Genomic DNA, 72,089 nt, shown 5'->3' with positions numbered 1-72,089 from the left:
AATTGGTTTTGCTTGTGGAATATTCAATGTACCTTCTATGAGTTTTTTTTTTGTAAAATATTGATTCCTGGAAAACTGATCAATCATTACTTTTGCCATAGGAACCAACATCCACAAACAAAATACGGTAGTTAGCATCACAAACAGCTAGTAGTACAATTGAATGACATGTAGTTGTAAGAAAAAGGGACCCTGAATCATTGGGCTGCACAATACGAACATGTTTACAGTCCAGTGTTCGAAGGCAGTTGGGAAAGTTGGCATACTTTACAAAGTCGTTACTAACTTCTTCCCACTTGTCTTCTGTCATAGGCGGTATACAAATTGTTTTCAATTTGTTCCATATTACTGCACAAACTTGACGGATTATGTTCCCTATGGTTGACTTTCCTGCTCTGTAATTGTAATGAAGTTCAGCAGAAGAGCATCCTGTTGCCAGATACCTGGAAAAAACGTGTTAATTTTTTACTGTGTTAATTGACTACAAAGTTTACAAACTTTTTTTTAGGAACAACTTTGCAAAAGAGATGGAAGTATATGCATGACAATTTTGCCACAGAATTAAAAAGGAAGTCCAAGATATCAGGATCTGGAGCAAGCAGCTCTACTCCTTATATATATTTCTCACGGCTCCAAGTTTTAGCAAATACAGTAAGTAATAAGGAGACTACCAGTAATCTTGATGACCATGGTCAGGACACAGTCATCTTGGAGGAGGAGGAAGCAGCTACTGACGATTTAAACAGGCCTGAACAAAGTACCGAGAGCCCAGTAAGTAAGAAAAACATTAAGTTAAATCCAGTTGATAAACATTTTTCGGACATTTTAAACAAACGTGTTTTGCTAAGAGAACAAAGAGAAATGGAAAAAGTAACGAAATGAGGACAAACTCTTTTGTCTCTCTCTGTACAATGAACTGAAGAAAGTGCCTGAACACGGTAAAATTAGAACGAAAATTCAGTTACTTGAAACAATACAAAGAGCCCTAGATTTCTACAACGCAACTGCGATTAATGAGACACGTGGTCCTGTGCACTGCCAACCATTCTGCAGTATGTTCAAATGGTTCAAATGGCTCTGAGCACTATGGGACTTAACATCTATGGTCATCAGTCCCCTAGAACTTAGAACTACTTAATCCTAACTAACCTAAGGACAACACACAACACCCAGCCATCACGAGGCAGAGAAAATCCCTGACTCATACAGCCCACCTAACGTAACTGTCACGTGTTTCCTTTTTCATGACAAATCTTGGCCGCACACTGCAGATCCAACGAAGTTGCTCCTGCAGCATTTTCGATGGGAAATCTTTGATCACCTTCCGTAAAGCTCCGTCTTAGCTTCCTCTGATTTTCATCTCTTCGCTCACACGAACCGCTGGCTATGAGGGCAGCATTTTGGCACAGACAATGAGCTGCAGACCAAAATAGGGAATTAGCGGAAATCGCAGGTGACTGCATTCTGTAACGAGGGTATTGGAAAATTGGTACTACGCAACAACGAGTGTAAGCCGAAGCGGCGACTATGGAGAAAAGTAGCTGGAAGGTGTAACGAAAGGCTTAAAATAAAATAGTGTTTTTTTTTAATTTTCACTTTGGTTTTCTTTCCGCGACCGATCAAAGATGGAAAAATATCGTCCTCATATCATAAAATGTAGGTAATAAATTTTGAAATCCGCCTCATTAATACATTTACACATTCTTGTTTTATAATAACTGTCAATAGGTGTGAATAGTTCACTTTAACCTGTATTATATGGTCGCCTTCAGATCAGTAAGAAAATTCGGATGATATAATCAAAATTTTCTACGTAAAAAAAAAATATATGAACGCGTCAACCTTTTCCTCTCTTTTGTAAGATGATTTTGCTTTTCTGTCATGGTTCTCGTGTCAGATTAAAAAATCCTGAATCGTCAGCCGCACATCGAATTAATTGCAACAAAGTAATGCAGATACTGCAGATTGCTCCTAGTACGCCGAATTCACTTCAAGCTATAGACCGAAAATTTTTTCATCATGGAAAGGCATGAACAGAACTTTAACTGAGAAAATTGTTAGAGGTAGCTCATTGCAGTTTTAAGTCTACCATCATCGAAATGTCAGCTTTTAGCCATTAGTAAGTTATTTCCATCATCCCAGTTTATAAATCTGATAATACATGCGTGGCTCTCCTCAAAGTGTACGTTTGTCATGCCCAACTACAATGAGGTGCAAATGTCATGAGATACCTTATAATATAGTGTCACACCTTCTTTGCCCGGCGCAGTGCTGCAACTCGACGTGGCATCGTCTCTGCAAGTCGGTCCCTGCAGAAATATTGAGCCATGCTGCCTCAATAGCCGTCCATAATTGCGAAAGTGTTGCCAGTGCTTGATTTAGTGCACGAACTGACCTCTCGTTTATGCCCCATAAATGTTCGATAGGATTCACGGCAGGCGATCTGGATGGCCAAATCATTCGCTCGTGTTGTCCAGAATATTCTTCGAACAACAATTGTGGCCATGTGATATAGCACATTGTCATCCATAAAAATTACGTCTTATCTGGGAGCATAAAGTCCATGAATGGCCGCAGATGGTCTCCAGGTAGCTTAAAATAACCATTTAGAGTAGATGATCCGTTCAGTTGTACCAGAGGACCCACTCCATTCCATGTAAACACAGCCCACACTATTATGGAGCCACCATCAGCTTGCACAGTGGCTTATTTACAACTCGGCCCCATGGCTTCGTGGGCCTGCGCCACACTCAAACCCTAACATGAGTGATCTCTTAACATCTGAAAGCAGAACTCATCTGACCAGGCCACGGTTTTCCAGTCTTCTAGGGTCCACCCGACATGGACACGAGCCCAGGAGAGGCACTGCTGGGGATGTCGTCCTGTAAGCAAAGGCATTCGCGTCAGTCGTCAGCTGCCATAACCGATTAACGTCATATATCGCCGCACTGATCTAACGGGCACGTTCGACGTACGTCCCACATCCATTTATGCAGTTATTTCCGGCAGTGTTGCTTGTACATTAGCGCTCATAACTCCACGGAAACGCCGCTGCTCATGGTAATCCTTTCAGATTACGCTGATACGACCTACTTAGCAATCATATACAACCGCTCGCTCACCGATAGATCTGTACCTACAGATTGGAAAATTGCGCAGGTCGCACCAGTGTTTAAGAAGGGTAGTAGGAGTAATCCATCGAACTGCAGACCTATATCATTGACGCCGATTTTCAGTAGGGATTTGTGGCATATACTGCATTCAAACATTATGAATCACCTCGAAGGGAACGATCTATTGATACGTAATCAGCATGGTTTCAGAAAACATCGTTCTTGTGCAACACAGCTAGCTCTTTATTCACACGAAGTAATGGCCGCTATCGACACGGGATCTGAAGTTGATTCCGTATTTCTAGATTTCCGGAAAGCTTTTGATACCATTCCTCACAAGCGACTTCTAATCAAGCTGCGGGCCTATGGGGTATCGTCTCAGTTGTGCGACTGGATTCGTGATTTCCTGTTAGGTAGGTCGCAGTTCGTAGTAATAGACGGCAAATCATCGAGTAAAACTGAAGTGATATCAGGTATTCCCAAGGAAAGCGTCCTGGGACCTCTACTGTTCCTGATATATATATATATATATATATATATATATATATATATATATATATATATATATATATATATGACCTTGGTGACAATCTGAGCAGTTCTCTTAGGTTGTTCGCAGATGGTGCTGTAACTTATCATCTAGCAAGGTCATCCGAAGACCAGTATCAGTTGCAAAGCGATTTAGAAAAGATTGCTGTATGGTGTGGCAAGTGGCAATTGACGCTAAATAACGAAAAGTGTGAGGTGATCCACAAGAGTTCCACAAGAAATCTGTTGGAATTCGATTACTCGATAAATAGTACAATTCTCAAGGCTGTTAATTCAACTAAGTACCTGGGTGTTAAAATTGCGAACAACTTCAGTTGGAAAGACCACATAGATAATATTGTGGGGAAGGCGAGCCAAAGGTTGCGTTTCATTGGCAGGACACTTAGAAGATGCAACAAGTACATTAAAGAGACAGTTTACACTACACTCGTTCGTCCTGTGTTAGAATATTGCTGCCCGGTGTGGGATCCTTACCAGATGGGATTGACGGAGGACGTCGAAAGAGTGCAAAAAAGGGCAGCTCGTTTTGTATTATCACGTAATAGGTGACAGAGTGTGGCAGATATGATACGCGAATTGGGATGGAAATCATTAGAGCATAGACGTTTTTCGTCGCGGCGAGATCTATTTACGAAATTTCAGTCACCAACTTTCTCTTCTGAATGCGAAAATACATAGGTAGGAATGATCATCAAAATAAAATAAGAGAAATCAGAGCTCGAACAGGAAGGTTTAGGTGTTCGTTTTTCCCGCGCGCTGTTCGGGAATGGAATGTGGTTCGATGAACCCTCTGCCAAGCACTTAAACGTGAATTGCACAGTAGTCATGTAGATGTAGATGGTCGACAACAGCGTCATCCGTTGTAGAAGGTAATTCCAGAAATTTGGTATTCTGAGCACACTCTTGACACTGTGGATCTCGGAGTATTAAACTCCGTAACGATTTTGGAAATGAAATGTCCCATTTGTGTAGCTGCCACTACCATTCCGCGTTCAAAATCTGTTAATTCTCGTTGTAGCGTCGCAAGTTGTTCCTAGCGAACGTTTGTAATAAGATAGCTTTCTGTATGTAACTTCGGGGGCTGACATCTAGCGGCGTAGCTGGGAAACACACGTGCATCTGTCACTGCCTGCCGTGGGAAGGTTATTCAATATCTCTTACTGAACGCGTACATTCACCACCTATAAGAATCTAAATAAAGGATAGTAGTTTTTGTTTAATCGCTTTCAAAATTTGTATAGTGCACTTTGTTATTAATAGAAAGGTGGTGTGAAATCTGAGCTTTCAACGGGGCGTATTTTCAGAGATAGAAAAATTTACTTTAGCCTAAAGTTAGAAAAACTACACTTAAGAAAGGAAGTTCACCTGGGAACATTTATGACTTGTTTCTGGCTGTCAACTGAAATACTCACCTGCAGTATAAGGGTATAGAATTATGTAACTGAAATTTAATTAAAAAAATTTCAAATACCTTAAAATTTTCGTAGCGTGGACTCTAGAATAACTTCAGAAAGAACTAATAAAATCAGTATTTATTTTATTATGTGTTATGTGAGCCCTTGAGTAAATGAGAGTGTGTATATGGGACATTTGTCAAATTTCAATATTGTATTATATACTGTCTTAAGTAACCTGCAAGAATTACACAAGCCTGTTGTGATAAAATGATCCTAGATGATTTACCCACTTTGCTGATTGATTGATTGATTGACTGATGACATTTGTCAAGGTGTGATTGCTATAGAGCACCCAGAAAGCCAGCTGGAGTAAAATCTGTATCTAAAGAATATATCCAGAATTATTGTCTTTTCGTTTTATTACATATTACTTTAATATATACATGTCAGATTGACGCTAATGCGACTATGAATAAGGATTGGTACAGGCCAGTTTTGGCGTGAGTATGATCATGAGCGAGTATTCTGACTGGCCATCAGTATGGTCAGTCAATCAGAATTGAGACGTTTCCAGCTAATTACCGGATAGTTATACTGGGAGCGAGGCTGGAAGAAGGGAGTCGCTCCCTAGCTTTGAACGCATACGGTCATGTTATTAGTGCGAGTAAAAATAATGTGTAAGATGAAGAATTATTTAGTGTTCAAGTTTCTGGTGAGCTAAGTGGATAGCAGTTGTTGAGGACTGCTTGGCGAAATTTAAGAGGTTTCGACTGAATCTGTTGGACAGATTTTCGCATGTGAAATATTGCCTTTCATAGAATCTGCGTGGCATGTTTCAGTATTCAACTACTGAGCATTTTGGCGAACAGTTTCTATTTTAGAAATCTACAAGAAGGACCGAATGTAATAATTCATATTAGTGGTGAAATTAATGACTGTGAAAACGTTGTTTAATTTGGGTCGGGTCTGGACAGATTTCTGGCTGCTGTGCGTGTGACATGTGTGTATGAATCGTGAACTGGAAGGAAATAGCCAATAGTTTAAATGTGGACCGAATAGTACCTTTTCTTTGGTTATCAAGAACAAAATAAACATTATTGTGTTGAAATTTCGGGCATTATTTTCCAGAAGCCAATCTATTTTCCTCTTGCCCAATAAATTTGGATGACAGTATTTCTACAGAACTTTCTTTCATAACTAGAGTTGAGCGGCCTCAGTAATTGTAGCTATTAGGTGGAATTTTTTTATTAACATTGCTTTTACATCATCTTGTAAGTATCTACGTTGCCGAGTGAAGGGATATTGAGCAGATGCCATTCTGAGGTAGGTGAATTTTAATTTGCAGCCTGCTTAGTGACAATGACGAATAGACACGAGAAATTAAATCGCGCCGCAATTTGTGCTTTATCGGCTGGGGAAATAGCAATAAAATTTCGGGTGTGTAGGAACTTTATAAAAAGCAGCAGTGTTTAAATGGACTCGTAAAGTGTTCACACGCGAGCGAAAAAAAAAACTATAGTAGGACTATAGACAAGTGTACTAATGAATTGTAGTTGGATCGCACCAGCAAAGACCTCGACTGCGAAGTTACTAGTGAAGTGCACCATGCAGCGAGAACAACAGACACTGGCGCTGTAGAAGATGACACGACGACTTACGATCGACAGGCGCCGCGCTACTGCAGCAAACAAACCAGACGAGTGGGGGCAGTTGGTAGCTGTGGCGGAAGTGGTGACCCTGAGTGTGTGTGACAAGAAACTTTGCAGAATGGCTGAAAATAATCAGGCGATAGTAAAGCAGAGACTGGTGGTAGATTTGGGGAATATAAAAGATGAAATTGATTCCATGACTGCTAATTTCAGTTTTGATGTGTCACAAGCAAATGTTAGTAATAGTTTGCCAGATTCACCGTATGTTAATTGTGGGACTGATAGTGAACAAAACATGATGGGAGATGAAGTTGAAAATATACCTATAACTGTAAAAGAAATAAAGCAGGAACGAATGTCAGTGGCTTATGAACCATAAGATAGTGTTTCAGATATGTTTGCGAGTATTCTCAAACATATGAAGGAGATGGGTTCAGATATAAAATCTTCATTAAGTTCTGATATTGACACCAAAATTAATAAAATGGGGTCTAATATCGACATTATAGTGAATAAAATGGGTAGTGACATAAAAAATTCCTTAAGTTCTGAAATAAATGAGTTACATATTGAAGTTGATCAGGGGTTAACTAACTTGTCAATAGAAATGGAAGTTAAGATGGAAGATAAAATTTCGAATTTGAGGCATACTTGGAAAAATGACATGACCTCGTTCAGTAATAATGTGAAATGTGAACTTAATCAGATAAAACGAGAATGTAACCAGGCTGTTGAGGATGTTTTGCCTACATCTTGGAATGATGAACAAAAGATAGGATTCATTACTTCAAATTTTATGGGAGAGGCAAGAATTTGGGGAAACTTGGCCTCAGATAAATATGACCTATTAGTGGATCTCAAACAGGCTTTTCTCGATGAGTATTGGGGAAAAAGAAAACAAATGGAGGTTTTAAATAAATTTTGGACTGGGGAAAAGTATGATCCAAAGAGAAGGGCATTAAAAGATTTGTACAGAAATGGGTAACTACTTTGTCATATTTAAATGCAAAAGTAGAAACTGAGCAAATAATTATGGGGACAGAAAATAATCTGTCATTGTACTGGAGAAACAAAATAATTTCAGCTCCTAGAGACAATCTTGATAGATTTATTCACTATTTGGAAAGGATAGAAAGTATATTAAAGGAAGAAGAAAATGCCAAGAGAGAATATAGGCCGCCTGTCAGACAGAATGATAATAGAACTGAAGTTATTGTAAACAGAATCTGCGTCCAAAGAGGTAATGGACAGAGAGGTAGATTTAGATGATGAGAAGGTACTAGTGGGAACAGGTTCACCAAACGGCTTCAGTATTACGACTGCCGTTAGCTGTCGGCTGCTGAGGTAACAGAGAGGCGGTGCCCGCCCGATGACAGCATCTTAGGCATAATAACAACACCCGGCAGGAAAACTGTTAGCGGTCTGTGGTGAAGCTGGCACTCGGAGACGAAAACATTACCGGTTAAACCCTCTAGCGACACCCTTTGTAAGGAAGGCGACTGCAAAACAACATATTGGTAATAATTTAGCCACTAAGAGAGCAGAGGAAAGTGACATGGAGAAACTAAAGGTATGTCCAGTAAATAACGCAGCATTATATAATAGAGAAAGTGCAAATAACGATCGTAAGGACCATAATGTTAAGGAACAAGTAAATTTAAGTGAAGATTCAGATCAGGAAATGGTGCTGAATCAGCACTGCAAAACAGATAAGAGGCTACCAATGAATTGTGGAATTGATGCGGGAGGAAGGGTCAAGGAAGTTTTGAGTAAATTAATTGAAGTAATTTCTGAAAGTGAGACTGGGTAATTGGAGGAAGCAGAAGAAGAAAGTGGTGTAGAATATTCTGACAATACCTTGGAAGGAGTTGCAGAATCAGAGGAAAATTATGGTGAGAAGTTGGAGGAGTATTTTAAGTTGTCAATAGTGGACAGACTTGTGGACACTGCCACTACTAATAAAAAGCAAACGGAGGACCAAGTAAATGTAAGTATGATTCTCACAAGGGAGGTAGGATTCGACAGGATTTGTTAGAGGAGCCTGCGACTGTAATCAAGAGAGAGTATGTAGGACAACTGATTATTGAAGTAATGATGTTTGAAGAAAAAGTTCCTTGTCTATTTGATACAAGTTCCGAAGTGTGTGCTATACCACAGAATACCACAGAAAAAAAAATAGTTGTAATGCCAGTGAGTGGTCTAAACATTATTGTAGCTACTGGAAAAAAACTAAGAAAGTGGTTAAACAAGAAGTCCTATTACCTATAACTGTAAGTGGGGTAGCCATAAAACAGAATTTTCTAGTTATAAATGGACTCAGTGTGGAAATGTTGGTAGGTGCCGATTTCTTGCATAAATATGAAGGATGGGTAAAAATTTTGGGTCCAATGACGTAATTATAAGAATAAGTGGAAAGCCTGTAGTTATTCCATTCATTGGAAAAAGACAGAGTGTAAAAGAAGGACAAAGTGACATTCCAATACGATACTGCAGGGTGGCTAAATTGATCAAAGGTTGTAATGAATATGATGAAAGGGAGGAAGTGGATCCTTCTGAACTAGAAAATGTCAGAATCAGGATAGATAAAGAAACTAGAGGAACTTACTGAATTAAGTGATGTACAAAAGGAAGATTTAAGACAAATTTTGAATAAACATTGAGTGGTATTTTCAGATCAGCCTGGATTAGATAGAAATTTCGAATGCTATTTAACCCTGAAAGAAGATGCACATTTTTTCAAAAAACCATTTGCCGTTGCAGAAGTGCACACGGAAGCCGCTCGAGACTTAATACAGAAAATGCTCGGTCGGCGGGTAATTGAAAAGGCGGTTAGTGTATACAATAACCCATTGGTTTTAGCACCTAAGAAGAACGTCTCAATTAGGCTGGTTTTAGACGCTAGGGCGTTGAATAAGATTGCTTTACCAGAGAGTGACAAGCCAGAAAACATTGAAGAACCATTGCAGAAGTTTAAAGAGGCTAAATGTTTTACTTCTATGGACGTTACGATTGGATACTGGAATCTACCTCTGGATAAAGAATCCAGGAAGTATACAGTGTTCCTGTTTGAAGGACGACGTTACTAGTATAAGGTTGTGCCTTTTGGGTTGAATATCAGTGTTTGTGCATTTGTCAGGGCAATGTCTCAGGTTTTAGGTGATCAGTTATTGAGGCGAGTTACTGTTTATGTGGACGATGTACTGATTTCGACTCCAACTTGGGAAGAGCACTGTTTGTTGTTATACAATGTATTAAATGCTATTACAACGGGAGGGATGAAATTGAAGTTAGATAAGACAGAATTTGTCAAAAAAGATATGAAATTCCTGGGACATACAGTAAGTGGGGAAGGAATTATGCCCGATCCAAGAAAAATAAATGCTGTTAGGGACTATGCAACACCGACCACACGTAAGGAACTAAAAGGAATGTTCGGTTTGTTTGGATTTTGTCGCAAATTTGTGGCAGGGCAATTATTTAATGACCCTTGTTTAAGAGAATTGTTGAAGTAAAATGTTCCCTAGAAGTGGACCCCGGAATGTCAAACCGCTTTCGAAAAACTTAAGGAAGCACTAGTAAACAGCCAGATTTTGAAACATCCTGACTTTTCAAAACATTTTTGTTTAAGATCAGATGTCTGTGGTTACGGTCTGGGGGTAGAATTGTTCCATACTGAGATGGTTTGAGAAGAACAGGTCCACAAAACGATGGCATTTGCAAGACGATCGTTGCAACAAGCGGAGAAAAATATTAGGATCTCTGAACTGGAAGCTTTAGCGGTTATTTTCGGTTTGCAAACGTTTGAGCAATACCTGTTAGGACACAAAGTGTTGATTTTTACGGATCATAGTGCTCTAACGTATTTAAATACTTGTCAACTCAAACATGGTAGACTCAGGAGGTGGTTATGAGTTTGCAACAATAACAATGAGATGCAGTAATATAATGGGTGCTGAAAACGTAGCTGCAGATGCGCTATCCAGCAGTGTAAAGAATAAAGAGCAGAGGGAGATCCTGTAAGAACAGGGATTGTGATGAGATACTGATTGCAGTCTTTCAACTACAGGAAGAGGGACCGGTTAAACGCATCGGTAAGAACCTTAGACGAGAACAAAATCAGGATGATAACCTTAAATTGGTGAAAAGTAGACTAGGTCTCACCGATTTTCCAAAGCTAGCAGAATATTTCCAAGTTTACAAAGATATTATTTTTAGGAGCAGAAAGAACATTAACGAGGATTGGCGTATTTGTTTCCTTGAAGAACATGTGGATCTGCTAATTGATTTTGTACATAATAAATATGGGCATTATGGAGCACGTAAATGCATTGCCAAGCTAAGTGAAGTTGTAATATTTGACAATATGTGACGCAGAGTGCAGAAGAGGCTGGAATACTGTGACAAGTGTCAAGAGATGCGAGCTAGTAACAGAATTACACAGGGACAGATGTACTCTGTGGAATCTCAAAGCAAACTAAATTTAGTAGCAATAGATATTTTCGGCCCACTACCAGTTTCAAGAGGAGGTTATGAGTATGTGACCTTATTGGCAGATGGATTTACTAAAATATATGAAATTGTATCCACTTAAGAAGGCTAACTCTAAGGTAATTGTAAGTAAATTAGAGAAAAACTATTTTGGAACACATTGGTGTGCCGAAACCAATTTTGTCAGATAGTGGTCCACAGTTTGTATCTAAGCGTTTTGAAAAATTTTAAAGTAAGAAATACATAGATTACATCAAAATTTCGGCCTGTTTTCCACAGGGAAACATATGTGAAAGAATCATGAAAGAACTTAACCGCCTCTGTAGGACATACTGTCATAAGAAGCACTCAGCATGGATTAATTACTTGGGGTGCTTTGAGGAAGTAATTAATAATTTAAAACATGAAGCACAGGTTTTGCTTCAGTAGAATTACGGGGGGGGGATTATACCTAACAACATCCTACTTGATTTAGTAGAATCCCCTAAAATTACAGAATTGGCTATGGAAGAAAAGAAGAAGGTAGCTTGTGCCAACATTAGATAAAAGGCGTTGGAAAGAAAAAGGAGACATGATGTGAGAGCTAGACCAACGAGCTTTCAGGTTGGTCATCAAGTTCTAGTAAAGAGTAAGGAAAAATCTAAGAAACTTACGGTTGAAACTAAGAAATTTACAGACGAGTATGTAGGGCCCTTTAGAGTTATAGAGAAACAGCTTGCAAATGCCTATAGACTGGACCATGTGAAGTCACATAAACTATTTGGCTTAAGAAACATTATTGATTTAAAGAGATACATTCAGAAAGAAGTCTAAAACCGTAGTAACTACACTGTATTACTACTCTATTCTCCGTCCTGTCTTATTCCTCCAGGGCCGTGTGTCTTGCACGTTGCGGTTTGCGACCGCAGAGTGCCCAGCTGATCGGTTTATTCCTTCAATTTTCGTTTTCGTAAAGCGGTCACCTACCTGTCTCTTTAATATATGCTTCCTTGCTTCTCCCCTTTTGGAGTGGGAAAGGAACAATTTTCTATCTACCCACTGCAATTCCTTGTATTGCCACTCAGCACTACCAGTGGGTTACGGACCTGATGAGTGATGTAAACATCGCGGCAACAATGCTTCTCTTTTTTTTCCCCCGGCGTGGGGAAGAAGCAGATCCATTTTCCAGCACTGTTTCTTGGTTAAACCATTGACAGCGTCCTTAGATGGTCGTCTCATTCTTGTGCAGGCCCTTGTATGGACTCATAACGATACCATCTCGCTACAGACTTGTTGAGTTTTTAGGCGGCTGAGGCAACATTGCTCCTCCCTCCTATCCTTGGCGTAGGTGATCAGCAGAGCGGTTTTTCAACCAAACAGCACAAACTTACATTGACAGATTTGTTCTAATAGTGAACTAAGATACTGACCAAACCTAACATAAATATAAATGAGATGACTTGAAAGCCACAGAAAGGTGGTCTTAAGTGTATTTAATATTGTCAGTAATGTATGTTTTCTTGAATATGGCGTACCATATCGGTTTAAGAGCCACACAAGTTGGTATGAGTCGTGCTTAATGTTTATCTATAAAGACCTTTTTTGTATGTACTGTATATGTACCACAGTAACTGACTAGTGTTAGAGGTGTTTTGAGAGCCGGAGAAGTTGGGGAGAATAATTTTCAGTAATGTTATACGAACTATTCAGTAGTTTGGTATTCTCTATGTATAATATGCGGGTGAGATGTTCTTTTGGAACTACTAAAACAGACATGAGTTATTTTCAGTAGTTTTATAAAATGGCTTTCTCCTTTTATATAATGGATGTAGGAGGTGTTGCAGAACTGTAGAAGGAGGCCTGAATGATGATCAGTATATTCAATAATTTTGTATTCTTTATGTAACGTATAATGTTGTTTTTTCAGAGCCGCAGTTAGTGGCAGAAATAATTCTCGGTATATTTAATGATGTTGTGTTTTTCTGGAGGTATAATAGTTAATTTTATATAAAGTTATGAAGCTTACTTAGTAACTGCACCAAAAAAAAAATTTTTACTAAATGAAAAATTCGAAGAGAATTAAAACAGATTTTGGAAAAGGAATTCAGTGATGGTGCCAATTTTAGGTATTGTTGACTTTTTTTTAGGGAAACAGCTAATTCACTTTTTACTGAGAGGATTAGTATTAAATTTTACTACTGTATATAAGATGATGGATTTTATCGGAAAATGAATTTATCTGAGAATAAAGCTTTTAGTAAATGAGAGAAGTAAATTTAAAAGAAAAGAACAGTAAAGTTTTCGAAAAAAATTTCATAGTTCTTTGCATTTGAACTTGGAGCAGCAGCTGCTGACTAAAGTATATATGTGTGTTAGGTTAGGATGTAAATATTAAGCCTGAACACTTAGAGGTACTGGTATTTTGCAGGTACGAAAAAAACTGTACAGAACCCGATATAACACAGAGAGAGAACACCAGTCGGTGACTGAGAACAGGATTATGTACCCCAGTGACGAGAACATAATGCCACCCGTATGTAAGTGTTGAAGTGAAGTGATCTGAACCCCAAATTTTTGTCAAAAAAGTGTTAAGAGCTTATAAACGCTATTAATAGTGAGTATTATATATTTGAACACCCTCCATAGTGTAGAAACCATAGCGTAGTGAAATTTCATGGACCCTCCCCACAGGCATAAATGGAAATTTAAAAAAAGTAACTAATTTGTAAAATCATTAAATATTTTATTTCAATTTTGCAAGAAAAGTTCATTGTAAATACTTTGCTAATTCAGTTTTGAAAAAATATACAAGAGTATAATTTTGTGAGGAAAAAAGTGATTTTGGAGAAAGATGGAAATTTTTTGTAAATTAATTTTGTATAATAATTCTGTATTCTATTCAGTTCTAGCTTTTGATATTCGATGTATTTGTATATAATACTGTCATGTAGTTTAGTTATTTGGTTAATTAATGAAAACATAGGATGACCAGACGTTCAGATTAATCCGGACATGTCCTCCTTTTTAGCCCTTTGTCCGGGGTCCGGGCGGATTTTTACAGTGTCCGGCTTTTTTGCAAAGTTGAGCGTAATACAGTTAAATTTACAATTCCTTCCGTTCTATTGCCCTTTCCTTAAATACCTTAACTAATGGCACGGTCTTCGTGATAAACTCGCACGAAGGCGGCGTTAGTAGGTGGCACCAGGATCGTCGATGTTATTGTTGACTTATAAGCGAATGCAAATATCGATTATTTAAAATTATCGTTTCGTATCTTTACTTTGTAGTGGCTTGGCTTCCTGTAGTGCACGTGTGGTTTGTGAGCGTAATTTTTAACCGAGTAAGCTACGTAAAATATTTGGTTGTGCCTAAACGAAAGTGTACATTTCCTGATGTCCTTTCCTGCAAATATCCGGCTTTAAGAAAGGGAGAAATGAATTTGAAACCGAATGTAGGATATATGGAGCCAGAACGTATGTCTCAGTGGCCAATAAAGGTAAGAAATAATTCGACAGATTAACTGTCACGGTTTTATTTCATTGTTTCATAGTCATTCAGTTTATTTGTATTCAGAAGGTTAAAGTGCAGTTTAAATGGCGTCAGCTGCTGCTTGTATTGTAGATGTTGGTAGCGGTGCGTCGAATGAAGGGAGGTGAATGGTCTTACGTTTTCCGCTTTGTAAACAATTTCGTGTTGTTGACATAACAAAACAACTGACGCCACACTGTCACCACAATCAATGTTTTTAATTTTTTTATATTGCTCAGTTAATGACCACCTGACCGTCAGTAACAATTAACTACTAGTTTTACCGGTAATTCCCGGCAGTCACGTGACTTGTCCACAGCTGACTGGTGGTATCCTCATCTGCAGTTGACTCATCTGATGTGTCCTCGTTCTTCCTTTGTCCTTTTTGAAGCTGTTTGTCCTCGTTTTTTAAACAGTTGCATCTGGTCACCCTAGGTAAACAAAATTTGATTAACATTGTCGTGGTAGTTAAAGATTCAACTTTTGGATGCAGTAAGAACTATAAAATGTAATTAATAGAAATTTTAGGTTCTTAGGAGATGTGTAGCGTCGCAAGTTGTTCCGAGCGAACGTTTGTTTTAGGATAGCTTGCTGTGTGTAACTTCGGGGGCTGACATCTAGCGGCGTACCTGGGAGACACACGTGCATCTGTCACTGCCTGCCGTGGGAAGGTTATTCAATGTCTCTTACTGAACGCGTACATTCACCACCTATAAGAATCTAAATAAAGGATAGTAGTTTTTGTTTAATCGCTTTCAAAATTTGTATAATGCACTGTGTTATTAATACAAAGGTGGTGTGAAATCTGAGCTTTCAACCGGGCATATTTTCGGAGATAGGAAAATTTATTTTAGCCTAAAGTTAGAAAAACTACACTTAAGAAAGGAAATTCACCTGGAAACATTTATGACTTGTTTCTAGTTGTCAACTGAAATACTCACCTGAAGTATAAGGGTATAGAACTGTTTAACTGAAATTTAATTAAAAAAATTACAAATACCTTACAATTAACATAGTATGGAATTTAGAATAACTTCAGAAACAACTAATAAAATGAGTATTTATTTTATTATGTGTTATGTGAGACAGTGAGTAAACGAGAGTGTGTATGTGGGAAATTTTTCAAATTTCAATATGGTATTATATACCATCTTAAGTAACCTGCAAGAGTTACACAAGCCTGTCTTAGGAAAATGGTCGTAGGGAATTTACCCACTTTGCTGGTGACGTATGTCTAGGTGTGATTGCTATTGTAACAGAACAGCCATAACGTCAGTTGGAGTAAAATCTGTATCAAAAGAATATTTCCAGAATTATTGTCTTTTCGTTTTCGTTTATTAAACATTACTTTAATATATACATGTCAGATTGACGCTAATGCGATAGTGAATAAGGATTGGTACAGGCCAGTTTTGGCGCGATTATGATCATGAGCGAGTTTTCAGATTGGCCGTCAGTATGGTCAGCCAATGAGAATTGAGACGGTTCCCGCTCGTTACCGAATAATTATACTGGGAGTGAGGCTGGAAGAAGTTGATCGTCGGTAAAGCAGATACCAGACTGAGATTCATTGGGAGAATCCGAAGGAAATGCAATCCGACAACAAAGGAAGTAGGTTACAGTACGCTTGTTCGCCCATTGCTTGAATACTGCTCAGCAGTGTGGCATCCGTACCAGATAGGGTTGATAGAAGAGATAGAGAAGATCCAACGGAGAGCAGCGCGCTTCGTTACAGGATCATTTAGTAATCGCGAAAGCGTTACGGAGATGATAGATAATCTCCAGTGGAAGACTCTGCAGGAGAGACGCTCAGTAGCTCGGTACGGGCTTTTGTTAAAGTTTCGAGAACATACCTTCACTGAAGAGTCAAGCAGTATATTGCTCCCTCCTACGTATATGTCGTGAAGAGACCATGAGGATAAAATCAGAGAGATTAGAGCCCACACAGAAGCATACCGACAATCCTTCTTTCCACGTACAATACGAGACTGGAATAGAAGGGAGAACCGATAGAGGTACTCAGGGTACCCTCCGCCACACACCGACAGGTGGCTTGCGGAGTATGGCTGTAGATGTAGATGTAGAAGGGAGTCCCTCGCTAGAGCGGACGGTCATGTTACTAGTGCCAGTGAAAATAATGTGTAAGATGAAGAAGTACTTAGTCTTTGAGTTATTGGTGAGATAAGTCGATAGCAGTTGTTGTTGAGGACTGCTTGGCGAAATTTCAGAGTTTTCGACTAAATCTGTTGGACAGATTTCCGCACGTGAAATATTGGCCATCATAGAATCCACGTGTCATGTTACAGTATTCAACTACTGAGCATTTTGGCGAGTAGTTTCTTTTTTAGAAATCCACAAGAAGGACCGAATGTAATAACTCATATTAGTGGTGAAATTAATGACTGTGAAGACGTTGTTTAATTTGGGTCGACGTTGGACAGATTTCTGGCTGAACTGTGCGTGTGAAATGTGTGTATGAATCGTGAACTGGAAGGAAATAGCCAATAGTTTAAATGTGGACTGAATAGTACGTTTTCTTTGGCTATCAAGGACAAAATAAACATTATTGTGTGGATATTCCGGGTATTATTTTCGAGAAGCCAATCTTTTTTCTTAGTATCCGATAAAATTGGATGACAGTATTTCTACAGAACTTTCTTTCATAACTAGAGTTGAGCGGTCTCAGTGATTGTAGATATTAGGTGGTGGTTTTTTTTATCAACGCTGCTTTTACATCATCTTGTTAGTATCTACGTTGCCGAGTGAAGGGACATTGAGCAGACGCCGTTCTGAGGTAGGCGAATTTTAATTTGCAGCCTGCGCAGTGACAACGACGAATAGACACGAGAAATTAAACCCCGAACTGCCGCACCGTGGTGCGGCCACAGTCACGTTGGACACACCGTCACACGAGTCACCAGATTGCAAAAAACAGCTCGGCTACTGCACTGTCCTTTCATACCTCGTTTAGACGGTACTGCCGCCATGTGTATATGTGGATATCACTGTACCATGTCTTTTGCAACCTCAGTGTAATCCCCAACTCCGACCCAGTACCATGTAAAACCATTGCAATACCGTCGTCATCTTGTGCCCCTGCCAGATCTGCTAAAGCAGCCCGCCTACTTACTCCTCTTCGCCCCCTCCACAGTCGTCGTCTTGTCTTACCGCTCTGGCAGTTTGTTTGTAAGTAGATTTAACAAAAACTGTCATCACCCCACCAGTAAATGAAATACGGCAGGCAATAAAGAAATTAAAGAAGAGGTGAAAACCGGATATACGCTGAGTTATTAAAAATGGAGGATAGCAACTGAAATGAGAACTGCAGTCTTTAATGGAAACTGTGCACACTGGGAAATAGCAATTATATGCTCCATGCTTAAGAATAATGTTCCTCTTGAGCACGATAACTACAGAGGACTTGCTTTACTGGGTGTCACTTAAAGTCCTATTGACCTGTCTTTTAAACAGGCTGAATACCATCACTGAAGAACTAATAGAGGATTAAAAATGCGGTTTCCGCAGAAATAGGTCCACATTAGATCATTTATTCACTCTGACACAAATAACTGAAACAAATATCTGAGAAAGCGTGAGAATTCAGTGTCGATGGACACATATTGTTTCCAGATTTCGAGGTCTGTGGTAGAATACGTCGACTGACACTCATAAAATGTGATGTGGTAATTTGTAATACTTCCGGATTTAAACAGACAATTAAAATGTGTATGGACGAAATTTGATGTCGTATAAGCACACGTGTACGAGAAAGTGGAAATTTTATGGTCTACACTGGACTGAGACAAGGGGACACCACTTACCCTATGTTATTTAACCTTGTGTTAGAATTTACTTAGAGTTATCCACGAGGGATCCAACTACAGGGAGGCGAATATTACTAGAGGTGCCTACGCAGATGATGCAGCAATGATAGGTACTTCCAAAATAACATTAATCAGAATGACGCAAAATAATCATAAAATCGCAAAGAGAACAGGATTCGTTTTAATGAAGAAGAAACAAAATATCTTATCATAAATAAGCTTTAGCTGTAGATGGATTCACTTTCAAGACAGCAGACACTTTCACTTTTGGACTCTTATAGTAGCAACAACAGAACAGATATAGAAGCGGATACCCGTCTAGCAGCAGTGAACAAAATATTCAACAATTTTATAGGTGTCTTAAGAAAAAAATCAAATGCATTTGTATCAATTTACTACTATACCGGTAACATTATACGGATATGAAAACACCCATACATGCTTATTTTCAGACATCCAACATTTGTTTACTTGCCGATCTAGAAGGAAAGATGAAGAAAAACTGTTAATATTTGAAACAAAAATACTAAGATGTATGTATGTACCTGTATGTGATGAAAGCAATATGGGATGGTGGATAAAGAAATGAATTACGACAGCTATACAAACATCGTAACATCGTCGAGGTGACAAAGAAGATTAGGTTGAACTGGGCAAGCCATACAGCTAGAAAGACAGAGAGTAGAATACCTAGAACAACATTCTGCAATACAATAGAGGGAACGAGAGGAAGAAGAAGACACAGAAGTAGGTGGCGAGATAACGTCCAAGAGGACACAGCTGGGATGAATATCAACAGCAAGCGGACAAACAGTGAAACCAACAGAAAGAAACGGAAGGGGCTAGTAGGGCAGACGTCTGGTCGACAAGGTCCTTCCCACACAGTAAAGTAAGTAACTTACAGTTCGTATTGACAACTGAAGTGTTTTATATGGAATTCTTGCAATGGCAACTACAAGCGGAAATATGAAAACGACCCAGGTTACACTATAACATATCAAACACTTCCTTTGTAAATCATTCCGCATTTCATTAACTATCCAGCGACTATACTTTCCTGCAGACAACATCTTCGTAAAAGTGCATCTGACCTTCCTGGCATGTTTTGTGAATATCTGAGGCCCTATTGCGCTCCTTGAAGCACACCTGATGTTACGTTCGTTTCTGCTTAACATCCACCACGGGGCATGATTTATGATGTGCACTGACTGAGAACCACTCCAACATAAAAAGCTGTTAGGCATAAGGAGTACCAGTTGTCTCTATTCACTCATTAGTTCGTGGCTTAATGAAACACCCACAGAAACTAAATATCATTCATCTTTTACCATTTTAAAAATAAAAGTGTTCAAAGAAGATCCTTTTTCATTGCAAAGTTTAGTTAGGTGCTAAAGTTGGTGATGGTGGTGGATAAAAACAATAAAATAATAAAATAAAATATCAGTGGTAATATCAAATATTGGTACAGATATGTAGGTGATGTACTGTATCTGTAGACTGGTAGCAAAAGCAACTGAACACATTCCTTGAACATCGAACCTCACAACACAAAAACACACAGTTCACCAAGGAGATTGGTAAAAACTCCATTGACTTCTTAGACATAAACATAGATATTACTACAGATACACAGTTACTAATACCTGGTTGCACTCAGGGGTAATGATCTAAGAAAGGTTGGAAACCACTACCTTAAGGCGAATGCAGAGATCGTTCCTTTCACAAGGGCACGGCAGATTTCCTGCTCTCACTCGAGTTTGTGTTGCGTCTCTAACGACCTCGTTGTCGACGGGAAGCTGAATTCTAATCTTTCTCCCTTCTGTGCTCTCTTGCGGAAGACACCGGTGCTGCCTCGTGTCAAGTCAAAAGGGAGGTCAAGAAGAAAGCGATGTGTGCAGTGCTGTGGTGGTTGCATGCACACACAAAATATTAAAAAAAATTAAGCTATGTTTTAGGTACCAATAACATGGCTTTCAACTCCACAAACTCCCAATCGTACCAATATTGTTACTGCTAACACATCTGCAACTCTATACTACATGCGTCGGCTATTGGCTTTATCTGATACTGTAAACGAAATAAATACATTGATGGAGAATATACATACATTGTTTCCCAATGTATTTCCGTTTCTTCTGTTTACCGTGTTTGATACCCGGAATACGGAGTAGAAAAATCTTTAAATGGTATAGTCGGATATAAATTATTTAAGCTCAAAACAAACGCAGAATCATACCTGGAATTAGTTTCCTATGTTTCCGTGTCATCTAGACATCGCAAGTTTGACATCTAAAACCTATGGAAAGTGACGCAAGAGAGCTAGAACACCGTTGTTACGGAACATTAATCTAAAGCAAGAATAAGTCTTTAATACGGTACAATGCTGACGAAACGCGTCTTATTAATGTAATTTGTATATTGTGACAAGCAGCGAACTGTTTATCCCAATTAATCTTAAAATTAGTAGGTGGCAATGAGATGGATGATGCGATACTGCAAGATGGATTTCGCAGAGCGCTGGAAGACCTTAGTCCAAACACAAAGTACACGGCATTCCCTTAGGATTTTTGATAACCACCGGAGACTCAGCCATGACAAAACTATTCCAGTTTGTATGCAAAATATATTAGATAGGTGAAATGCCTTCAAGCTTCAATATACATTTAATCATTTCCATTTTTAAGAAGTAAGGTGCTGACAATAGCAACTATCAACACAGCCATCAGGTTAACAAGTCAAGGTTGCAAAGTACTGACAATTTATTTACATGAGAATGGAAAAAGTGGTAGAAGCCGACCATGGGGAAGGTCATTTTGGAGTACGGAGAAATGTAGGAAATCGCGAGGCCATATTACTTATCTTAGAAGTAAATTAAGGGAAGGCAAACCCACGATTATAGAATTTATACATTATCATCAAAATAAAATAAGAGAAATCAGAGCTCGAACAGAAAGGTTTAGGTGTTCGTTTTTCCCGCTCGCTGTTCGGGAGTGGAATAGTAGAGAGATAGTATGATTGTGGTTCGATGAACCCTCTGCCAAGCACTTAAATGTGAATTGCAGAGTAGTCATGTAGATGTAGATGTAGATGTAGAAGGGAAAGCTTTTGAAACTCTGGTGGTATCATCGGTAAAATACAGGGAGCGAAAAGTTATCAACAACTTGTGGAGAAACCAGACGGTCGACATAAAAGTTTTGCGGGTAGTGACTCTGGCCGCGTAAGTCTACGCAGTTATAATAAACCAGACTGTATAAGATCCGAAGGGCATGAAAGAGAAGCAACGTTGAGAAGGGAGTGCGGCAGGGTTGTAGTCTCTCTGCGATGTTATTTAAGCTGTATATTGAACAAGCAGTAAAGGAAGCCAAAGAAACGTTTGGAGAAGGAAGCAAAGTTTATGAAGAAAAAGTAAAATCTCAGTGATAATATCAAATATTGGTATAGATATGTAGGTGATGCTCTGTGTCTTTGGACTGATACCAAAAGCAACAGAACACATTCCTTGAACATCGAAACTCACAACACAAACACATACAGTTCACCGTTGAGACTGGTGAAAAGTACAGTAACTTCTTAGACCTTGACGTAGATATTACTAACAATTCACAGTTTCAAAATTTACAGAAAACCCACAACAGCAAACACGGCAATACGCTCATTTTCACAACACCCAATAACACAAACATGCTGCCTTCCGTTCCATGGTGCATCGTCTTACATCCATACCAATGTCAAAACAGAATTTTCAAAGAGAATTAGATATCATTAAATATATTGAACTTAACAATTTCTATATCCCTGATTTAACTGACAACATTCTACATAAGAAACAAAGAAGAGTAAAGTTGCTGTTAAGTGTATGCCCCCTCTGCAACAACAATCATATCAACTGGTGTACTATACCATATTTAGAAATCAGCCAAAACTCTCAAATCCTGTAGTTATAAAAAATCATTGTATGTAAGAGACACCACAGCACATATCTTATTCAACAGCAAGGATAAAATAGATTTGTTAAGTAACAGTGGTGTTTATAAAATCATTTGCAGTGACTGCAACAAACTGTAAATTGGTTAGAAAGCAAGACTGTAGTAACTATGCTGATTGAACAAGAACACACAAGTCACATTCAACGTCTGACGAACGTGTGTTGAAGGAAAGCACAGATACCAAGTCAACAAAGAAGTGCTACACATAGTCAACAAAGGAAGGAAACTAAGCCTGTTGGAAGCACTTAAGATAAACAAACATTTAGTTCAAAATCCCCAGCTGGCTACAAATGATCAATTACAGCTTCATATGATAGAATCAACCAGCTACATTTCCACAGATCGTCACAATGAGACACACTGATGCACAAAATTAAAACACAGTAGAATTTCATATTCTTTAGCTTCCTTGCCTTAGAAACCTTCAACATTATAACAACATAACTTGTAATACCGTAATATTGTGTATAATAGTGTACTGTGTTTGATATTTTGCGTTGCGCAAATTGTAGTTTACAATATTAAAAAACATGTTTGATGCACAACATAAATGAAGAGTGCTCAGTTTGACAGTTTCTCAACCAATGGCATGACCTCACAGGCTTTATCCATAAAACCGTCAATACGGTAATATTGTGTAGTTTAATTATTTATTGCGTTTAATATTTTCCATTGCGTAAAGTGTAATTTAAAAAGGTGAAAAAACAAATTTGATGCACAACATTCTGGGGAAGTAGACTGTATATTTGTTTGTAATGTATGGTTACCTAAGAACTAATGTGACTTGCGGACACTAGTCAGTTGTTTCCCGAAGTTGGCCCAATAAGCCAAAAATTAGTTCAAAATAACAAAAAATAGTTCACTTGTTATTCAATCTTAAAAAAACACTTGCAGGTTTGCCTATTGCATTGTAACTGTCAGGGACAGCAAAGGGCTTGGAACAGCAGTTGAAAAGAATGGATATGCTCTTCAAAACAAGTTATAAAATGGTCAACAAATCTAAAACAAAGACAATGAATTGTTGCCTAATAGAATTAGGTGACGCTGATAGCTTAATAAACGAGACATTAAAAGTAGTAATTTGAGCCGAAAAGTACCTGACTATGGCAGAAGTAAACAGGATATAAAATGTATACTGACAATGGCGAGAAAAGCGTTTATCATAAGAAAAAGTTTTTAGCATCCAATATAAATTATCTGACAATAGCAAGAAAAGTGTTTATCAAAAGGATACATTCTTAGCATCCAATATAAATTACACGTTAGGAAGTCCTTCCTGAAAGTGCTTACCTTGGATGTAGCCTTGTACAGAAGTGAAACGTGGTCGTTACTAAATGAGTAGATTCGAAGGTTGGAGAACATAATATGAAAGGAATTGTCAATTTAGTATTAGAGGAAAGTGAAGAGGGAGGGGTGTGGGGAGACCAAGTCTTAAGTACAGTAAGCAGGTTGAAATTCATGTACTTGTGGCGAGTTGAGGCTTGCACAGGATACGAGGTGTGATCAGAAAGTAACAGGAATTTGTTAATTTTGTGTCTTTATAAATCAAATTTTCAATTTTTTTTCTTGTTGGTACACAAGTTTACGATGTATATTTGCATTTTCAGCTGCTTTGAATATTTAGTTTATTGTTGACAGTCGAAAACGTTATACGTGTTTTAGAGCACTCGGCGAACTTTTACTTTCGAAAAAGATTGCTCCAAGAATTTGCATTGAATTTTATTTGAGAGATGGGCTAAACTGCAGCTCGACATTTCGAATGCTGATAGTAATCTACTATGAGCTGGACTAGCTTTTACATGTGGTATAAACATTACAAAGAGGGTCGAGAAAACGTTTAAGGCAATGACCAACCTGGACGTCCTAGTACATCAACTACTGACGACAAAGTGGAAGAAGTAAAGAAACTGGTTCTGGAAAACCGCCGAATCACCATCACAGAGGTTGCTCGTGATGGCATAGCCTTTGGCTCCCACCAAGCAATTTCTTTCGGATGTTTTGGGAAGTAAACAAGTAGCAGCAAAATTTGTTCCTAAATTGTTGAATTTCGACCAAAAACAACATCGTGAAGTCATCGCTCAGGAATTGCTGAATGAAGTCGACAAAGATCCCGGGTTCGTGTCCCGGTCGGGACGCACATTTTCAACTGTCCCCGTTGATGTATATAAACGCCTGTCGACAGCTTAGGGTCTAGATTCAATTATCATTTCATTCAAGATCCATAACATCTAAAAAGGGTTATAGCAGGTGACGAAACATAGGTACACGGGTGTGACGTCGGAACCAAGTCCCAATCGTTCCAATGGAAACTGCCTGAAGAGCCAATGCTGAAAAAAAATTCAAGTTCGAGAACATGTAAAGGTTCTTCTCGGCATTTTCTTTGATTACAATGGGACTGTGCAGCATGAGGCCTGCCTCATGGTCGTACGGTCAATAAGGGATAATACCTGGAAGTCATGCGCTTTTGAGTAAAGAAATCCCAAGAAAACGATCAGAATTGTATCACGATAATGCTTCCACTCACTCCTTCCTGTTTGTTTGAGATATTTTGGCAAAAACAAAAACAAAAACCTTTATGTTGCCTCAGCCACCGTATTCGCCAGTCTTTCTATTCCCGAGGCTCAAGAGAACCACGAAAGTACTTCATTTTCCCACCACTGATAAAAACAAACTCGCTCAAAGAGCTCAACAGATAACGAAGAGTGAGTTCTACAAGTTCTTCCAAGTTTGGGAGAAGAGCTGACACAAGTGTATTATATTTACATTTACATTTATACTCCGCAAGCCACCCAAAGGTGTGTGTCGGAGGGCACTTTACGTGCCACTGTCATTACCTCCCTTTTCTGTTTCAGTCGCGTATGGTTCGTGGGAAGAACGACTGTCTGAAAGCCTCCGTGCACGCTCGAATCTCTCTAATTTTACATTCGTGATCTCCTCGGGAGGTATAAGTAGAGAGAAGCAATATATTCGATACCTCATCCACAAACGCACCCTCTCGAAACCTGGCGAGCAAGCTACACCGCGATGCAGAGCGCCTCTCTTGCAGAGTCTGCCACTTGAGTTTGCTAAACATCTTCGTAACGCTATCACGGTTACCAAATAACCCTGTGACGAAACGCGCCGCTCTTCTTTGGATCTTCTCTATCTCCTCCGTCAACCCGATCTGGTACGGGTCCCACACTGATAAGCAATACTGAAGTATAGGTCGAACGAATGTTTTGTAAGCCACCTCCTTTGTTGATGGACTACATTTTCTAAGGACTCTCCCAACGAATCTTAACCTGGTACCCGCCTTACCAACAATTAATTTTATATGATCATTCCACTTCAAATCGTTCCGCACCCATACTCCCAGATATTTTACAGAAGTAACTGCTACCAGTGTTTGTTCCGCTATCATATAATCATAGAATAAAGGATCCTTCTTTCTATGTATTCGCAATATCTGAGGGGGAGTTCTTTGAAGGGGACAAAGTTGACAATAAGTAAACATTATTTAAGAAAAAACAAACATTACCGTTACTTTGTGATCACACCTCGTACAATAGCTCGAAGAGCTGCATGAAATCAGCCTTCGAACTGAAAACGGCGGCGGCGGCGACGTCGTCACTCTGACATCTCCACTTCCACAAAATGGTTCAAATGGCCCTGAGCACTATGGGACTCAACTTCTGAGGTCATTAGTCCCCTAGAACTTAGAAATACTTAAACCTAACTAACCTAAGGACATCACACACATCCATGCCCGAGGCAGGATTCGAAGCTGCGACCGTAGCGGTCTCGCAGTACCAGACTGCAGCGCCCAGAACCGCACGGCCACTTCGGCCGGTCCCTCCCCCCACTTAGACAATTGCGAAAGTGAAGCGAACTTTTTTTCATAGTAAAGGAGTGTTCACTAAAGATTATGTAACTGCCTGGAAACTTATCTGGACTTTAAAGGAAAGAATGTAATACTTCACGCTGGCAACACAACCTTCGTATAATTTATTTGTGCCTGAATTACATCGTTTTTACCATCTACTGTTGCTTAGTCAGACGTGACATTGTTATCCGAACACCATGTTGAAAATCTACGACTGCTTTGATCGTTTCACTCGCAAAAAACTGCATTTCTTTAGCATTCTGTACGATGTATTTATGAAGGAATGTTTGAGACTGCTTTTGATAGACACTATGTAGCTGTATTTGCGCAGAGCACGAGGGTCATCTTGTGGAAAGATGCACATGGGCTACCAAGACTCGGGACTAGTGTTCAGCAGAGTTCACAAATATGAAGTTTGAGCGTTAATTCTGCACATTACTAATGGCAAAAATAACGAGTCTCGAATCGCTGCCCCCCCCCCCCCTCCCCTCCCCTCCCCTCATCCAAGAACAAACTATAAAGAACGAATGCAGGGTGAGCCTGCAGTCAACGACGAATGAAGTGTTGAGACTGCCCCTAATACAAGGTTAGGAAAGAGACTTTTCGTTATCTGTGTGAATTCTGGAAACTTCGAGTCAAGAGCGGCTGCAGCGGCAGGATTCCAGGAAGCGTGGGCCGCTACAGACCGTTGAGAAGCGCCGAGGCGGCATCGCTGCCGCTATACTGGCGCAGCCGACAGCCCACGCACCAGGACCAGCGCTTCCGGTTTCCGTAGCCGACCTGAAAACTAACTTCTCGTCGATGCTCTCCAAAGCGCTAAATTTTTCTTTTTCTTTTTTTTTTTGGGGGGGGGGGGGATTTGCTCGTTGTACGGCACTGAATAATTTGTTCACTGGCTTTGTTTCTATGTCTACCGTATTATACGGACTATAAGACGCACTTGTTCTTCAAAACTGCCTCCAAAATTGAGGTGCGTCTTATACTCGAAATTAATATAAAAATGTACACTGTTTGATTTAAAATTCCCGCCAGTCTTAAAAATGGCCATATATTCGAAACCGCGGGAAACCTGTCTTCTATCTGGCAACAGTGGATTCAACTGGCAGCTGCAGTGCACTGATGCGTCGAACATGAGAACACGAGTTGCGAGGATTCACAAGCTTGCTAACACTGGCCTCCTCCTCCCCTCATATTCACAAGCACACAACATTGTGTAACCTATGAAGCGTCTCTGCAGGCCGCGGTGCCAGTGAACTTGAATTGAAAGTGATTTGTGTTATCGATAACAGTACAATATTTTCGTTAGTAGCTGCTTTCGTAATGGAAAAAAATAAAAAGTATTTTTATGATAGGGCTATAAATTGAAAGTAATAGCATATGTAGAATAACATGGAAACAGAGCAGCTGAAAGGCATTTCTAGCCTAAAAAAAAAAAAGTTCGCGATTGGCGGGTCAGCAAACTGGAACTGAAAAAAAGAGAGGAGGACTAAATGTGCAAATAGCAAATCAAGTGTAGTCTTAGAAACATCAGCCAATAAAATATTTGTGGCTATTAATCCCTGGTTCCTAGCCAATTCTTTGTCACTAAACTTTGAAAAAACACACTACATGCAGTTCAGAACTTGTAAGGGGTGTCCCACGAGTATATGTCTAACATACGATGACAAGAAGATAGAAGAAGTGAACAGCGTTAAATTCTTGGGATTACAGCTTGATAATAAATTCAACTGGGAGGAGCACACCACAGAACTGCTGAAGCGTCTTAACAAATCTCTGTTTGCAATGCGAATTTTGTCAGACATAGGGGATATAAAAATGAAAAAGCTGGCATACTATGCTTACTTTCATTCCATAATGTCATATGGGATTATTTTTTGGGGTAATTCATCAAGCCAAGCTAAAGTTTCCAGGCACAAAAACGTACAGTAAGAGTTATATGTGGTGTGAACTCAAGAACATCCTGCAGAAGCCTGTTTAGGGAACTAGCGATACTAACTACTGCTTCCCAATATATTTATTCCTTAATGAAATTTGTCATTAAAAATATATCACTTTTTCAAACCAACAGCTCAATTCATGGAATCAATACTAGAAATAAGAATAATCTTCACAAGGATTTAAAGTCACTTAGTCTTGTACAAAAAGGTGTGCATTATTCAGGAACACACATTTTCAGTAACTTGCCAGCAGCCATAAAAAAACTTAACAACCAATGAAATTCAGTTTAAGAGAAGCCTAAAGGATTTATTGGTGGCCAATTCCTGCTACTCTGTTGATGAATTTCTCAGTAAAACCAACTGATTTGTACACAAGTACAATATAACTTCTGCACAATTTCAGTGCAGTAATGTTTCATATATATATATATATATATATATATATATATATATATATATATATATATATCTGTGTGTGTGTGTGTGTGTGTGTTTGTGTGTGTGCGCACAATCTAACTTCTGGACCGTTTCAGTGCAGTAATGTGTTCATTGTAAATAAGTATTATAGTAGTTGTATTACATGTTTATTACCTTATAAATAAATAAAAACCTTTATTTTAAATTCAGTGCATTAGTATTTGTAAAATGACTCTTTCATGTAGTATTCATTAAAAAATGACGATAATTCCACATGGCGCCTGTGGAATGGTACATTAGCTTATTTGTTTTAGTTGTAAATATTTGTCATATATTGTTTTTCTGACATGTTCCACATCCTGGAGGACCTCCTCACTACGGATCAATTGGAATGAAAGTAAATCTTATCTAACCTAATCTAATAGAGAACTGAATGCAAAATGGTCAAAACTAGACACCGTCAAAAAGGAGTTGGAGTTAATGCAAAAATTATTCAAATACACGCTCGTGAGTTAGCGCTATAGTGGAACTTAAGACTTTAAGGGTGGATTGGTTGGGACTACAGATTTGTGTAGTGTCGTGAACTTAGCATGCGATCCAAAACCAAAATATATCAGAAATTGCCACAAGAGTATGAAGAGAACATATCGTGCTTCCATCACTTTAGTATTCAACATCGAAAGAATACCAGTGTGGAACTAAGCGAAATAGCGAACATGGACGAAACTCCTCTGACATTTGAACACATAACTGTTGCCATGAACAGTGCTAAAATTGCCACTATAAAAGTAAGGGGATTTGAAAAATGCACTACACTGTTGCCCTTACATATTGTTCTGATGGTAATAAACTTAATCAAGTGACAATTTTCAATCGCAAAACAATGCCGAAACCTTCTGAAATACCACCAGGTGGTGGTGGTCACGTACAGGACAAGGGTTGGATGGATGAGGTTAGTTTCAATTTATGGGTTAACAGAACGTGGGAGAGAAAGAAAGGTGCTTTATGGAAGGAGACTTCTCTTCCTGAGCCAGATCAGTTTAGCAGTCATTTGAAAAAATTCTGTGAGAGAGAAATTGAGATAGGGAAGTACAGACCTTGCTGTTATTCCGGGAGGACTTGCTTCACAAATTCAAACTCTTGATGTCTCGATAAATAAACCATTTAAAGTGTTTAGGAGGGAGGAATGGAAGAAATGGATGATAAATGAAACCCAACATCAATTCACGCTGAAGGGTGATTTCAAACGACCTACAGTCAAACGAGTGGACAAAAACAGTTGTGTTTTAGAGCGACAGAAGACATTGTTAAATATTTCAAGGAGCGTGGCATAAGTAATGCTCTCGATGGCAGCGAAGACCGTCGTATACATGAAAAGGACGAAGAAGAGGAGGCCGAAGATTTAAGTTCAGCTGCCGATTTTCAGTTCGGTTTTATAAACTAAGTTTCTTTGGTCTGGACTTGAACTCTAATAAAAATGGATAAAATGTTATTAAAAATGCTTAAAAATTAAGGTGCGTCTTCCAGTCCGTAGCGTGCTTTAGTCTGTAAAATACGGTACTTTCACTGTCAGATTTTATACTTTCGTGGAAGCACTGCAGGGTTTCCTTTATGTGACAAGATTGCACGTACACAAAATTCACTTCGACGTCAAAAGTGCGTAATATCTCGCTCAATCCTGGAATTTACTCCTTGCGCGGGCTGCAGCTTGTTTTATTAAAATTTCACTCTTAAAGTAATCATAACTATTTCATTCATTTGCATTAGAATGGTACCCAAGTTCGAAGAGTTTTTTATGGTTTTATTCAGCGTGACAGATGAACTTAAGAGAATTTAATTAACAATATATTCTCTCATTATCTACAACAGTCTGACAACGTGTGGCTGGTTTCTAAATTCCAAGTCTGAAGCGCATTTTCAACCGGAAAGGAATTTTCTTGATGGTCATTGGATGATGTTGTTGTGGTCTTCAGTCCGGAGACTGGTTTGATGCAGTTCTCCATGTTACTCTATCCTGTGCAAGCTTCATCTCCCAGTACCTACTGCAGCCTACATCGTTATGAATCTGCTTAGTGTATTCACCTCTTGGTCTCGGTCATTGGATAGGGAGCGAAAAAAACGCACATTTTTAGATCAATGTCAGAATAAGTGCGATGAGGGACATCCTTCAAACCAGTCTCTTTGTTAGCATCCACCAAATCAGCAGAGGGTGGAGACCGCGTAGTAGAGATATTTCATACAGTCTTCTTCGACGCCCTTTTTATAGAGTGTGATAGCAAAGCTTCAGTTGTTTGCACTAAAAGTCGACTGCGATGGTCACACCCATCGTAAAAAATTTGTAGTACACAACGCCCTCCTTATATCAGACCCGTAATATTTTCTGTGTCAAGGGTCACCCATTTACTTTCTTTTTTAAGTAACGTAGGATAGTATACAGGGTGAATCACCTAAAACTTGCACTCCAAATTTTTCGGAAATGGGAAGTACTATGGGTTCATAGTCAGGGGCTCATATTGTCAATCAACAGACTAATGATACGTAATATTTTTGTACAAACACTTTTTTAAAATGGGACAATGACAAAGAAAAGTAGAGTAAATTAGAATGCCAGTGGTGTTTGTTGCAAGATTGGTAATGCGAGTCGTTTAAGAGATGTCCAGTTGTGCAAAGTTTCCACACCGTAACTTGTTTGTGCTATTCCGCCTGCGTAGTTTTGCTAGGCACGATGTTAATGTTTGCTCACAGTGTGCTTGTGTGTTCCTTGAGTGCATTGCAACTTGCTATTCGGTCAGTGTGTGACATACGAAGCAGTAAGTCGTGACTGGAAGATGGGATTTACCATTGCAGAAAAAGCCGACATGCTCCTGATGTAATGAAGTGTAGGAAGAATGCAATTCGTTCTTGTACGATGTATGTGGCAAGATATTCCAATAGACGTCAACCACCTCGGCAATTATTTATCAACTCCTTCAACCATATACATGAAAGTCTTAGTTTAACACCCAGATAACGTGTAAGAAAGGAACAAACGACAACAGAAGAGTAGAGTAGGGGGGGGGGGGGAGAGAGAGAGAGAGAGAGAGAGAGAGAGAGAGAGAGAGAGAGAGAGAGAGAGATATAAATGTTCTTGCTGTTGTTGCAGTTGATCCACACGTTAGCCCCCGTGCAATCCCACGAGGAAGTGGCTCGAATCAGGCGAAAGTCCTACGCATTCTGGATAGACATAGGTTCCAGCCCTATCACATGTCTCCCCATCAAGAGCTGCAGGGAAACGATTATAGGAGTCTCATTAGCTTCTCTACATGGGCATTAAGATAGGATACTCGAGATGTACTATGTGTCTTGTTTAGTGAGCCCTGAGGACTTTTTGCAGTAGAGAAGCTGAAGGACTGTCTACGATGACATACCAACGGCACCTGATGACACGCAATGACTTATTACTGGAGATTGCTCAGACACATCGCTGAACTGCTAGCACGTGAGCACCAGTCGTTCCATACCAGACTGAAAGCGTGTATTCCCACAGCCGGTGGTCAATTTGAACACAGCCTGTGATGGTCAAGAGTCTCCTTATTGGTCAGTATTTACAAAACTAGTGTATGCTCTTCGGTTGTTCTTTGGTGTGTGCTACCGCAGATACGGTGCAAGTGTCACTGTGGGAACTTTTCAGAACACGATATCAAGTAAACGATTCGCACTAGAATCATACAACAAATACCACTGACATTGTAATTTACCCCACTTTTAGTTTGTTAATGTCAATAGGCATTGTTCCATTAAAAAGGTGATTGTAGTAATACTTAACCCTCTAACGGTAAGGTTGGGGTTGGATCCGACCCCAGCGAGTCTTTTGTTTATAACTCCCTATTCCCTTTTCTGAGAGCGCCGTGGTTCCAGCTACCCTAACAGCCAGTCATCCCGAGAACGCTGAGGAGGCCACGTCAGTCTGGTGAGTGACCTGGAGCTACCCTCTATCCGAAACCTACATTACCCGCGCTCGGGTTGGATCCGACCCCACCTTAACTGTTTACGTCACACTTATTAGTTTCTATTGTGGGGAGGATTCAATCCCATATTGATGTTTATATTACATCTAAGTTTTGTTTCCTCTTCTAGTATCTTACTAAAATGGCGCATCAACTCCTTAGAACTCCTGGGGCGATATACAACGAGTTTCTCCGACAGGAGGCTGAGTCAGAGGATGGTGACAACATCAATCCAGAAAACTATTCAGAAACCACCTATTACAATATGTGTACAAAGACATTATTGAAAACTTTATATTTCGAAACTGCTGACTATTTTCTGCAAGTAGTAAGAGATGTTTCTCATTTAGTTCCTATCTTTAGAAATTCTAAAGCACTAGTTCCTAGTTGATGACAATCTATTGATTTTTACTAGGTTTTCAATAATTTTAGAGAGAATATTTCTGTTAAGGTATTTTGTAATTAAGTTCCTTTTTTTCCAAAGTACTTTATATCCTTACTTATTGACTATAAAAATAAATGTTATAACAAATGTGTGTGTTTAATTGATAAAACTTTTTCCCATTATTTTTTATTTTACCCCGAAAAATCGATATTTGGAGGGTGGGGTCCAATCCAACACCTTATCGTTTATGTCAGAAAACTTCACCTTACCATTAGAGGGTTAAGAAGTTTATTTTTTGTGCAATCTTTTGATTGGCTGACAATACGAGTCCTTGGCTACCATTCCGTTCGATGGAAACTGCACATCAACAGCACTTTCCATTGTCGCAGTTTTACGATGCAAGTTTTACGTGATGGTGTTACGTGATTCACCCTGTATAGGATCACCTTATCTCGTCACAATGACGATGGTTCAAATGGCTCTGAGCACTATGGGACTTAACATCTATGGTCATCAGTCCCCTAGAACTTAGAACTACTTAAACCTAACTAACCTATGGACAACACACAACACCCAGCCATCACGAGGCAGAGAAAATCCCTGACCCCACCGGGAATCGAACCCGGGAACCCGGGCGCGGGAAGCGGGAAGCGAGAACGCTACCGCACGACCACACAATGACGATGGATAAGGATGTTTGATGATCGTAAGTCGCCCGATAACGTTCAAGCAAAAACTCATGGCAGGATACAGATTTTTGTCGTCCTATTAAACCATGCAGCACCCATATACTCAGATTTTAGATCTCGTAAATTTCGGAAGTGTGTTGAAATGGTCACACTACATTATTTTTCCCAATTATTTGGGTTATCAAGGATTAAATCGTGAACAGCGTATTCTCCGTTGAAGACGATCAACATTAGGAAGCTGCACTTTAACATACAATAAAGCGTTTAATTTATGCACGACATTTTATGCAAATTTTAATCGTGATGGTATATTACAGTCCATGTTCCTTACGCTTTGTGCCGAAAGAGCAACTGTCATCACTGTTTATGGCAGTGTTAACTGTATCGTGGGTACTTTTGGACTACACACTTACTACAATGATTACTTTATGCTTCCTACAGTGTTGCAAGTAGTTGAAGAGTCTCACCCTTTGAGTTTCGAGAGCAGCTAACCTCTGTCACCTTAAGTGACCAGATGTGACAATTACTGCTCTTAAGTTTCTTGTGCCGGACTGGACACTGGGTATCAAACTTCGTTTTTGAAAATGACTTCTAAGATATTATTGGCTTTATAATCATGTGTTAACGGCTATCTCGTTAAATAATTGTTTAGTGGGAGTGGGTAGAGGAGATAGAGGTTTATATGCAACGTCATCTTTTACGTCTTCGGAGGTAGTAAATAGATTAAGACTTTTACCGGTATCTCACATGCTTAGTAGGGTGTAAAAGTAATTTCTGCTTCGTCAGAGAGTACTCTGAAGAATCACTGCGCAATAATACAGGGTGTTTATAAATGAATATCTGAGTTTTAACGCTTTATAATATTATATTAAACTTAGTTATAAATGATGTCAAATGAAAGAATAACTCACAGTTTTACCAAGAACCTTATAAATGTTCAATGTGAGCACCATTTGTCACACGGAACACACCAAGTCTATACCCAAGCGCTGGATAGGCCGCAAGGTGCCCAATTACAGGGCTTGCTTTGCACCACCTCCACGTTCACCCGAACTAACGCCAAGCGATTTTTTTCTTCAGGGCTTTATGAAGGATCATGTGTACGTGCCTCCGCTACCAGCAGACCCCTGAATTAAGAAAGCGGACTGAAGCAGCTGTTGTTACAATCACTGAAGACATACTTATCAATGTTTGGGAAGAACTCTGCTATAGACTGTATGTGTGCCCTGTGATAAATGGTGCTCACATTGAACAGGTTCTTGGTAAAACTGAGTTGCTCTTTCATTTGACATATCATTTATAACTAAGTTTAATATAATAAATATTATAAAGCGTTAAAACCTCAATATTCATTTATAAACACCCTGTATTATCACAATATCTTGCTAAATGTCATAGGTTTGTTAAAATTTTCTACTTTTTCAAGCAGTGATAGTATTTATTGCACAAACTTAAAAAATAATAAAATCAGATTTTTATCACAGGCTTTTCAAATGTTTACACATTTTTTTCTATTTACATGAAGTGACATTGTGCAGCAAATGTTGAATTCATAGGAAACTGAGCACATAATTCAAATCAGGTATGTGTTCCTCACTGTTAGCGAAATAGTCATATAGATGACAGCTTCGCTGTATAAAAATTTAGTCTGTGCACTTAATTCCATGGGAAAAACTCGATATCTTTACATTAGTCAAAGATATATTTATATTTAAATTTTAGAAAGTGTACCATATTTATATTACGAAACTAGTTTCCAGATTATAAGATGCAATTGTCCTGATCCGAGATAACATTCAGTGCATCGAACTTTCTAGTTATACGACGCAATCTTCCACAAAAGGGTTCTTGCAAGCTGCTTAAACTAGGTCTTTGATGGAACTGCGATCCCCAGACAGCAAGCGGAGCCGTGTATTGGGAGCCCTCTCCTACAGGGAACCCCGCTGAGTTGCCCTCCAGTTGTGCACAGTTGTCTGCAGAAAACTCAGTAACTTCCGGTATCGTCGGAAGAACAACAAGCGGTCCAGTCACATGACGAAGAGGGCTCTCTCTTGTTATGCTATCTTGGAACAGCTTGAACGCCTCAATAGCAGCAGTAAGTTCAGCTTCTACATCTTTTGAGTTACTTGATGGTCGTTTCCGTAAAGCAGCTTTGCCCACAGTCGTGGGCATAGCCTCCCCGCGATCCAAACAATCTTCTCCTTTGAAGCGACAACTTTTCTCGGCAGACGTTATTGGCCATTCTAGCGATCCCTTCGGAGTAAACGACGGCGGTAAGTCGATTTCATCGCCTTCGGCAGTTGCAGACATGGAGGTCATTTCCATTTGGCGGTGTTCAATAGGATCTCCCATATCTGTTTCTTCTGATCGTCTTGCCACTTTACTATCTGACTCGTTCGCAAATCCTTTCAGCCCGTTATTCTGTGCAGGATCTCTCAGATGTCTCTTCAAATTAACCTAAAAACAGAAAAATACATTAGTGATTTAGTTATTTGAAGTTTTCCGTATTTGTTCCGTACTGAAAAAATGATAATTCTGTCATTTTTAGGCTCATGATTAAATGCAGTAAAATACCGTTCGACTATTCCGGCTACATTTCCTAGTGTTTTTTCCGTTCATGGGAGATTAACAGCACAGCGACATTTCATTGATACAGAAGACGCATAGGTTAGTTAATGAAGTCTGAAGAAATGTTAAACAGCGCCAGTATTCATGTGAAGTAAAATCACTAGGATGTAGATTCTATTAGAAAATGCTGAGAGCAAAATTTTAAGGCAACTAGGAATAATTTTAACAACAATAAAAAGATAAAGCTGCTGACAGAAGAAAGTAAGTAGCTGAGAGATGAAGTGTATCACATGTCCGACTTTGGAATAAACCGTTTCGAACTCCCAAAATCTACTCGCATCGATAGTGAACATGTGGGGAAAATAAATTATTAATTAAAATTGATTTTAACGACGTATCTATATCCAATACGAACAGAACACTAACACAGTATTCGTTCTGAAAGTTCACAGTGATCTGCAGGAAGGAACTATCTCCTCAATTGCCTAAAGTTATTAAATGAAACATGAGGAACTGATGAGGAACCTTAATTCTGCTCTTCCAGCGTTAAGCACTGCGCTATCTCTGTTTTTTTCTCTCGCACCGATTCAGTGTAACAAGCGCAGACGCCCTATTTCCAGCTTCTAGGATTTTTTATGGCAGTTGATATTGTCTTCACATTGGCGAATATTTTGGGCATACGAAACGTTACCGACTGTGCCATCGTCGCAGACCCCAGATGAAACAATATGGTCCCACAAATGAAAGGGTGAACCAATTATCTGCTGATAAGATGGAAAGGGCCTACCATCCGCATTAAGAACATACTTAATAAACTGGAGTAGTAGTGCTAAAACCTATCTTCAGGCTTATGGTTGCTCTACTCTTAAATGAATGTAGAACGTTTCCGAACATTTAGTTCATAAATATTTTATGTTCTTTGGGTATCTAGCTTTCTGATGGCCCTGTTAACACATGAGGCGAAAAATGAGAAGGATAGCTTGAGAACGAATGCACACCCTTCAATGTTTTGTATCACACGATATCTCCGTCGGTAATGGACGACCATTAACATTTCCCATGAGGTGCCTAACATCTGTTGTACGATCCACAGTGATTTGTAGTGTAGATTCACACTTTTCTACGGGAAAGTTGGCAGAAGTGATTCAAAACTACCTTATGTTCTGAATTCGGAGTAGAATCCTAAAATAAATCCTGATCTCAAACGTAATGAATCATCTCTAACAGAATTACCTCCTCAAAACCAAACCAGGATTGATTCCGAAAACACTTATCACGCGAAATACTATTCGCCTTTTTATGACATGACATCTTGGAAGCCATGGATCAAGGCAGTCAGGTTGATGCAGTATCCCTCGATTTCCGAAATGCATCTGACTCAGTACCACACCTAAGCTTACTATCTCAAGTACGGTCGTATGGTGTACCAACTAATATTTGTGACTGGATTGAGAATTTCATGCTTGGGAAAACGCAGAATGTTATCTAGAATGGATTAAGTAACTTCGGGTATGCCCCAGGGAAGAGTGTTGGGACCCTTGCTGGCAATGTTGTATATTGGTGACCTGGGGAAAGTATCTACCACCTGAGACTTTTCGCAGAATACTGTCCGACAAAAAAATAAAAAAATGCGATGCAAATATTCAGTCACATCTTGGTAACATCTGAAAGTAGTGCAAAGATTTACAACTTGTTTTAGATGTTCAGAAATTTAAAATTCTGCACTTCACTAAACTAGAAACTTAGTATCGTACGACTACAGTATCAACGCGTCACAACGGAAGTACTCTACTTCTACAAATACCTGGGTGTAACAACTATGGTGATATGAAATGGAGAGATTACATAGGCTCAATTGAGGGTAAATCAGACTACGGTTTATTGGTAGAGTACTAGGGAAATGCAATCAGTCCACAGATGTGAATGCTCAAATGTGTGGGACCCATACCAAATAGATCTAACAACGGTTACTGAACGAATTCAAATAAGGGCAGCACGAATTTTGTTGTTGGTTTTGGGGTTTGATGGGGACTAAACATCGAGGTCATCAGTCCCCTGTTCCAAACAGACATACTTGTAAAAGGCCTATACAGTAAAAGTGTAACCTCTGCACCCAGATGGAGGGAACACCAAGGGGTACAGAGCTAAAATGAACACTGCAATAACACAAAATAGAGGACACTTAAAAGGAGCAGAGCAAATAGTTGACTAGAGGAAAACAGACTACAGTGGTTGATTGATCAGGCGAAAGGTCAACCACTCAACGACAAACTAAGAACCTCCAGCTGGAAAGCGTTGATAGAGGTACCAACACAACTTGTTATCATAGAAGACACTATTTTGGTATCCACGTCACAAAGGTTGCTGGAGTGGGTGTAGCCTGATAAATCAGGCGAGAGCGCCCAAACTAGAGTGAGTGATAAAACCCAGCTGCACGGATAAAACGTAAAACAGTCAGCTATAGAGGCATCGTCACCTTGAATTAAAGGACTGCCGCAAGGGAGCTAAAAGGGGCAGTCCATTAGAAGATGGACCACTGTCAGCCCTGCATCACAGCGACACATGGGCGGGTTCTCACGGCGAAGGAGATAGCTGTGGGTCAACCTCATATGTCCAATTCGGAGACAGCAGAGAACAACCAAGTCTCTACACATGCTCCTTAAGGATGAGTTCCATACGGCCGTGGACGACTTTACCATGCAGAGCTTATTTGGCGTGTTCAAGACAGACCATTCAGAGCTCCAGACATCACGGACCTTGAGATGTAGGGCTGACCGGAGGTCTCTTTCCACGAGACCAAGCTCCAAGGGTGGCGAAGTGGTGGCCTGCTTGGCCAACCGATCGACACCATCATTTCCTGGAATGCCGATGTTGCCTGGGGTGCACACAAACGTCGCTGAACGACCACACTTGGCGAGAGCAAGAACAGCATCTTGAATACCGCGCACCAAAGGGTCCTAAGAAAAAGACTGGTCGAGTGCTTGCAATCCACTCCGGGAGTCACTGCATATGACAAATGACTCCCCAGAGCAGGAGGAAAGGTGAGCGAGAGCACGATAAAGAGTAACCAGCTGCGTAGTGAAAACACTGCTCCCACAAGGCAGGGGATGCTGCTCCACGTAATCGCCGTGGATGAAAGAAAACCCAGTGCATTCATCGACCACAGAACAATCGGCGCACGCAAGAAGAGCCATGAATTGTTGAAGACTGGCAGGTGGAACTGAGGACTGAGTCGCAGGACAAATCCAAGCAAAGCCGCAAGCGATGGAAGGCCCAAGGAGGGGTAGAAGAAAATGGCCGGAAGGATGGAGAAAGGGGAAAGGACTCGAGTGACGAGAGAAGGGAACGAACGCGGACCGCGATCGGGAGACCCGACCTAGGCCGCCGCCGTGGGGAGGGGACTGCAGAAGATGGAAAAATGAGCCTGCGGTTTGGGTGGTTGGGCGAGGCATGGACGCAGGCAATGTATGACGCAAGCAGCTGTTGTCGGCGGAATCTTAGGGGAGGGATTCCAGCTTCTACAAGAAGGCTATTCACTGGACTAGTGCGGAAGGCGCCTGTCGCTAGTCTGACGCCACAATGACGAATCGGGTCGAGGATCTAGAACACTGAAGGTGTTGCTGAGCCATACACCACGCTCCCATAGTAGAGACGGGACTGGATGGCCTTTTAGAGATGTAGGAGGGTTGTTAATGCTGCTCCCCAAACGGTGTGGCTGAGGCAGCGAAGGATGTTGAGGTGCCGCCAGCACCATTGATTAAGCTCACTAAGATGAGGTGTCCAAGTGAGCTGAGCATCAAACAGCATGCCAAGGAAGCGATGCGTCTCCTCAATACGAAGGTGTTCATTGGCAAGGTAGAGCTCTGGATGGAAGTGGACCGTGCGACGACGACCCAAATGCATCACTCGGGTCTTGGAGGCTGAGAACTGAAAACCATGGTTGGATGCCCAAAAATGTGCCTTATGGATGGCTCCCTGCAGCCGCCGTTCAGCGACACTGATGCTTGGGGAACTGTAATAAAGACAAAAGTCATCAGCATATAGATAAGAACAGACCAATGAGCCCACTGCAGCCACAAGACCATTAATCACCAAAGAGAGGGGAAAACTGAGAACTGAGCCCTGCGAGACACCGTTTTCCTGAATATGAGCACAGCTAAAATATGTGCCAACTCGAACCCGAAAAGAGCGATTGGAGAGAAAATTCTGTAGAAAAAATCGGAAGTGGACCCTGTTCAAATGGCTCTGAGCACTATAGGACTCAACTGCTGTGGTCATCAGTCCACTAGAACTTAGAACTACTTAAACCTAACTGCGACCGTAGCAGTCGCAAGGTTCCGGACTGCGCGCCTAGAACCGCGAGACCACCGCGGCCGGCGAAGTGGACACTGTAAGCCCCATTCATGCAGCGTAGCAAGGGTATGATGGCGCCAGGTGGTATCGTACGCCTTCTGAAGATCAAAGAAAACATCAATTAGACGTTCTCGCCGAGTAAAAGCTGTACGAATAGCCGACTCTAGCGAGACTAAATTGTCGATCGCGGAACTACGAGAGATATTCCACGATGGTGATTGGGTCAGTACAAAGTGCACCGTAAAGAGAAAGGAAAGGGACAGACGCTCGAGAGCGAAAGCCAAAAATGCGCCGAACCCGCGACCACACCTGAAATGGGGAGGTGCGAGAACCTATGGTGGCAACATATCGTTCCCAGCAGTCCTGTTTGCTCCGCCGGATTAGCCGCTGAGCCTGGGCCTGTAGCCGTTTAAAGGCAACCAGATTCTTTAGGGAAGGATGACGCTGTTGTCATTGCAGGACTCGCCAGCAGTCCCAGATAGCTTCTGAATCTCTGGTGTCCACCAAGGGACTGACTTACGCCTGAGGGCACTTTAACAGGGCACAGTTGCCTCGGCAGCAGAAACAATGGCAATAGTGACCTCTTCCACTGCCAAATCAATGTCACCAGAAAGCGGAGCAAAGGCCATAGTAGCTGAGGTGTAGGCTACTCAATCAGCTCCACGGAGAGACCATTGTGGCAGCTGGTCAGGTGGTTGGGACTGAAAAAAAAAAAGAAACCAGGATAGGAAAGTGGTCGCTACCACAGAAGTCGTTGTGGACCCTCAAACTGAGGTATGGAAGAAGACCTGGGCTACTAAGAGGTCAATGGCTGAGTATGTGCCATGTGTCAAGCTAAAATATGTGGGAGCACCAGTGTTGAGGCGGCAAATGTCCTGCTGTGCCAAGAGAGCCTCAACGTTCCTACCCTGGCGCAAGATCTGGGCCCCACCCCATAAAGGTTGCTGGGTATTAAAGTCCCCCAAAAGGAGGAATGGCATGGGGAGCTGGGTGAACAAGGCAGCTAGGTCAGCAAGAGGGACAACCTCATCCGGGGGAAGGTAGAGGGAACAGATGATAAGCTCCATTCCTGCCTGGACTCTAACAGCCACAGCCTCAAGAGCTGTGTGAAGTGGCAAGAACATAAACACAGACACTGCCATACACCCTGTCATATGCTACACGGTTCTTATACTAACCCAGGTACCCACAGATGGAGGGGTCCGCCGAATAGGAAACCAGGTTTCTTGTAGGGTCAGACAAGTGGCAGGAAAGCGGCACAAAAGCTGTGTCAACTCAGCAAGGTGGTGAAAAAACCACGGCAATTCCATTGAAGGAAATGGTATCCGGCTGGAGGGCCCACAAAATGTGGCTGAGCTTGGGGGCTCGTCGCCAGGGACGGCGACATCGAAGCTGCTGCAGTAAATGTCGGTGAAATGCGCACAGGGTGAAATCTGTCATACTTGCGTTTAGCCTGTGTAAGCGAGCCTGTCCAAGGTCTTATACTCCATAAGATTCTGTTCTTTTTGATAAACTGCGCAGTCTGACAAACAAGGTGAATGTTTCTGTCCGCAGTTGACACAAACAAGGGGCGGCAAATATGGGACGTTGGGGGTGGGAGGCACGTCCACAATCCCGACATATAGGGCTGGCGTCACATCTCTATATGACATATGCCCAGACCTCCAGCACTTAAAGCAGCACATGGGAGGAGGGACGTAAGGCTTAACATCACATCGATATATCACCACCTTGACCTTCTCGGGGAGGGTGTCTCCCTCGAAAGCCTAGATGAAGGCGCTGGTGGCGACCCTACTATCTTTAGGTCCTTTAAGACACGTCGTACAAAGTGGACACCGCAGTGTTCCAGATTTGCACAAAGCTCGACGTCAGAGTGAAACAACAGGTCATGATTAGAACCAAGTCCCTGAACCATATTGAGGCTCTGATGAGGCGTAATGGAGACTGCAGCATCACTGAGCTTGTCACAAGCAAGCAATGCCCATGACTGCTGGGGATGCTATGTGTAATGAGGACTGCTCCAGACCTCATTTTAGACAGGCCCTCAACTTCTCCAAACTTGTCCTCTAAATTTTCCACAAAAAAATGAGGCTTCGTGGTCAGAAATGAGTCCCCATCTCTTCGGCTGCAAACCAGAAATCGAGAAGAAACGTCTCACCAGGTAATTTAGACCGCCGTTCCTCCCCTGGTGTGGACAGGGAAGGGAACGATTGGGGGTCATACTGTAAAGCATTGAATTTTCCTTTCTTAGAGACTCCTGCTTGCGCACTATTCGTATTCTGTTTCATGTTGGTCCCACGAACAGCTAGGAGAAGGAATACCCACCCAGACAGAGCCCCGCTTGCCTGGATAATCTTAATACAACTGGGGGGGCGGTAGGTTCACCAGAGATCGCTCGCTAGCAACTGTTCTACCTCAACAGCCATGCGTCTCCTCGGCGGACAGCACACCTTGAGATTGAGGTTTTTTATAGAGGTTTATATAATCCTCGCGACCCAGGCAGTTAAGCCAAGATCCCCAGGCTCTGTACCATACAACGTTCCACTGTCACGCCTTACAGTGGTCGTTGAAGCAGAGCTTACGGTATTGAGGACTGGTGGCGCTTCCCAGTCCCCAGCTCAGGGACCCCAGGGTCGCCAAGCCCGTACCCAGAAACTAAATGCTGAGCCCCCTGGGGGGCACCTCGATTTATTTATTCATTCATTCTGGATATATTTGGGGCGGTCTGTCTCAGCCTCACGCTGTGTGCTCTGTTGTCTGACATCGTGCAGCAGATGAAGGCAACCCGTAACTATTTGGAATTTTTTAAATTTTCCCACTTCTGCGGGACGTAAAATGCCTTGTTTCAATGATTCACCGTTTCATGTTAATTTATGTATCACCTTTGTGACAGATATAAACCTACAATAAATGTCACCCTGTGCGCGTGCAGACATGCAAAACGGAACTCATACCTAGAAGCGCAGTTTTAAGGCTCGTCGCTGACACGGGAAGCCGAAGCACTACTCAGTGATCGCACTGTTTGTGGAAATATGGATACTTTCACACACTGAGAAAAAGACGGGGATGTAATAGCTAAATGTTCCGCTACTGTCTCCTTGCGTTTTCTAGTAGCTCTTCATTTACGCAGCTGTCTGACACCCCTAAAATTTCCCGGAATTCATTCTCACGGTCTTCCTTATAAAGCATAACTGTGTATAGAGTTCAGTGATTCTCGGCTAAATCCTCCTTGATTTAATACTAGCTACCTTAATAGGTTTTCTATAGTAGGTCTCTGTTTGTGCCTGCATAGCGACGCATGTCGTCCGACTGGAGAACGGTACACATCGCACTCCACCAGGACAGGTTGGGTGTTTGTAGTTTACTTTTTTCTTTTAATAACCTACCCATTCTACTTTGGACAATTTGCGCTGTCGTCTGTCTTAGCATATTGCACAACACTACTTTATTCGCACCGATACTCTCTCATTTTCCACATTCCTTGTGCCTAATTTTACAAGAAAAACCAACCGCAGGAGCTGTAGAGTGCTCACAGTCTTTCACATGAACCCTTCTCCCTAAACCGCGAGTAAACTTTACGAAACAGTACAGAATTTTATGTGGCTGGCAAACACTGATGCACTGGCGGCTTTGCGAATAATGTAGTTGGGTGCAAACTTTCACGTTGTTTCCATGTTTAAGAATAGCCATGTGGCGGCAGCGAAACGCCCTACTTCGGTTGGAGGGGGATACACATCTCATACACTGCTCTCTGTCGAAGTCTATAGAATTATAGAATTTTCTACTAGAAAGTGAGCTAGAGCTCAAGAACAGACAAACCTACTGTGGAGAACGGACATTTAGCGGTGTTCACGCCCATACTCTGCCTCCTTGGTTTCTGCCATCATTTAGCTCTCAACTGTTTCCGACAGCAGGCAGCAAAGCCGCAGACGATCTACATGTAGATATATACACCGCAAGTCACCGTACGGTGCAAAGCAGACGGTACCTTGTACCACTGCCAATCATTTCATTTCCTGTTTTACTAGCGAATAGAGCGTGGGAGAAATAACTGTATATACCTCCATACGAACCCCAGTTTCTTCGGTCTTCATGGTCTTTACACGAAGTGTACGTTCGTGGCAGTAGAATATCTTTCTACAATCAGCTTCAAATTCCAGTTCTCTAAATTTTCTCAGTGGTGTTCCTGGAAGAGAACGTCTCCTTTCCTCTAGGGATTCCCATTTTAGGTCCTGAAGCACGTTCAATCAATCGCTTTGCAGAAGGGGAAATTTTAGGAACAGAGAGGGAAGTAGGCAGATGACCCGCCAGGGTAGCCGAGAGGGCTAACACGCTGCTTCTTGGAGTCTGGTAGGCGCACCGGCCCCGGATCGAATGCGCCCGGCGGATTAACGAGGGCCGGTGTGCAGGCCAGCCTGGATGAGGTTTTAAGGCTGTTTTCCACATCCCACTAGGTGAATACCGGACTGGTCCCCATGTTCCACCTCAGTTACACGGCTCAGACATCTGAACACTTTCTCACTATTCCATGGATTACACTCGACACAGACAGCTGGGGTACACTAATTCCATCTCAGGGGGTACGGGGTGGCGGCAGGAAGGGCATCCAGCCACCCCTTAACCATTAATATGCCAAACCCGATTAACGGTGGCTGACCCTGCGTAACTGCAGGACAAGGCTCAAGTGATAGTGGGAAGTAGGCAGATAAAAAGTTTTATTTCTATCTTTCTTACTTGCAGGCTCCTTTAGACCCTGTAAGCCTAAACACTTATTGAACACGTCTATAGCATTAACAACATGCTAAAATTAAAAATCATGGGCTCATTTACAGTAGCATATATTACAAAACAACATTAGAGGAAATGTTCCGCACTGCAGCAGTCTAGTACCAAAAGCTAGTGACAACATTATCCAGATGTCTGCTACGAGCAGTACCAGTTGCTGTTATCACTTCATTCGAACTCCACGTTTGCACTTTCACGAATAAGGAAAAAGTTACAACTCTACAACTTCTGTTTTTGGAATTATGACTAAGTACCCTGTGTGTAAACACTGTTGCAAGCAAATTTTCAGGTTTTTGTGAAAGAATACTTATCAATCGGCTGGTCACAATCTTCTATTACACGGTATGTTTCTTCAGCTGCCTGTGTTAACCTACAGACTGTATATGAACTGCGTTTTACAAATAAATGACCTTGATGGGTGGCAGAACAAACATATCTATTTTGAAGCCATTGTATTCTGGTTAGCCACCCTACCTGTTGTACATCATTTGTAAGAACCGCTGGATACACGAACCTGTCTTAGATCGCGCCAAGCAAAGCAGCAAAGATGGAGATGGAGAAGGAAGAGGACTCAAGTCTTCGAGTGTCACGTGCATTCAAACGAATTTCGAATTTACAGTCAGTTAAGGGGAATTTCCAGTCTCGCGGTTTGACAAAATAGTTTTCCCATATTTTGGCTCAATCTTAAGAATACATAATCAAAAGGATTTTGTCGGGAAACTAGCACCTGAAGATCACGTTTCAATGCAAGCGCGCGTACTTCCACTGTAGTCGCTCTCGGATCTTTGGCATTTTGCGACTTCGGTCTGTCGCTCTCGCTCTCCCCCTCCCCCCCCCCCCTCTAACATTCACATTCTAGGTCGACGAAAATACAGATATATGTGTTGTACTTGGCCTTCAGATGTCTAGTACATGTCTTCCACAAAAGTGAGGAAAAGAAAGCGGTTTTTATGAGACTATAACAAGAATTCAACGAATGATAATCCACACCACGATTACTGTTCTGAAAGTTGGTGTAAATGGAAGCAAGCTGAGATGATCAGGACACTGGATACTTTTGATCGTAAGCCAGCACTGACGAGTGACGTTACTGAAGCGATGGTGGTGATTATTTGAGGTAAAAAGCGCTCAGCGTCACTGTCATCTGCCCCCTGACGAAACGTCAGCACGCCAGTCTCATGGGTGGGAACGAAGGCTGTCCCCACAGGCGGAGAAGTTGATAATTCGTGGAAGTCAGCCTCCCTTCCCCACCAGTTTAGGGATGAGGCTCTAAGTTGAAGTTACTGCTGATATGTACAATCATTTGACTAGCTACAATGTCATGAAGAGATGCCTTTAAGCCTATACACAGAGCAGCAATGAATTCATTAATTTGGACGTATGCTCCAAAACATGCTTTCAAGTGTACAATTCAGATTTGTAACATTCGTGCGTATGTCTTATGTAACGATGGATTTAAGGGTTTCTCGCATAACAAAGTCGTTGGCGTCTCTATCGGCACCACGGCTTGGTCATTCGCCATGAACAGGGACGCGAAACGCCTCAAGCGTTCGGACCGGTGCTCGTCCCGGAGCAGCGTCGAGGCTAGAGAGACCCGCCCTTTAGAAAATGAGCTCCTCGAAGAAGATGGTTTACTGTATGGCCAAGGAACAGCATATTAATAGTAAGTTGAAAAATTTGAAGTTAAATACATAAAAATCAAACTTTAAATTTTAAATGTGTGTTTCTCGACAACGGTTTTTAAACTGATTCAAATGATTCAAAACTACTCTGAAATTGGGTGCGTTTCGGATTTAACAAAATAGACATTTACAATTCTCGCCTGAAAAATATATTTTTCAGGATGTTTGTTATTTACTTTTAAAGGCAATAAAATAGGTCGATTTTTAGTACCTACGTTTTCAAGTGCAGTTTTGGAATGTACCTCGGGAAATTTGCTTTCCGAGGTTCAAGCCATATAGAATATAATTCTGATTAGGGGCATGTGTTCAATTATCGCTGCCTATACTTCACCCTCAATTGTGTAAACCGTTTAGTTGCGCAACCCGCGCATAAGTGCTTTGCAGCCATCTTGTGCTGCATATGCTTATCAATTTACAGGCCAGAAAGTATCTACATCGTTGTTCGGATTTACTTTTGTTTGTTAATAAACAATTGAATGAAAAATTTTGTAGAAAAATATTCAACATGAGCATAAAATAAGGCTCAGAGACGAGAAACCTCATAAAACCGAGAGGACTGGTTATTAGCATAAATCCTGAAATCCCAACGAATAGCTGTGTAAAAAAATTAGAGAAACTGATTGCTCTGAAAAGTGAATATTACAAAATGGCTGAGTACAATTAGTCAAGGGGACAAAGGTATGCTGAGCTACGCCAGTCAATATAGAAGCATTAGAACAAATATAAACATTTCGTTCCAAAAATGCGAGGATATACGGAGTATTTTAGGAGGGAGCAGTGCCAAAAAGCATCTGATTTCTATCGTAGACAAGGAGAAAATCTTATCTTTTGAAAAATGGATATTTTCAGGAGCTGTTGCAAGAGAAGACAACCTTCAGTAGGGAAATAAGCAGCATGTAACCGTCAGCTGAAATTATAAATGGAAAGTACCAGGCTGGAGACCGTCGTCGTCGTCCAGACGCTGTTCTCTACGCTAGTCTGTCTTGCCTGCTTAACTACTACACCTTACATAACATTAAGACCAATGAAAAATAATGATTTTCGCTCTGGAGGCATTAAGATTGGATTAGCTAATCACAACCCCACCCATGGAAAGAAATACTACCCACAAATTTTAATAACTGCCTGAAAGAAGCATAAAATGCTTCATGGGAAACGTTTAGATCATCAGTTCTAAGTGTATTCAAGAAAGGAACAGGAGAACTGCAGTAATTAGAGAAAATGTTTTGCTGGAAAGCTATATGACTACATTGCTGTACTGCTGCATTTTAAAGGCCATGATTAAGGCTCAGTGACAACGTGGACAGTTCTTAGAGATGTTAGGTCTTTTACTGATAACGTATTTTGTTCAGCGAGCTTTACAGACAACGGAACGCAAGGAATATGTAAGCCTTTATGTTTGCAGACTTCAAGAAAATTTATAGTTAGAATGACAGATATTGTAGCAGTCTTTAATGAGTAAATTTTGTGTAAACTCAGCGACAAGTGTATACATAGTAAACTTCGGTAAACGTGGGAACTGTAAACTGAATAGACAACTAGAGGTCTGCTGTAGGGATGTGTTTTCTCTCCATCTCAAAATGCATCTCATAAGCTCTTAGTAACCAGAAAAGAAAACGCCAGGTAATGGTGTTACAAATAGGCTATTTATAACTGTACACACTATTCTTTGCAGATTGATATGTGGCAATTCCGCCAATGCTGAAACTTAAACAGAAAACTCTGGCCTTGAAATTAGTTTATAATGACGGGGTATGTAGTCAAAGAATTTGATTAAAACATACTGATGTAGGGACACTGCTAAGACTAACTAAGGGTTGAAATATCTTTGTGTAGTTTGATGAGCATCTAAGACCTGAAAAAGATAACAAAATTAACTAAGAAAAAGGGTCACAAACAAATGGTACAGGGTGAAACAAATATATAAGAAATGACGCTGAAGAAGGAATATGTTATGCGGTTACTAAGGGGAATATGGTCTGTTTAAAAAAAGATGGAATTACGAAGCCTGGAGATGAATAAGATTAGAACAAGCTGCAGAGAACCATGGTTGGAGCGTGTGCCAAATACTATTGGGAAATAATATGGACACGTCACGCCGTGGCTTCAGCATCTCAGGACGGAGCCGGAAAAAAAAATTTGAAAATTATGGAACTGGGTACCGTTTGAAATACGATAACCAGGAAGCAACGATTTGCAGTATGGACTTTCGATTTAGTTAACACAGGAAACTAAATACGTACTGTAAAACAGTTGTGTCAATTTCATGCACTTTATATGTAATTATTTAAATGGTGACAGAACGAACACTGATTTAAAGTTCACTGATTCAGCGTGTGCGTATCTTGCTACAGTCTGCGATAGCGCTTACTTTTCAGATTGACTTGTTATATCAAACTGTTCACATAATTTCGTTCTAATTTCCCCACGATTTAGAAATTAGTCGAAATAGGTAAACCTTTAACTGATTTTACAATGTTCACGTGTGTAGGAGCTGTTACCCATCTGAAGAACACCCGTTTTAAACGATCCGAGTTCATATTTAGTGGGTGGCCTGGAAAGGCACGAGAACTCCGTTTCTGCTACCGTGCAGCAGACGGTCTTAAGCCATCTGTGGGGGTCTGCTGTACTAACACCCGATCCTCCAGATATTAGACCGGTACCAAACGTTACATGTCGACAGAGCATCAACCAAAACTCCGATACAATTTGTGCTGTCGTCCGGGAGACCGTGCGTAAACGGCAAGCAGTAACACCTGAGGAGGATAGGCACAGCGTCACTGAGCCGCAGCGTAGCGCTCGCGTGGATAGAGCCTTAGTTTGTCGTACCACGGTCGGTACTACAAGTGAAGCTTATACGGAACATCATGTTAGATTTGAAAAAACCGTTTGGAGTTTACAGCAATGTTCTATTGGCAGTCAAAATTGAAACAGAAGAACAAAGAAACAATTGCATCACGCGAGTGGAACCACCACCCTTCAGTGTGTTTGTGATTAGTCTTCCATTCCGAATGTTTACGTTTATTCTGTGAAACTACAAATGTACCCTATAGGTTTGCTACTTTCAAATAAACGAAGCGAAAGCGGACTGCCAATAGAACACTGCTATAAACTAACAATCCTTTTATATCTCGGGAACATTGTGTCGCATGTAAGTTTTACACGTACTACTGTACAAAAACTGGCGTGACTCGCGCTCGTACCCGTGACACTTTGTACGACAAACTGACGCTCTACCAACTGCCCCACAGAAGCCCTACACGAAAGACGCTGACAGTTATGCTTTTTCTGTGCTCCGAAGGTCAGATGTTACTGCGTGCCGTTTTGTGCACGTTCTCCTGGACGACGGCACAGAGCACAAACTGTTTTGTTTGATACTCTGTCAGTATTCGGCGTTGAATACCTGTTTACCTGTGGAGGTTTGGGTGTAAGCAGCACCAGAACAAATATTTCGATGCCCTGTTATGCAATTTGTCTTCCAATCCTTGAGGGACAAATATAGTCTATTTCCTAAAAAAATTGCGTGTTGCGCTAGGCTTGAAAGGTGAACAATTAGTGCAAATTCCCTGCAAAGTTCAGCATAAAAGGCTAAGCAAGCATCATACAGAAACAAAAGTGACAGACCTGAGATGCAGTGATTATTACAGTACGCCAGTCATAAATAAATATCAATCTAATCTCGTCGTGCTCATTTGGTGAGGATTATAAATATATAACAGAACTTACTAATGATCTATTTAATGCTCCCGAATAAAGCTTACTAGAGAACACATTACTGCGACTTACCTTTATCGCTACTACATCTACTGTAGTTTTTAAAAAACTTGCAATTGCCTGTGTCGTTATAGCTTTCTGGTGTAGATATGAAAGAGAACCAACGAATAAATGAACGTGGAAATGTTGTGAATTCCGTTAATAGCTTCGCGCACAACTGTGCCGTGCTTGTCTCAAAAACCCATGGCTATTTCCTAGTCTGCTCTTTCGCGACATACTTCATACCACCCTTAATATATGGTAATTACATAACGTTTATTTTTCCTAATAACAGAAACTAGGATATTTTCTAAAAAATCTTCGACACCATGCAGAATCGACAAATTCTGAAACGTCCTTTTATACTACCGAGCACGAAAAGTATCCTTCTCCATCAGCAGTGCATACTGCACTATGAAACCTGAGAAATCTTACGTAAATTAAGCTTAAATCGCAGTCTTCGAAAAATGTAACCTACTAAGAGAGAATTATTTTCTTAGAATAAGAAACTGCGGTTAGGCCACTTCGCAGTAGCTGATGAGTTATCCGATCTACACTGTAGTATATGCCCAATGTAAAACATGTTTAGTTCTTAAAAGCTTTTAAATTAGTTATCCTAATGTATTCACGCTGACAACCGAATATTCACACAAACTAACCGTGTTATTAAAATTCTGCACCTTGAGAACTATTCTAAGCAGTAATTAATGCTTAGGGCATTTATTACTGGTGTCAAGGTAAAATGTTTAGTTTTAGTAGTTATACGTGTCATCAGTGTGACCCATTGTTTTTGGGTAGAGCAAACCATTTATATATATCGTCATATGTTGTCAGCCGTGAATGATACACCCTCTGGTATTTCAGACTTGTCGAATGAGTGTTAATCTCAACATTCTTTTAGATAATTCAACTTTTTACATTTACCATCAATATTAAGGCAAATCAGTATATTAGCATATATAGCATATTTTTATGCTAGTCTTCAGGCATAATACGCTGGGGTAACTCGTCACTTATAAAGAAAGTTGTCTACAAGACTGATAAGAATTTGGTGTATTTATTGATATTTATGTTGGGGTCCAAATATCTACCCCTTGAATTTGTAAAATTAATCATTTCATAGAATTATTTATGATTGTAATTCCTAACAACTGATTAACCATTACTCTTCTCTAAAGCTGTCGGTGAAAGTAGCATTAGGCGATCACAAGAACCTTTTATTGGAAATTTGTTGTAAGGTCTTATGGGACCAAACTTCTGAGGTCATCGGTCCCAAAGCTTACACACAACTCAATCTAACTTTAACTTATGCTAAGGACACGCACACACGAAGGATTCGTACCTCTGACGGGGAAAGAAGCGCGGACCGTTACAAGACCCCCGGGACCGTTCTGCTACCCCGCGCGGCGAACGTTTTCTAACTTAATCGCTAGCAAAAGGCCTAACCGGAAGAAAAATTCTTTTAGATATTCCGTAAACGAATTTTCAATACAAACGAATTGCTTACTTTTAGTTATTAAAAGTAAGTTTGCTTCAATACGGTATACTAAGGCCAACATAGACGAACAGTGCATCTTACACAGAGCTGCCCAAGCCTTTACGTGCCAAATTACACAGACGCTAGATGATAAACTATTTTTATATGAGGAACCAAGCGTAAAATGTTTCAGGCGGTATTAGATTTTTAAATGGAATGAGTGAGATGTGTGTTCGTAAACTGATTACGATTCTCTATGTAGGTTGGTGGTGCTACCCAAGCAAACCGTACACCACTTTCTGATGGGTCCACCGTAGGTTTTATAGCATGTGCGTGCACGAAAACCCAGCAGAAACTATGGGGGGACTTTGTTGTAGGATCCTAGCTGCATGTCTCACTGAAGTATCTGTTCAAGTACGGCAAAAGTTTTTTCTCGATTTTAAAGCATGCATTGAGACTAGCAGTCCGCACTTAACCGTTCAAAATATTTTTCCATTATTTCGATAAAAACCTAAATTTACTTATAACAATTTACGAACATCCGGTAACTATTTTTTTATAAGGTTTTATATCGTGTACAAAGCTAGCGTGCAAACTGACTCATTTCATATCGTACAATGGTCTAATAACATTGAAATATTACGATGCTGAACCCACCTAATTTACCGATGGGTATACCCACATATGTTGGAAATCTTACCTTGTTTGTGCTGGAGGTGCCTGGGAGGTTTGTGTGCTCACTGCTCCCTCTGCTGAACATGGCAGCAGATTCAGTCTTTTCCCACGATGGATAGCGGCGCTGCACTCAGTTGTACCGCGCGTGCGATGTCGTTCACGGCAAGGCAGTTTGCAGGTTTACTCGCAAAAAGGCCTTTCTAGATCCTCTGCAACAGTAAAAAAAATAATTTTTAGTTGCTTCGTTATAATATAATGTCGATGTAAATTCGGTTACGTGACGCCCTCTACAGCTCTTCCGGGAAACTAAGATGGTGCTCTGAGCAACTGCGTTTCAAAGCTTGAGAACGAGCAAATTAGTCTGTAGGCAGGACTAAGAATATCTCAAAAAATATATCCATTATTAAAAAAACTTTTACATGTGTTATGTCGTTGTCTCCAGTCCGAATACTGTTTTTATGCAGCTCTCCACGCTACCCTGTTCTGTGCAAGCCTCCTCATCTCCGAATCATTACTGCAACCCGTGTCCATTTGTTTCTTGGTCTCCCTCTACAATTTTAACTCCCCCCCACCTCCCTCGCACTTCACTCGAACGCTAAACTGATGATTCCTTGACGTCTAAGAATGTATTCCATCAACCTATCACTTATTTTAGTGAAATTATGCCACAAGTGTCTTTCCTCCCTTACATCTATGGTCCGAGGAACAAATAAGGAAGTCTTTGGCTACTAAACGGAAATGCACTGTTACTTTTAGTAGGTGCACAGATACCTTTGGATTCTGAGGTGGCTAACGTAAGTGTGCAAATCGTATCTTTCTGAAAGAGCTACACATGTAGTGGGTGAACAATTAAATGTTTACGAAACAATGTTCCTGATGCTCCATACTACAATGAGATGGCCTGCCTTGATACACTGACTTGATTAAATCACGCAAGGAGTGAGCGAGTTCGGTTTCACTTTGAAATGAACATTGGCTGTTGATTAACACGTTGACTGCCGCACATTAAGTGAGCAGCTCTGCTATGGCTGTCGGCGGCCACACGATAGTCGACGTGTTAAGGAAGCTCATCAGATATGAAACGAGAATGTTGATGTTTCTGCTGCCCTTCCATTGTAAGCGAGTGTGTCATGATCTCTTACATTAATTCAAGCGAGCACTGTGTTATTTTAATCAGTCTACTTCTCCCATTCCTCTCGAAGTGCGCTAGCGATCCGTATCTAATAAACTCGCAGTTGAAGAGACTGAAGTCGAGCTCACCTTGTTTGGATCCCATCGTCATCGGTACTGCTGCCTGCATATTTGACTTTGTGGTACATCTGAATGGTGACACAATGCATGCTTCCGCCGCGAAGTCTTTCCTTTCCAATAACAATGAAACTTCCTGGTGGATTGACACTATGAGCTCGATGAGGACTAAAACTAAAACCTTTATCTCTATAGGGATACACTTATACCGTCTGAACTAGCTAGGAATGACTCACGCGCAATCATAGAGCTTCAAGATGCCGTTCCCTTCTCCTACATTGTATACGTAATGGTAAGTGGTCGGTTTCGAATCCTGGCGAGGTACATATTTATGTAATGTTTCACAACAGCGTACAATCGGCTGACACTGAAAGAGTGTCTCATTTTTTAAGCAAGTACTAGCATTTTATTATTCAGTTTCGTTTCTTCACATTCAGTGACTATAGTAACAACAACGACGATATCATTTTGATGGGACGTTTTTAACAACCTCTACATTTAATGAACATTTTTTTGAAGATATGTAAGAGTTTTGTTTTGAGAGACTGTTACGACAGTTGTAGAATTATGCGTATTTTCCTTTTTCGAACACAACATATTTCAATTACCACTCGCCTGTCTCCAGTTCTATACTTCTTAAGAAATCTTCTCACGTCACAGGCTTTGTGCCTTGTCAGGACATAGAACAGTTACTGTTTTGTATACTTATTAGGGGGTTCATTAACATGGAAAACCTTAACATTATAAGTAAACAACTATTATAGTATGCACACAAATGATATAGCCATGTAACGGAGATACAGTTTCGGCAAGGAGTAAGTCCGAGCTGTGACAGCAAAGTTGGCAGCCATCAGAATCCACGTTCGGCCGTATGTACAAAGAGCCAACGCTACAGGGTGTCCGAGTAGCAGGAAGAAGAGTTGCCTTCCTTGGATCGCTATTTTCGTCATCTAGCAGTAAATGACGAGGAGCATAAACGCAGAGGACACTTCAGTAAATTTTAAACCGCGTTTTGCTTGTATGCTAAAAGCATCTGACTGGTGGAAGCGTACTGATAACGTTTTTCACATTCTGGTACATTCAGTAACAGAGAAATCTTCCAAAAATATCACTATGAAAGAGACAGTAACTGTCTGTCAGAATAGTAGGGGAATGGTCCAACCCGACATTTAGAAATTTGCCTTGAAACGTTTCACATACGAAGAATAAACCGAAAGTATTGAATGTCAAAGTTGGACAGCCAGTATGATAGATAGATTATTGAAGTCATTCATTTTGGCCGCAAGAAGAACCGCTTACACTGAGGTTACAAAAGTTATAGGAGTCCTAATATTGTATCGGACCTCCTTTTATACAGCTAATGCAGCAACTCGACGTAGCATGGACTCAGCAAGTCGTCTGAAGTCCTCTGCAGAAATATTCAGCCATGCTGCGTCTACAGCCGTCCATAATTTCGAAAGTGCTGCCGGTGCAAGATGTTGTGCACGAACTGACCTCTAGATTACGTCCCATAAATGTTCGATGGGATTCATGTCGGGCGATCTGGGTTGCTCGAATCATTTGCTCGAATTGCCTGGAAAGTTCATCAAACCAATCGCGAACAATTGTGGCTCGGTGATATGACATCGTTGTTTGGGAACATAAAGTCCATGAATTGCTGCAAATGGTCTCCAAGTAGCCGAACATAACCATTCCCAGTCAATGATCGGTTCAGTGGGACCAGAGGACCCAGTCCATTCCATGTAAACACAGCCCACATCACTATGGAGCCTCCACCAGCTTGTACAGTGCCTCTTATTGACAACTTGGGTCCATGGCTTTGTGGGGTCTCGCCACACTCGAACCCTACCATGAGTGAGTTCTCACTAACTGACATCGGTACTCATCTGACCAGGCCACGGTTTTCCAATTGTCTAGGGCCCAACCGATATGATCACCGGCCCCTGAAAGGCGCTGGAGGCCATGTTGTATTGTTAACAAAGGAACTCTCGTCGGTCGTCTGCTGCCATAGCCCATTAACCGCAAATTTCCGCACGACAGGAATTAACAGACTCTGAATGTGGAATGGTAATTGGAGTTAGACGCATGGGTCATTCCATTTCGGAAGTGGTTACGGAATTCAGTAGTCCGAGATCCACAGTATCAAGAGTGTGCCGAGAATACCAAATTTCGGCCATTTCTTTTCGCCACAGAAAATGTTGTGGCTGACGGCCTTCACTTAACGACTGAGAGCAGCGGCGTTTGAGTAGAGTTGTCAGTGCTAAGAGACAAGCAACACTGCTTGAAATAACTGCAGAAATCAATATCGGACATATGACGAATGTGTCCTTTAGGACGTAGGCGACACGAACTATACTTGGACATCGCAGATACATATTTAAGTGAGAACAACTTTAGAAACGAAATAAAATTTCGCGATACCTCCTAGACCAGTGTTTCCCAAATTGTGTTCCACGAAACATTTGCATTGTGTGGGAAGTGAATAACACTACTAATAACATGTTTTTTCGACATTTTGAAGATACTAATTATTTTTGACATCTTCATTGTGATTTTTTGTGTTGTTAGTTAGGTTTCAAAATTGAAGTAATCACTAAATAAAACAAGCTTTTCTCATTTTTAAAATTTTTATTAACCTTCAAAATAAACAAGATGTATCATCAAAGTTACCCAGAATGTCACAGTGTTCCGTCAGAGGAAAAGGTTGGAACCTGTGACCTAAACTGTCTGGGCGACCTGCACAAACATTTCGAAACTATTGAGAAGGGAGATGGTTCAAAAATGGCTCTGAGCACTATGGGACTTAACTTCTGAGGTCATCAGTCCCCTAGAACTGAGAACTACTTAAACCTAACTAACCTAAGGACATCACACCCATCCATGCCCCAGGCAGGATTCGAATCTGCGACCGTAGCGGTCGCGCGGTTCCAGACTGTAGCGTCTAGAACCGCTCGGCCACTCCGGCCGGCTGAGAAGGGAGATGGATGTAATTGAATTAACTCTTTATTTCAGTTGCATTCCCTTGTACAGAACCCCTAGACTGACCATTACCACGCCAGTTTTAGATGGACGAAGTGAAGTGTATGCCCGAAAAAATGAGAGTGTAATCTAGAACTACTTGATATACAATAATATCTAGGATATCGTTGTAACTTACTCTACTGCATTTCTTCTCGAAAGGTAAGGAAATTATCTACTACAAAAGACTATAATTTTACTCGCGTACGAGAGGAGCAAGTTTCACATCCCCTTCCAGACGTTGAAATTAAAGTTTCCCGTAATATTTTTCTCTTCTGCATTTCTTCTCGAAAGATAACGGAAATTATGTACTAAAAAAGACTATAATTTTATTCGTGTACGAGAGGAGCAAATTTCAAACCCTGTCCAAGCATTCAGAGTTCGTGGTCCGTCTGTATAGTGTGATAGAAATTAGTTGACATCTAACGTTTAAGGTCCGAGGTTGCGAATAGTACTTTCTCCAAGTCGCTTTCCTTGACTGTAGAAAATATCTAAGTCTTTACCTCCTGTAAACGCAGGTAAAAAAAAAAATGAAATTTACATATTGCATAAATCTCTGCAGTTTAGATCGTCAAAAACCTGTTCTCAGTTTTAGTTAGAGTCAGAATTACGTTAATTAATTTCAAACAGACGAAATTTCCCCGTTCTGGAAACAGTTTTAAATTTATCATGTCATATTTCGTAAACGATGGAACTCCCTAAAATAAATTTTTTCTATTTCCAAAATACTCCGCTCTGCAACAAATTTTTGCAGAGCTCTGCGTCGAAATGTGTTTGCTATGTATGTGTTAGCGTCGGAAAACGGCGCTGTTCTGCATTTCTGTTAATATGTACCCCGTAACAAATATGAAGTTCAGAGTCTCCATTTCCCATACAAATCACGTAATAGTTCTGAAACTCAAACCTGGTGTAGGGCTCCGTAATGTCTTTCAGAATGTCAAAATTTGTAATTTATTTTAATTTTTTTCTTGAAATAGGTAGGTTTTAGGCAACAGAAAAAGTTTCCTATTTGAGAACTTGCAGGCAGAGTACTTTGTGCAGCGTAAGTGGCAACGGAATTGGCGGGCACAATGCTTTGTGCAGCGGAAATGGCAACAGAGTGTGAGCTGACAATGATACACGCTTTTGTACACTTCAGCCCAACTCCCCTCGCTGTCAAATAACAAATAATTTAAATCGCACTATAATGACTCCGTCGTTGACTGAACGTTAAACCAGAAACTTCCATCCCTTCTTCGGATTCTGCCATCGAGTGAACTGCTGGCGCATGCATTTTCTTTAATATGCGTTAAAACGATCCACAACAGGGAAAAAATTCTCGATTATTCATAAAAATTTCGTAATAGAGGGCAGTCTGTGATGTTTCTTTAGAGTGTCGATGAGTTTTCAATGTATAACTACACCTTCAAAGAACAAATTGATGATTTGAGACTTACCTTGGTTCAGTTTCCCATCTAACATAAAGGGGTGACATAATTCTTAATTATAGGAAAGAAGTATCTCAGGTGAAGCTCAGTGTACAAATAATGAATTTTCGACCAGTCCGTCCGTTTCGCTGCAAAGTATGTGGTCCATTGATCGTGACCAGGCCAACTATCTCACGAACAGTCAAACGAAAAAACTACAAGGAACGAAACTTCATGCTATGAAGGGGGAAACCAGATGGCGCTATGGTTGGCCCGCCACATGGCGCAGCCCTAGGTCGAACGGATATCAACCGCCTTCTTTTAAATAGGAACCCCCATTTTTTATTACATATTCGTGTAGTATGTAAAGGAATATGAATGTTTTAATTGGACCACTTTTTTCGCTTTGTGATAGATGGTGCTGTAATAGTCACAAACATAAGGCTCACAATTTTAGACGAACAGTTGGTAAGAGGTAGGTTTTTTAAATTAAAATACAGAACGTAGGTACGTTTGAACATTTTATTTCGGTTGTTCCAATGCGATATATGTACATTTGTGAACTTATCATGTGCCTGCCCACTTTCTCCTCTCTCCTCTCCCTGTCCATCTTCTCCTCTCCCTTGTCTCTGTACGTTTCCTCCTCTTCCTCTCTCCGTCCATCTCCCCCTCCTCCTCTCTCGGCCCATCTCTACCTCACCCTGTCTTTATCGATCTCTTTCTCTATCCATTTCCTGTCCATTTGCCCTCTCCCCCGTCTCTGTCCATCTCCTCCTCTTCCCTTTTTCTATTTCCCCCGCTCCCCTCTCTGTCCTTTTCCTCCCCTCCCCTATCTATGTCCATCTCCTTCTTCACCCTTTGTGTCTGTCTGTCCATGTCATCCTCCCCCCTTTTCTCACCAAGATATCACCAACATCCTCATAGGAACGGCTGCATTTCTTTCCAGATGGTGAATAATATTTGTACCACGTTTAATTGAAATTAATCCATGGGTTTTGGAGGAGCTTTCTACCTGTGCCTTTGCCCACTTACGCGAGTGTCACATATATTTCACATATATTAAAAAATATTTCACAAAATATTTTATGGCATCACATCTCCCAAACTATGTGTCGTACAGTTTATGTAGCTACATTCTGCTGCATTTGTGGATACTTTCTGAGAAATGTGCTACAAACAGAGTTAGTAGTAAAGAAGCAATAAACTAAAACCTCATGCATGATACGGCAGTTGTTCACGCACCTCAGTATTTGACGTCATATATCCTGAACTATGTGTTTTACGATGATATACACTCCTGGAAATGGAAAAAAGAACACATTGACACCGGTGTGTCAGACCCATCATACTTGCTCCGGACACTGCGAGAGGGCTGTACAAGCAATGATCACACGCACGGCACAGCGGACACACCAGGAACCGCGGTGTTGGCCGTCGAATGGCGCTAGCTGCGCGGCATTTGTGCACCGCCGCCGTCAGTGTCAGCCAGTTTGCCGTGGCATACGGAGCTCCATCGCAGTCTTTAACACTGGTAGCATGCCGCGACAGCGTGGACGTGAACCGTATGTGCAGTTGACGGACTTTGAGCGACGGCGTATAGTGGGCATGCGGGAGGCCGGGTGGACGTACCGCCGAATTGCTCAACACGTGGGGCGTGAGGTCTCCACAGTACATCGATGTTGTCGCCAGTGGTCGGCGGAAGGTGCACGTGCCCGTCGACCTGGGACCGGACCGCAGCGACGCACGGATGCACGCCAAGACCGTAGGATCCTACGCAGTGCCGTAGGGGACCGCACCGCCACTTCCCAGCAAATTAGGGACACTGTTGCTCCTGGGGTATCGGCGAGGACCATTCGCAACCGTCTCCATGAAGCTGGGCTACGGTCCCGCACACCGTTAGGCCGTCTTCCGCTCACGCCCCAACATCGTGCAGCCCGCCTCCAGTGGTGTCGCGACAGGCGTGAATGAAGGGACGAATGGAGACGTGTCGTCTTCATCGATGAGAGTCGCTTCTGCCTTGGTGCCAATGATGGTCGTATGCGTGTTTGGCGCCATGCAGGTGAGCGCCACAATCAGGACTGCATACGACCGAGGCACACAGGGCCAACACCCGGCATCATGGTGTGGGGAGCGATCTCCTACACTGGCCGTACACCTCTGGTGATCGTCGAGGGGACACTGAATAGTGCACGGTACATCCAAACCGTCATCGAACCCATCGTTCTACCATTCCTAGACCGGCAAGGAAACATGCTGTTCCAACAGGACAATGCACGTCCGCATGTATCCCGTACCACCCAACGTGCTCTAGAAGGTGTAAGTCAACTACCCTGGCCAGCAAGATCTCCGGATCTGTCCCCCATTGAGCATGTTTGGGACTGGATGAAGCGTCGTCTCACGCGGTCTGCACGTCCAGCACGAACGCTGGTCCAACTGAGGCGCCAGGTGGAAATGGCATGGCAAGCCGTTCCACAGGACTACATCCAGCATCTCTACGATCGTCTCCATGGGAGAATAGCAGCCTGCATTGCTGCGAAAGGTGGATATACGCTGTACTAGTGCCGACATTGTGCATGCTCTGTTGTCTGTCTCTATGTGCCTGTAGTTCTGTCAGTGTGATCATGTGATGTATCTGACCCCAGGAATGTGTCAATAAAGTTTCCCCTTCCTGGGACAATGAATTCACGGTGTTCTTATTTCAATTTCCAGGACTGTATTTTTGTAGGTACATTCAGCGGCATATGTGGATACCGGCTGTTAAATAGAATAGAGCTAAGAGTAGGGTCAGAGTTTCTTCATCCCGTCGGCGTGGCTGCTATGAGGAACACCAGAACAGAACAGTTGGCATCCCTGGCTGCAGCTTGTTGTCCCGCTCTGCCAACCACTCCTGCCCCCACAGTTGTAACGCTCTCGGCGTCAACAGCGAAACGGCAGCTTGCAGGAGAATGGCAGATTTTCTCACATCATAATCCCCGCAAACCTCCTTGGATGCCTGGCCTGCATGTTCGTTTCCCAGATTCCCACGTGCCCTAGTACCCATCAGAATAATATCTACTTTCCCTGCTGTTGAAGGAAGACCATTTTGTCTTGTATTACTTCGGTAATTTTTTCTGCAGGGTAAATTTCTTGTAATGCTTATAGGGCACTGAGAGAACCAGAGCAGATAATCTGAAGGCGCCTAATCTCCACCAATGCCTCGCTACTGGAGGTTTTGGTAACTGGTAAATATTACGAAACTTATCGTCACTTGAGATCAATTTGTTGCAACCTAACCACCAGAGGGTGAGTGCACGAACTTAGACGTGTATATGGTTCATCTGAAAATCAGTAGTTCGGTCATGCACTATTGTTTTAAGCCCTTATAGATGCATTAGCTATTCATATGGCATACTCAATAGATAATCAGTGGCAAGTTTACAAAACAGCGTAAGTAAATGAACGGTTTAATAAATAAGGAGATAAGAAAGGAACGATCCCATAGGGTACTGATCATTTGTAACTACTGAATCCACCAAAGACAGCAGCACTCCTGGGTTCTGTTAAAGATGATTTGGTGCTTGGGAATCCTGGGGTTTACAAGATCCCGTGTGAGTGCGGCTGTTCATACATCGGACAGACGACACGTACAGTCCAGGCGAGATGCACAGAGCACCGCAGGTACACCCGACTCTTACAACTTAATAAATCTGCCGTGGCGGAGCACTGTATTAGCATTTGGCACTCTATGGTGTACGATGACGTCGAAATTTTAGCCTCGACTTCATCTTTCTGAGGCTCAGTACTAAAAGAAGCAATTGAAATTCGGCTGGCGACGAATATAGAGATAGCGGCTTCAGCGTTGACAAATCATGGAATCCGACAATTTCTGTAGTTAAATCACAAAGACGTCCGACGGTGCAGCTCGCCGTGATACATCGATATCACCGTGTCGATCGACCGCGCAGCCATAGATCTAATTACATGTATATGTCATCCTCTTTGCCGCCGATCAACATCTCTGGCGCCTTATGTACCTGTGGCCGCATGCGCAGTGGTTCGGTCCTCGGGTTTAAAAGGACGGAGCAAGTGCTGGAGCGTCTTTTTCTTCTCTTCCATGTTGTTCCCTCCTTTTTATATCGATGTACACCATATTCTCTCCTTTATGTTATTTTAAATATCTTCATTTTAATGATTAATGTCTTTCGGCTGAAGAGAAGCGCATATGCACCTGCCAGCTCGCCGCAGATGGGGCATTGAAATACAATAAAGCGAAAAAATAGCTAGAGCGTCAGTCACCTCGGCTCACTCTGAAGATGGCTGGACGATATTCAGCCGAAATATTAGAAGAAGAAGAAGAAGAAGAAGAAGAAGAAGAAGTTGAATTTATGTGGCTGAACGCCCGAAATTTTATGGAACAGTCTTCACGCCGCGAAAATATGGAAGTGCACACAGAATTAAAGTTCATTAACAATTTATTCACATCACTCACAAGTTACTTCAAATGGTGGCTTTACACAGATACTGATATTCAATAAGCATGTAAGAATGCAAGCCAAAAGCATTATGTAGTCTCCCAAATCACTCAAACTAAAAAATTCCAAAAGTTTAGGAAGTTCATACACAATTTTGTGCAACAACCAATTCAGAATGGCAAAGTTCAGTCACTAATACCTGTAATAGCACTCACTGTCCAAACATTTCCGAAATTCCATTCCACTGGTATCTCCAAAGAGGTTTAAACACGTGGCTCCCTGGGTGTGCAAACCTTACCAAACGACCTTACCCAGCAAAACACGAACGTCAAAAACCCTGAACTATGCTCTTTCCCCTTACTTAAAAATTCTGTAGAGTGACTAACCACTACAAGTCCAGTAAGCGTCTTGGAACTACATCACCATGATTACATTTTTTACAATCTTTACGTGTTTCAAATATACATTTGCATGCAGTTTGCAGACAATATTACTTTATTACAAGTTAAACATCCCAGAATAAACAACTTTAATTTACATTTTAGACATCATAAAACGGAACGGCAAGCGTTGGTCAAACTCATGTCGTTATTCAGTTTGTCGTTGCCATACACCGCTACCAAAATAGCCATCTTACAAATATCAACTAATTAAAATTACTAATAAACAACCATAATCAAATTAAAATAATAAGGGAATGTGTGTGTGTGTGTGTGTGTGTGTGTGTGTGTGTGTGTGTGTGTGTGAATTCCTAAGGGACCAAACTTCCGAGGTCAACGGTCCCTAGACTTACACACTTCTTAAACTAACGTATGCCAAGAACAACACACACACCCATTCCTCGCGGCTATAAAGCAAGTTATTCATGCTATTCTACTGTGTATCTGCAGAGAAGTCTTTGTTTTGTCTCTACTGACATAAATTTTACACAAATTATTTACAGAAATTAATATATCTGTTCGATAATAAGATAATATGATCATTTTATAGCTGACTACAAGATCTGGCTAGTGCTCTGTTGTACGCTTATATACTGGGTCTGTAGCTTTGGTACTGTTGTTATTAAGAATTTGTACATATAAATGTTAATAACTGTGTTAATATTTACTCTGTAAATATATTAATGATTTTACTGAATTCGATATCGTACACATCCATGACGATTGCGAGGCGATCCTGGGTGCGCCTGCATCAGCTAACCAGCTGATGTCATCAGCCCATACCACGCTGATGATAATAATATTGATAGACCTGGTGGCGGAGGTGTTAGTGGGCACAGAGATTACATCATCGACAAATTGGGCGGGGGTGACGAACGCATTGTTGTTGGGTCAGGAGGTGCAAGTTCGCCACCGACGATCTCCTCCATTTCACCTGTACAGACAGAAGGAAAAATATTATCATGCATAAAACTCGTCCACAGTGGATTTTTCTTGCAGAAACTAAAGGAGATGGTCTTTATAGATTTCGATGCGCTCAACAAGTGTATCACTCGTCACATTGTATTCTAGCTCAAGGTTACTAGTAAGTTGGGACTTAACGTTTCACGTATATTGCTACCGTAACCAATAGGACATATATAGGTTAACTGATTTTACGCAGTTTATTTGGGCCATTTCTTTGCCTTCTTCTTGTGGGTGGAGCATCTCTCTGTAGCATCCAGCAGAAATCAGCCAGCAGAACAGTAGTCCATCGTCCTTTGTATCGTCGTTCCATGAGAGAAATGTGCTGGTGGAACCGCTTGTCATGCTCACCAATGAATACACCACAGTTCTTTGGGAACACATCGAGGTGGGATAAAGGGAAGCGATCTTCAGAGTCAGGTTGCAGCATAGGTGACTGTGTCCACAAGTTTCCTGTAATTTTCGGCTTTCCTGTTTCCCAAGAACAATGTTCTCGCGTTACACAAAAAAAGACACGTTTGCAGCTAATTATAGGTTAGAGGGGACTTAAGTGTGTGCTCTCCAACAACTAACGTATCTATGGATCAACGAAGGTCTCCTTTGTGATCTTCTCTGTGCTGGAAACTACTTACGCAAATACTGAAATTCTGCTTCACTCCTCTGCACAGCCGTAACAAATGCTGTCACGAGTCCCAACGTAATGTGCAGAGGTGGAAGAATAATTTTCTTGGATTCATTAAAGGTTCTTCGGCAATGTTCTGGTCCAGGCACCAGAGCTGTTCGTGGAGGCCATTCCCTCTGTGTGTAGTGTTTTGTGTTCAGGCAACTGTCCCACTCACACACGTCGCAATAATACTTAGAATAACCCCTTTGGAAACCCAACAACATCGCATAGACATCGAAATATCCACATACTAGCCATTAAGTTACAACGGATTTCAACATGATGTACAGTCGTGCTAAAAAGTATCCGAACGACCTGAATTGCATTTCGTCTGATTCGAATACAACCCTCATAACGCAGCTGTCTAGCAGGTCCTCTAATCGCTCCTCGGTACAGTCGTTTGACTATTGAAAATGGTTCCAACAAATCACCACTAGAAATCAACTGCTCTGTATCGCAACAACTCAAGATGTAAGCTAATACCACGATACTACAAATATCAGGGAACACCTTATCACACGTAAGACTGCTCTTACGGCTTATAAGCTCATATTTATTGCAATAAATGACATACCTGAAATGTTACCACTCTCATTATTACGTCAGATAGATAATGCACGTAGTAAGTTCGTCGTTTTCAAGATTTCCTCTTCAAAGTAACATACCGTACTTATTATTTAACACAAAAAACATTAAAAATTTAAGTTATTCACGAGCTGCTATATGAGAATGTGTTTGAACTTCAAATGACACGACGAACCGTCTCGTTCCGCATATGGATTCAAACCCAGGTCATGCAGACTAAGCAAAGATCTCGTGACTGACAGAAACTAACAGTCATTGCTGACTAGACGTACAGAGAGTGGTATGCCTCGATTTTAGACAGTATCAGTTAAGAAATATCAAATTTAAAATACATAATGTAAACGTTTTTAACGGACGCGAATTCCTACCCAGCACCTGTTGTCCCTGTTAACAAACTGCGAGAGATGTTAAATATTGCTTCTTCACAAGTAACTTACATAAAATGCCGTGAGTTAAAGCTTTATGTTGGACATGGATTCGAACCCAGAACCTAATCGGATTGTTATCGAAGCACAATCAACTGTGACATATCGGATTTTCTCGGCAGTAGCAAGATGTTTTAACTGAAATGACGAGACGAAACATTAATTTTTTCCTTCCCAGGACTCCAACCCGGAACCTATCGCTGTTATATTCTAGAGAAAACGAACGTTAAATATGGGTTTGTTACACCAGCAGCGACATGTGAGCATGTTTGAACTAGAAATAATATGACGAAGAGTTCAGTGCTGACTGGTAATCGAAAATATCGTTGTTGACTACACACAAAGAGACGTCAGCTACCGAATTTTTCTCTACCAGCAACTCGGAATAACATCCTTGAACTTACAGTGATCTCGCAAATACTTCTGTGTCTCACTGGGAGTCAAAAACGTCAGACATCGTTAGTGTTGACAACGAATGAAAATACTGAACATTAAAAATCATAATTATTATTCACCAGCGGATAGGTGTTCTCATGTTAGAGCTTGATAATTCATACTGAAAACTTTAGTGCCGGGCCAGGATTCGAACTCATTCACGCTCAATGTGTGGAGATGTTGAGGAATCTGCAGTTTTGAACAAACAACAAATTGTAGTCGAGCTGTATTGTCACGAAGGCATCAAATTCCGCGTTAAGGGCGGTCTGAGCTGCATTCCCAGTTCAGAACCAATTTTACCGACGTACAGAAACTCAAATAAAAGATGGAATAAGTGTCCTGTGACCCTACATAACGCTTGTTTCGTCACTAGAACTGAATAACTAGTATAAGTAAGGTTACTGGTTATAGAGTTTCTATATGTCGCCACTCTTGACATTATTGTGGTTCAACCTAATGTCTACTTGGTAGAGAAGGAATATCAGGCTTAATGTCAATTTCAGACCACAATGTCATTATACCTTCTTCACTTGGCGTAGCCAGTAGAGAATAGAATCTCTCTCTCCCTACCAAAAATCATCAGCAGAAGTTGGAATCGAACACAGACCATGACTATATGAATCTATCAGCAATCCAACAGACCACGAAATCCTCTTCTCTGTGTCACATTCTCCTATTGTAACGCCGTTGCGCCACATTCGATGAGAATTCTGACACACAGGCTCCCAGTAGTGGTTTTCAGCATGTTCAGTACATTCCTTTGCTTGGTTGATCGAATCGCCATGAACTAGCTGCCTCGGATACCCAGAGCATACATTCGACTCTATTTTGTAATCACCAAAATAAAATTACGTAACTGCCACCTACACAGAACTGCCAATAGTGTAGGATGCAGAAATTCAAATAGGAAGCGTTCCTTTCCACTTTTCGTGCAGTGCAAAAGAAAGCTGTAACTGTCTGTCTCTCAGAAATCTATATCCGGCCTTATGCATTATCGCACAACTCTGCGGAATGCGGGATTCTGGAGGAATTGCTGTTGACTTCTGGATGCGTTGTAGCGACGATTTAGTCAGTAGTGTAACAGTAAGTATAGTGGACTGTAGATAACACGCCGCGAGTTCAAATACATTCACTGTTACATTTTTTTAAATGCAATTCTGTTGCCTGCTGAAAGGGCCAACTACTGCGACCTTTTATTCTTTTCAGGTTTAATAGACGGCCAGGCAGCAGATACATCGCGAAACTATTGTATTATGTATGGGGAGACCGCATCGTGCCAAAATACGTGGGAAAAGTATTTTCTACGTTAGATGTCGTGTGGTAGTGGTATTTTATTCTTCTTCAAACCTTGTTTGACAGCTATAACTCAGAACAAGTTTTCTACATGCATGTAATCAATATATTGATAATATATAGATAACATCAGAGAATTCGCATATATTGTTGATGATTAATTTCTCTGTCACGTTTACTATTGTTTAAACTACACTAAAAGATACCCGACGAAAATTGTGCGCTGTATTGTTGTTGTTGTTGTGGTCTTCAGTCCTGAGACTGGTTTGATGCAGCTCTCCATGCTACTCTATCCTGTGCAAGCTTCTTCATCTCCCAGTACCTACTGCAACCTACATCCTTCTGAATCTGCTTAGTGTACTCATCTCTCGGTCTCCCTCTACGATTTTTACCCTCCACACTGCCCTCCAACGCTAAATTTGTGATCCCTTGATGCCTCAAAACATGTCCTACCAACCGATCCCTTCTTCTAGTCAAGTTGTGCCACAAACTTCTCTTCTCCCCAATCCTATTCAATACCTCCTCATTAGTTACGTGATCTATCCACCTTATCTTCAGTATTCTTCTGTAGCACCACATTTCGAAAGCTTCTATTCTCTTCTTGTCCAAACTAGTTATCGTCCATGTTTCACTTCCATACATGGCTACACTCCAAACAAATATTTTCAGAAATGACTTCCTGACACTTAAATCTATATTCGATGTTAACAAATTTCTCTTCTTCAGAAACGCTTTCCTTGCCATTGCCAGTCTACATTTTATATCCTCTCTACTTCGACCATCATCAGTTATTTTACTTCCTAAATAGCAAAACTCCTTTACTACTTTAAGTGTCTCATTTCCTAATCTAATTCCCTCAGCATCACCCGATTTAATTGGACTACATTCCATTATCCTCGTTTTGCTTTTGTTGATGTTCATCTTATATCCTCCTTTCAAGACACTGTCCATTCCGTTCAACTGCTCTTCCAAGTCCTTTGCCGTCTCTGACAGAATTACAATGTCATCGGCGAACCTCAAAGTTTTTACTTCGTCTCCATGAATTTTAATACCTACTCCAAATTTTTCTTTTGTTTCCTTTACTGCTTGCTCAATATACAGATTGAATAACATCGGGGAGAGGCTACAAACCTGTCTCACTCCTTTCCCAACCACTGCTTCCCTTTCATGCCCCTCGACTCTTATGACTGCCATCTGGTTTCTGTACAAATTGTAAATAGCCTTTCGCTCCCTGTATTTTACCCCTGCCACCTTTAGAACTTGAAAAAGAGTATTCCAGTCAACATTGTCAAAAGCTTTCTCTAAGTCTACAAATGCTAGAAACGTAGGTTTGCCTTTTCTTAATCTTTCTTCTAAGATAAGTCGTAAGGTCAGTATTGCCTCACGTGTTCCAACATTTCGACGGAATCCAAACTGATCCTCCCCGAGGTCCGCATCTATCAGTTTTTCCATTCGTCTGTAAAGAATTCGCGTTAGTATTTTGCAGCTGTGACTTATTAAACTGATAGTTCGGTAATTTTCACATCTGTCAGCACCTGCTTTCTTTGGGATTGGAATTATTATATTCTTCTTGAAGTCTGAGGGTATTTGGCCTGTCTCATACATCTTGCTCACCAGCTGGTAGAGTTTTGTCATGACTGGCTCTCCCAAGGCCGTCAGTAGTTCTAATGGAATGTTGTCTACTCCGGGGGCCTTGTTCCGACTCAGGTCTTTCAGTGCTCTGTCAAACTCTTCACGCAATGTCGTATCACCCATTTCGTCTTCATCTACATCCTCTTCCATTTCCATAATATTGTCCTCAAGGACATCACCCTTGTATAAACCTTCTATATACTCCTTCCACCTTTCTGCCTTCCCTTCTTTGCTTAGAACTGGGTTGCCATCTGAGCTCTTGATATTCATACACGTGGTTCTCTTCTCTCCAAAGGTCTCTTTAATTTTCCTGTAGGCAGTATCTATCTTACCTCTAGTGAGATAAGCCTCTACATCCTTACATTTATCCTCTAGCCATCCCTGTTTAGCCATTTTGCACTTCCTCTCGATCTCATTTTTGAGACGTTTGTATTCTTTTTTGCCTGCTTCATTTACTGCATTTTTATATTTTCTCCTTTCATCAATTAAATTCAATATTTCTTCTGTTACCCAAGGATTTCTAGCAGCCCTCGTCTTTTTACCTACTTTATCCTCTGCTGCCTTCACTACTTCATCCCTCAGAGCTACCCATTCTTCTTCTACTGTATTTCTTTCCCCTATTCCTGTCAATTGTTCCCTTATGCTCTCCCTGAAACTCTGTACAACCTCTGGTTCTTTCAGTTTATCCAGGTCCCATCTCCTAAATTTCCCACATTTTTGCAGTTTCTTCAGTTTTAATCTGCAGGTCATAACCAATAGATTGTGGTCAGAGTCCACATCTGCCCCTGGAAATGTCTTACAACTTAAAACCTGGTTCCTAAATCTCTGTCTTACCATTATATAATCTATCTGATACCTTTTAGTATCTCCAGGGTTCTTCCACGTATACAACCTTCTTTCATGATTCTTAAACCAAGTGTTACCTATGACTAAGTTGGGCTCTGTACAAAATTCTACTAGGCGGCTCCCTCTTTCATTTCTTAGCCCCAATCCATATTCACCTACTATGTTTCCTTCTCTCCCTTTTCCTACACTCGAATTCCAGTCACCCATTACTATTAAATTTTCGTCTCCCTTCACTATCTGAATAATTTCTTTTATTTCATCGTACATTTCTTCAACTTCTTCGTCATCTGCAGAGCTAGTTGGCATATAAACTTGTACTACTGTAGTAGGTGTGGGCTTCGTATCTATCTTGGCCACAATAATGCGTTCACTATGCTGTTTGTAGTAGCTTACCCGCATTTCTATTTTCCTATTCATTATTAAACCTACTCCTGCATTACCCCTATTTGATTTTGTGTTTATAACCCTGTAATCACCTGACCAGAAGTCTTGTTCCTCCTGCCACCGAACTTCACTAATTCCCACTATATCTAACTTTAACCTATCCATTTCCCTTTTTAAATTTTCTAACCTACCTGCCCGATTAAGGGATCTGACATTCCACGCTCCGATCCGTAGAACGCCAGTTTTCTTTCTCCTGATAACGACATCCTCCTGAGTAGTCCCCGCCCGGAGATCCGAATGGGGGACTATTTTACCTCCGGAATATTTTACCCAAGAGGATGCCATCATCATTTAATCATACAGTAAAGCTGCATGTCCTCGGGAAAAATTACGGCTGTAGTTTCCCCTTGCTTTCAGCCGTTCGCAGTACCAGCACAGCAACGCCGTTTTGGTTAATGTTGCAAGGCCAGATCAGTCAATCATCCAGACTGTTGCCCCTGCAACTACTGAAAAGGCTGCTGCCCCTCTTCAGGAACCACACGTTTGTCTGGCCTCTCAACAGATACCCCTCCGTTGTGGTTGCACCTACGGTACGGCCATCTGTATCGCTGAGGCACGCAAGCCTCCCCACCAACGGCAAGGTCCATGGTTCATGGGGGGCGCTGTATTATAAGAAATGAAATAAAACTACCCACGGTAACCTTATGACGGAAGTCTTATTTAATAAAGCTGAGTATCTGTACACAAGCGTGCCTCTATCGAACCGAATTAGTAAAATACTACTCACTTAGATTACGATTGGGTCTGTGTTTAGCTGCTATGCTGTGTCATACTCAAGATGTATGCAAATGTAGCATTTCATGTATAAAGTTATGTATTCCTAGAAACCCAAAATTTGCTTGTCAGCTACGGAAAGAAGCATTACCTGTGGTGCAGCATTGTAAGTTTTTCACCATTGCACTATGACCCGAAAGTATTTTCTTGCGTTTTTCTTATCGATTTTTGATCTGATTGATTGCAACTCTTTCACAGAAGGGATAAAAACATTACCTGTCAGCACGTCTGGAACTGCGAACCAGAACAGACGCTTTTTTACAAGTAAGCATAATACCACAGAACTAGAGAAGAGATACATGTCGAGGGTGTCCTATGACGATGCTAATAGTGGCTAGAACTCGTAAATCGCTATTTAAAGGGCATGACTAGTTGAGATTTCC

General features: G+C 41.1%; 1 protein-coding gene across 1 annotated transcript; it reads right to left on the bottom strand.

Moving 5' to 3' along the window:
• Positions 1–35,164: 35,164 nt before the first annotated feature.
• On the bottom strand, positions 35,165–53,286 carry LOC126298503 (uncharacterized). The gene is made up of 2 exons (XM_049989839.1): positions 53,108–53,286; positions 35,165–36,246 (listed from the first exon to the last, which is right to left on the bottom strand). Exons 1-2 carry the CDS (start codon positions 53,165–53,167, stop codon positions 35,551–35,553), a joined length of 756 nt encoding a protein of 251 aa, XP_049845796.1. The 5' UTR covers positions 53,168–53,286; the 3' UTR covers positions 35,165–35,550.
• Positions 53,287–72,089: the final 18,803 nt, after the last annotated feature.

The sequence above is a fragment of the Schistocerca gregaria genome, chromosome X, assembly GCF_023897955.1.
Source record: "Schistocerca gregaria isolate iqSchGreg1 chromosome X, iqSchGreg1.2, whole genome shotgun sequence".
Classification (NCBI taxonomy): Eukaryota; Metazoa; Arthropoda; class Insecta; order Orthoptera; family Acrididae; genus Schistocerca; species Schistocerca gregaria.
Note: the sequence above shows the minus strand (reverse complement) of the source record. Positions and strands in the feature narration are given on the sequence as shown.

Bases quoted from the DNA above. Each gene is read 5' to 3' on its own strand.
- LOC126298503 (XM_049989839.1), bottom strand. From the start codon at position 53,167: ATGTTCAGCAGAGGGAGCAGTGAGCACACAAACCTCCCAGGCACCTCC. The intron at 36,247-53,107 runs GTAAGATTTCCA...TTCTGTTTTTAG, and splicing joins GCACCTCCAGCACAAACAAG to GTTAATTTGAAGAGACATCT.